Source organism: Capsicum annuum, chromosome 1, assembly GCF_002878395.1.
Source record: "Capsicum annuum cultivar UCD-10X-F1 chromosome 1, UCD10Xv1.1, whole genome shotgun sequence".
In the NCBI taxonomy this organism is placed as follows: domain Eukaryota; kingdom Viridiplantae; phylum Streptophyta; class Magnoliopsida; order Solanales; family Solanaceae; genus Capsicum; species Capsicum annuum.
In genome coordinates this window covers 172,922,666-172,994,754 of record NC_061111.1, presented here as the reverse complement: position 1 = coordinate 172,994,754, position 72,089 = coordinate 172,922,666, and the positions used below count along the sequence as shown (strand labels likewise).

Below are 72,089 nucleotides of genomic sequence, written 5' to 3'. Positions count from 1 at the left end.
TCCTATGAATGAACCCAATCCCTCAGCTCCTATAGCACCAGCAGAATTTGTATTTCATTCGATCGATATCAGAAAAGTGGCCAAAAAAGCCAAATGGTCTAAGGCACTACTACTTGCTTTTGCCAAATAGTTTGCTGCTGCAGTAGACAAGAGAATCAAGGCTTCCCTTGAGCCTTTTATGACTTTTCTTAAATGGGTTGTAGATTTGGAGAACCGATTTGATGCATGGGCAAAAGAAATGTTAGAGGTTGATTTTGCTAAATTTAGAGCGACCTTAAACAAGGTAAAGGCAGATGTTGGGGTGTTGCAGCATCACCAATTTATGGTGCCAACAAATCCAGCTATGCATGAATCTGAGGAAGAAATTCTAATGCTTGACCTCACTGAAGATTCACAAAAGAAAAAGAAAAAGAAGGGGGAGAAGAATGGCAAAGATAAGAGAGAAGATCCTGACAGCAAGGAAGAAAGAAGAGTGAAAAAAAGCCAAAAAAAGGCCAAAAAGGAGGAGTTGAAGAAAGCAAGAATGGAGTCCCTAGCAGACAATAAGAGATAAGAGGAGGCTTTGAAAGCCAGTGCTGCAGGTGCCTCATATAGCAGACCCTCTACCACTACAAGTCCAAAAGCTCCTGATGGAGAGAAGGTATCAAATGATGTAGCCTGTTTTGGCCCTGATCCTCCTTGTACACTGGCACCTTGACTTAGGAAAATAGCCTAAGTTGAGGGTGGATATCATAGGGGTGCATGATGCAAAATGAGCATGAAGAGAGGTAGAATAACAGAAGAATAAAAGGTTAGGTGTGGTGAAAAAGGAATAAAAAAAGAAAAAGTTATGTTAAAGATGATAAAAAGATAATATGATGATTGAAAAGACCGTATCCATCTTGAGCATGTGTGATCAATAAAAGAAGTGGAAGAAAAGAAGGTTGAGAAGTGAAACCCTAAGAGTTTAGTGTAGTTTCAAGGAGGCATAGTCACTCTAAAATATCCATGAATATCATACCCGCCCCTAGCCTACATTAAAAGCCTAAGAAAAGCCCTAAAGTGATCCTAACTGACCTACCTAAAGATTTGGGTACTGATTATTATGCCAAGCCTATGGCATTTGACATGTAGTGTTTGGAACTTCATTCTTAGAGTGAGACTTATGATTATCCCTATGTTTACGTATATGAATTCTGATATGAGTAAAAAAGAGATTTCTTTGTTGTGAGGGCATATTGGGTATGTTGCTAAGTCACTGACTTGTCCAGATGGTGTGATCTTAGTATGGCATGATTGTTATTCCTAAATGTTCACCGTATCTTAATGCTTATGAGTTGCATTGTTCTTCAAAACATCAACAGTGAGTTTTAAATTGACTGACCTTGGAGATGGTGAAATTATTCTAAACTAATATGAGTAGTTAGCTGCCAAATTGTACTTTGTATTCTCTTAGTTATGTTTTGGTTGCTTGAGGACAAGAAATTATTTTAAGTTGAAGGTGTTGATGTGTGAGCATATGCTAACATATTTGAGGCTTTTTACTCTAAATAATTGCAAAGTCTTGAGCAATTTTAGTTATTTTTGATTAGTTTATATTTGATTTTGCAGTTTAAACTGATATTATAGAGAACTAACATGAAATGAAGCAAAGAAGTTGAAATTTGAAAAAATCTAAAGACAAGTGTGGCTGATGACATTTATGATAAGTCGTCAGCCCTATGATAAGATATTAGGTTGGTCGTCATTAGTAGATAGAGAATTGGCCTAAAGTGGAAGTTGTGATGATATTTTATGATAAGCCATCAAGGGTCTGATAAGTTATCAAGAATATCTCAGCCAAAAGCAGCCAAGAAAAACTGAAGCAAAGCCTTGACGACATTTTATGATAGGCCATCACGTAGCTGATAGGTTATTAAGTTTCTCATTAGCCTTAAGCAGGAAGATCCAAAACTAAAGAAGAAGCTGATGACATTTGTGATAAGTCGTTAGCTTTCTGATAAGCTATCACAAATGTCATCGGCTAATCCGAAGGATTTCTGATTTTTATTAATTTGTTTCCTTATTTAGGGTAAACCATTTAAAGCTTTGTTTTGGGTTTTTCTAGATATTATTAGTACTATTCCACACAAGGTGAACACCTTGAGCTTTGGACAGCATATTTTGATACTTTCTATCTTTACTTCTTGACTTTAACAACATAACTATTTTTGAAAGATCATTATCAGTATTTTGGAATTTTTTCCTTTTTGATCTAATCTGCGATTCACTAGTTATTATTCATCTCTATAAGTTTATCTTTCAAATCATGAATTCAATTATGTGTTTTGTTGGTTACATCATGAGTGGCTAAACTCCATTAACCTGAGTTATGGGATCTAGGGTTAGGTCTTGATGAGGTATTAAGTATTTAATATTCAAAAGGTGGTAGGATTTCTTGATAATTCTAAAGTTTTAATTAACGTCTGTTGGTTGCAAACATTAGACACACCTACTTTGATTTGCTTGAGAAAGAAATCAAATATAGTAGGAAGTGAATTATCAATAGGGACTCAGAAATACTTCGTTTAATAATCAACGTTGTAATAAGGTTAGTTAACCTGAGGTAAAATCTGGGAAATAAATAGAAATTTCCTAAGTCGGAGAGGATTAGGAAATTAAACGCTTAAGTAGGTCGAGAAACATTTAAGCATAACATTGATAAAGATAGCTTGTTATCCTACCCACCATGAGAATCTTGAAAAACTTTTAGCATCTGCCATGTACCGGAAGCCCTAGTAAACATAATTATGGTTATTTCATAAACTATTGATTTACAAACACCGAAAGTAAAGTGACAAATAACAACTTGTTAAACCTACACCCCCATTTCAGGAAACACTAAACTATCAGTGAATTAAATCGCAAATAACTTGAGTTCACACCATATTGCCTGTGGGATTGGACCCCAACCTAGTTGGGTTTTATATTGACAATGATCGCTTACACCCATTCAAGAGTGTAATTTGAGCGTTATCAGTGCCAGATGTGGATTGGTTGTGGGTAAGAATCCTAGACGAAGCTCACACTTCCAGGTATGTTGTTTATCCTGGCTCTACTAAAATGTAACATGATCTTAAGTCGATTTACTAGTGGAATAACATAAAAAAGGATGTTGCTAACTTTATGGCTAAGTATTTGAATTGTCAATAAGTTATGGTGGAACATTTGAGACCAGGTGGTACTTCCCAAGAGATAGATTTGCCTCTTTGAAAATAGGAGATGATCAATGATGATAGGCGAAATTACGCGCCTATATCAATATATTTTGCCCATATTTTAGCCTAGTTTCGAGAACTAATTATCTATTTCGTACACTTTTAGTCCTTTTTCCTGTAAATGAGCTAACAAATGTGATTAGGAAAGTTTCAGGTATAAATGATGCAAAATACAGCAATTTATGGCTTACTTGACGCAAAAGAAAGCTCACAAACGAGATGGAAAGGAGCTGGACGCATAAAGGACTAAATCTGCTGCATGGAAAATCTGTCCCGGGCTAAAACAGCATTTCTGAAGACTTTGGGACTTACAGACACAAAGCTGGATTTTTGCCATAATACATTAACCTAGTGCAATTAGGTTATGTGTTTCATCATTCTATTTGGATTATAATTTTGTAACCTTACCCTAGTACAATTGGGTCAAGGATTTCATTAGTATATTAGGATTTGGTTATTTATTTTATTAGTTTAGTAGGAGTAGGATAGGAGTATTATAAATACCCTATCATGTTAGAGATTTTCAAAAGAAGAGAAAAAGGGAGGGAGACATTCTGACAATTCATTCATCTCCTTACAATTAAGACATCTTCCTACAACCCATTCTCAATTCTTCATTCTTCTACTCTTAAATTCCACAACAAGAGAATCGTTACTTGCTACGGAATCACTAAAACCACACGCCAAACACCTACTATTCACGCCATCCACCATGCAAAACGTGATATCCTTCGCATTCATGGGTAACTAAATCTCTTAGTTGGGGTTATGGAAGCCGAATGAGTTACTATCTATAGCTATGAGTTTGTGAGTTCAAGACAAGTATATTGCTTATATCATTATTCTCTTCATCTTAAATCTACATTCTTTGCGGTTCAAACACAAGAACACGCCATTCTAACATCTAACCTGTTCGAGAGAAAGGTTATTTGTCTAGAAAAGAAGACGCATAGACCAACGCCAGTCTAACATCTGACTTGTTCGAGAGAAAAGTTATTTGTCTGGAAAAGAGATAATGTCAAGGTAGTAGGACACCCTTTCCTATTAAAAAGCTAGTGCCGTACCTGGACTAACTTCTTGGAGAATTCGTACCGTTAGTCACGCTTTAAGCTCGAGAGAGTTAAAGTGAAATAGTCCTTGTTTAGGTCGAGAGACGCTTGGATTTACCATCGACTACAATTCTCTATAAGCAATTACATGTCAAGACTCTACACACTCATAGCCAATAGAGACGTATACCTCAGAAGGTGGACATAACCCCAACGCCTCAATTCTCATTGTTTACAACACACGTGACAATCTCTCTTTATTTTGCTATTTTCAGTTCTTACCTTCTTGTTTTGGTTACATACTACAATCCCCCCTTTCCTACGAGACTTGCACTAAAAGTCTAGTAATTTCTCTTGCTTGTTGGCCAAGCTATTCTCTGTGGGATCGATACCCAACCCAGGTTGGGTTCTATATTTGCTAACGACCGCTTTACACTCCCACGAGAGCTGTAGATTGAGCGTTATCAATCAACAAGGACTTTATTATAGGACTTCCGAGATCCCAAAACCAATATGACTTCATTTTGGTGATTGTAGATAAGATGACGAAATCTACCCATTTTCTTCCAGTTTAGACTAATTATTTAGGGGTTGATTATGCTAAGATGTTCATTCAAGAGATATTTTAGATGCATGGGGCTCCAGTGTCTATCATATCTAATCGAGGCACACAATTCTCTTCTTAATTTTGGTGGTCTTTTCAGAGGGGTTTAGGTACCCAAGTAAACTTTAGGACTACCTTCAACCCTCAAATAGATATTCAAGCAGAGCACACCAGCCAGAGCTAAGAAAATATGTTGAGGGCTTTCATGATTTACTTTAAATGTAATTAGGTAGATCACTTACAATTGATAGAGTTTGCCTATAACAATAGCTACCACTCTAGCATCCAAATAGCTCCTCTTGAGAATCTGTATGGGAGAATATATAGAGCACCGATTGGGTGGTATAAAGTGGGTGAAACTTGTTTTTTGGGTCCTGACCTTGTTCATTAGGTGATGAAAAAGGTAAAACTCATTAGAGAATGACTTAAGACAACTCAGAGTTGTCAGAAGTCCTACGATGATATTAGAAGAAGGGAGTTAGAGTTTGAGGTTGATGATTGGGTATTCCTAAAATTCTTCCCTATGAATGGAGTCATATGATTTAGAAAGAAGGGAAAACTTAGTCTTTGTTACATAGGCTCTTATCAGATCACGAGGAGGATAAATGGGGTTACGTATGAGATCGATTTCCCTACAAGATTAGCTTTAATTCATCCTGTATTTTATGTATCAATGTTGAAGAAATGCATTGGAGATCATTCACTTGTGTTTCCTATTGAAGAAATTGGGGTGAAGGATTCCTTATCGTATGAGAAAGAACCCATAGCTATACTAGATTGTCAAGTTCATAAGTTAAGGAGTAAAGAAATAGCTTCAGTTTAAGTGTTGTGAAAGAATCATAAAGTTGAGGAAGCTACTTAGGAGTCAGAGAATGAAATGCATGCAAGATATCCAACTCTCTTTGAATCCACAGATGATGATATGGTTGGTATCATTCTTATCCTACTTATTTTAATTCTTATAGTGCTTAAAAATCATGTTTAATGTTCTTAGGACCTTCATTCGAGGAAAAATGATCCCAACGGGGGGATAATGTAACACCCCGTATTATTCAAGGCCCTATGCACCTCTTAGTTGCATGCATAAGGGGTTTAAGGACTAAAAATTTCACTAAGTGGTGGGGACTTAGTCATTTTAAGGCCTCTAAACTTTGAGGGTTTTTAATTTTGAGTTCCTGACCATGAGACATTGGTTTTTAGTTGATTCATCCTCATGGATGTAAGAAGTCTATCTCGAAGAATTTTTAGATTTTTGGACAAGGTTTAGGGCATGTTTGGATCACTGGACCAGAGGGTAACCACAATAATCCCACATCATGGCCCAATTCTAATTCTCACATTCACCGCAGCGCAGTGAGGGAAATGACCGACCGTGATTAGACCATATCGCAGTAAGCTTGATCTTTCTTTTACATAATGTTTTAATCTTTTGGGTGGTCATTAACATGGTGCTAAATGAGAAAGGGCTACAGATATGTTGTGATAAGAATTGAGTGACTTGCAAGTCCGGGTATGAAGATACCCTATGTTGATATGCCCTAAAAAAATAAGCACTGAATGATTTGAGTATGAAGCATGATATTTAAAGGACTAAAATTAGGCTGAAAAAGAGATAGATGGTTACCCGAAGAAGGCACGAGTTCAGATAACTCATAACCTGAAAGCATAATCTGCCGATGTGGGTTTTTCTTTAGAGGAAGGTATGTCTTGCAAAGAGGCATATTATTTTCTTACGTCACTTTGTGTCATGCAAGGAGGCATACTTTGTGGTTCTTACTTACTCCAATTCTAGCGAAAAACTTAGATTGGGGATTTGGCCGCCGGGTCAAATGCGGATCCTGTATAACCTGAGGAATGATCAGGATTGTAGGGTGTAACATCTTGCTCCGAAGTAAACTAAAGAGTGAGACATGGTTACCAATAATTGTCTCTAAATTCATTAAAATATTCCCATGTATTTTTTGTCATCTTATGTTAAATTTTTTTAGGAAATGCTCTCACCTATATTGTAGAAAAATATGTTATTTTGAACTGTTTGACATACCAGTACCTTTTTGTATTGACCCCCTATATTTTATGTTCTAAGGCCCAGTCCTGTGGTCCCGCTAATTAGTAGATCATTGTAAGATGTTTGGAGTTGGTGAGTCTCCCGTTTGGAGTTGGTGAGTCTCCCTTACTTCGGAAGGCATTGTTCCATTTGTTGATTTCATTTGAGTTTAGTTTGTCCGCCCAGGGGCTTTGTCCTGGTTTTTAGATAGATTATTGTTTCTTAGTTTAGTAAAGACTTCGTAGACTTATTATAGAAAGTTATGGGTTTTCTTAAGAACCAATGTCCAACATTTGTTAAGTTGAAATAAATGAACTACTATGTTTCCAGTTTACTTACGCATTATAATAATGGATGGGTTTTGCTTATGATGACAAGTTAAGGGGTCTCTCGGGCCTTCATGGTTTGGGATGCCCATTACCCACAGGGCCTTGGCTCGATTTGTGACAAAAACTAATGCTTTAAATCATATAAATAACTATTTACCTTCATAAAGTAGAGATATTAAGTCTAAGGGTAGAGTCACATGACTGAATGACAAGGTTTTACTGAGAGAAATCGACCCTTGAGCCCTTGACGACCAAATCGGTAAAACCCTAGATTGAATTGCTTGGGAGGATTTAGAAAGAGTAAAGAGAGTGTTTAATCCGATAAAGTGTGGAATGAATTCCCTAAAACTAGTTTATAGAGGTGGGGTCAAAAGGGTTTTAAGTGGGAAATACCTAAAGGGACAACTACTTAAAAGCTGAAAAAGGTCACCTTTTGTTATGAGTCAACCCTTGACTCGTAGCCACTCCTTACGAATTGACACCATGAGCCATAACCAAGGCACCCTATATTTTTATCCTTATGACTCAACCAACCAACCTATAATGAGACCCTATGACTCGTAAGGTCTAATTGTAGTCAACATAGAACCTAAATTAAGACTTACACTGGACATCCTACGATTACCCCGTATGACTCGTAATGTATCCTTATAGCTCTTAGTGAGCCACTTGTACCCAGAGTAGAATCAAGCCACAAACTTATTGATTTGGTTATGACTTGTCAGTACACCTTATGACTCATAAAGTCCTATCGTAACCAGGGCGTGAGCTCAAATTTTAAGGAATTTTTAAGGGTCAAAATCTAGGGTGTTTCAATATTGCACTGCTTATGAATTAATTAGTAGTATTTATGACATCATACGTAGAATCATGAGTTCAAGTCTAGAAAATCCCCATCAAAGCCTTAAATTTTCCTTTTAACATCCAAAGCACAACTTACCTGGCCCGCGTGTAACTTATGACCTTCATGAGTTGGTAAAAAGTCCCTTTACCTAGAATATTCTGAATGAAGTAATGTATTGCCATGCTACAGTCCATTCTTAATTCTAGTGTACCTATAAAAAAGAAAAAAATCATGAACACTAAAATAGTGTGTTGTCTCCCACCCAGTGCTTGATTTAATGTCACGGCAAGACGTCTAAGTTGATTACTCAGACTTTACCTACAAGCCTATGGGTTTCCTCCCATTCAACACTTGATTTAACATTGCAAATGTTCTGGGTACCTTTATTAATCAGAATTCATCATGGTACCAAAAGAATACCCTCCCGGGTCATCAACACAATGAATAACTGACACCACCCTCATGTCGATTGCCTGCTTCATAGTTCTTTAGAGGTTGAATATGACTTTATCATTATTAACTGTGTACTTGAACTCCCCCTTCTCCATATCAACCTTTGTTTTACCCAAGGCCATGAATGGTCTTCTTAATGTGATGGACATCTCGAAGTCAACCTCACTATAAAAAATGATAAAGTTAGTAGGAAAAATAAAGTTATCAATCTTCACCAACACATCAAATAATATGCCCACGAGTTTTATTACTTTGCGGTCTACCATCAACAACCGAATTATAGTCGGTTCTAGATGTCTCAATCCCAATTATTGAATATATCCAGCGGCATCAAATTAATTCTTGCTCTCAAGTAACATAATGCTCTAGTAAAATGGATGTCCCTATGGTACATAGGATTGTGAACACTTTGAGATCACCATTCTTTTGGGACAGAGACTTAGAAGTGGCTGCACAACAATAGTGTAATCTACCAACATCCTCAAAACTAGTCGCTCTCTTCTTCGAGACTAATTATTTCATAAACCTGGCATACCCAGGCATCTTCTCTCACGGAGAGGGATGTTCTAGCTCAACTCTTTTAGCATATTAATGAATTTCTTTAACTTTCCTTCCTCTTTATATTTCAATATTTGGGGAAAAGGTGAGGCAGTTGTGGAATTTGCTTTACTACAGGCTCATCAAACTTTCCCTTACTGCTATCCTCATTGGCACTAACATCAACATCTGTCATCTTTTCTGACTCCATGGCAGGTGTCTCATCAACCACAACACTATCATCTCTTGGCACACTAATAGTATGAAATGGGGGATGAACAGTAGACTTACCACTCCGAGTGGTGATAGTGAGACAATGACCATTATTTATAGGATTTTAAACCCTGTTGCTTGGAGGGGTACCTGACTACCTCTGGTTCAAAGTAGCATACATCGACCCAACTGTTGCTCGCATGAGATTCAACCTTCTGGGTTGGACCTAAGATGTCATCATTAATATTCTTAAGGCATGTTTCCTAATTTTCTTGACCCTTCACTAGTTTGGAAAACAACGCCTCTTGATTCAGTATCATAGTTTCCCGAAGGTATATACCTGTCTCCCTTCTCTTTATAGTTATACTTTCTCCTCCAGTGATCATCATGCTCCTTATTTTTATCTCTGTCCTATAATAGTTTCAACCTTTGTTTCCTTGCCCCTTGTCTCAAAAACATACCAATTATCGATCTAGATACTTACCCTCCTCGTTTAAGTCAGACTCATATACTCTAGAGGCTGAACCCTATGAACCTACTATGTTTTCCTTCTAAGAATTCACTATTGTTAACTACTTTGTTAGCTACCTAATATCAATTCTAATATGCACACTATCTTGCATCACAGAAGCATCACCCACTCTATGGTCACCGAATACTCCAATGGCATAAGTGGCAGCACCCTTCTCAGCCTTCTAAGTATGCTACCAAAGGTTGGTGAGAGAGATCTGGTCTAGAATATCATATGCTACTTCCCAATTTAAATTCATGAAAGCTCCTCCAGTGATCGTATCAACTATACCTCTGGAACAGATGTTCAAGGCACTATAAAATATCTCTAGCAAGTTTGTCCCTTAAATGCAATGATTGGGTACCATGCTAGACTTCTTCTTAAACCAGTACTAAGCCTCGTACATCGACTTGAAATGTAGATTTCTGAAGTTGTATATCTCATCATTTAACTGCTATATTCTGGATAGAGGAACGAAACAGTTTATGAATTTCCTGTGCAACTCATTCCAAGTGGTAATCCATCCTCTAGAAAGTTCCCCCAACCATAAAAAAGCTTCTCCAGTTAAGGAAAAGGGAAACAACCTCAGCCTGAGAGCCTTATAATATACCCAGGTATGGTATAAAAAGTGCAAATACCAATAAAATTATAAAGATGTGTATTGTCATCATCTGTTGACAAACCTGCAAACACATCTTTCGAGTTCAAGAGCTAGATCATGGCACTGGTTATGTCAAACTTAACACATGGGGGAAAAGTAGAAGGAACGACAGCTCATGTTTCTAATAGGTCAACGTATCCCATATACTCCTCATCATCATATGGCTGAAAGTACTGGTATACTGAGATCACTTGAGCTTGACCACATCAAACTCTATCTCAATTTCCATCGAGTGTTTCTCGATGATCAACTGCGGGTCTTGACCAGGCTTGCTCTACTAGCTGAGCTAAAAAATGGTCCTCCTCATCTATTTTCCTATTAACAGTTGGATATGCTAAAAAATATTCCATCTGTTGATCAGTAATGTTCTGAGGATCTCCTATAGAAGGGAGTTGTAACTACATTACCATCATCCCAAACCCCTTCTAGCTAGCCATCACATATTTGTAATGTCATCGTATGATTTGGCTGTAGAATTTTTGCTGGGTTTGGATATATTAGAAGTAAGGATTTCCTTGAATCCTGGTGTTAGGCATACACCATCGTACACCCAACTAAGAAGATAAAATAAAAACTCAAAAATATTAGCAACTTCAATCAATAACTTAACACTATTTTCCCCAGTAACGGCACCAGAATTTTGATCAACGCTCAAACTATACCTCTAATTAAAGATAAAGTGGTCGCTGTCAAGTAAATTAACCCAACTTAGGTTGTGGTCGAACCCATATGAAATATGAGGAATTATATCTCTTATTTGTTGCAATCAACGGGTAGTGTAGAAAGTAAATGGGTAGTTTGTAGTAGTAATCTTGAATAAGTAACAGAACTCAACTTTGGTTGTAATTACTTAGAAATAATCACTAGGACTATGTTCCTCCTATCTTCTCAACTCCATATATTTATCATGTTGTATTCAACCAACCCTATACTTTGCATGTAGAATCTAATAAGTTATGTACCATGAACTGCCTTATGGACTCATTGACAGATTTCACCCTTTACCTTTTGAGTCTCAAGATTTTGAATTACTAACCCTTATCCAAGATCGCAGTTAACTATTGCCTTTTAAGTCTCAAGTTATTAGATAATAGATAACCATCTTGAGTAGATAATGTTGATTAGCCAAGATCGATAATTAATCTTCAAATTATTGTTGTAATTATTTTTTCCTAATATCTACTCCCCTTGTAAAGTAAGTAGAGATATACTAGGTGGGATCCTAACATTTTCAATCGTTAAGAAATATATTAAACTGAAGATTACCACAGTACATGCAAGAATATCAGTTATAAAAACTTTGCACTTTCCCTACTTTATCAATCCGCCAAGGTTCCCACAACCCTAGCAAAAGGCTTTAGTCTCTCGTTGTTGTGAAACAATCAATAAAATTCATAATTGAAATCATTCAAACAGTATCATAATAATTAATGAATAAAACCCAAAGTCTTCCACTGAATAATCAACAAAAATAATACAAAATCATCACAAGACCAAAATTGAATACCCGAATCAAATATATGTTTGTAAGTATCGAGAGTGCGTAAACTAACTAAAAAATTTCAAAAGAATATTTATATGATAATAGAAAACCCTAGTAAGCCATGCTCAAACAAAATAGGAAAACTGAGGTTGGTGGCCACTTACTGGGCCACCTACGGGCCGTAGGTGGTACATACGGACCATAGGTGTTCCCACGTAGGTGCTCTCTTCCTCCCAAATCTCCTAGCCTCTCTAGACTTGACTCTTCTGCACCCTACTCTAGCATCTACAGACTGTAGATGGCACCTACGAGCCATAGGTGCTCTGTATAACTAACAGGGTCTTCTTTTCTAAACTTCTGAGTTTCTGGATCTCCAATTTCTGACACGTACTTTGGCACCTATGGGCTATAGGTAGCACATACGGGTTGTAGGTGCCCAGTTTAGTGGCCTAAAACTTCATCTTTCACTCTTTTTTCCAGAATAGTCCCAAAACCTTATTTCCTGTAAAACATAACAAAGAAACCCATCATATCTCACAAAACAACCTAACTAAATTGCATATTTTCATTGTTTTAAGCGTCAAAAGTGCTATTAATCCATAGCGCATCAGCCACTAGGCCTCAAATGGTTAACCTTGACCTACTGACAATTCATACACTTAGCCATAAAGTTCTCCACTTCTCTCTTCATGTTGTTCCACCAATATATATCCTTCAAGTCATGGTACATATTAGTCGAGCCCAAATGAACTATATATCTAAACTCATGAGCCTCATTAAAAATTCTTTCCCACAGCCCATCTACATCAGGAACACAATATCTTTCTTAATACCTCAAAATGCCATCTCCCCCAATCTCGAATGCCATAACCTTATGCTGACCTACATCATCCTTAATCTACGTAAGTATGGGATCTATAGCCTGCTTCTCTTTCAACTCAACACCAAAAGATGATTAAACCACTTCTTGAATAATCACAACCCCATCCTCGGAGTTCAAGAGACGAACTCCCAAATTTGCCAACCTATGAATATCCTTCACCAACTCTCTTTTCTCCTTATTAATGTGAGTTAGACTCCCTATGGAAAACCTACTAAAGAGTATTAGCAACAAATTTATCTTTACTTGGATGGTAGTGCAAATCCTTAAGCAACTAGAGCCACCACCTCTGCCTGAGATTTAATTTTTTTTGCGTAAACACATATTGCAAACTCTTATGGTCTGAATAAATATCCACATGCACCAAATAAATATAATGGAGCTATATTTTCAACACAAAGAACACACCCCCCAACTCTTGATTGTAAGTTGGGTAATTTCTCTCATGAAACTTAAGTTTCCTGGAAGCATAAGAAATAACCTTACCATGTTGTATAAAAACACAACCTAATCCCACACATGATGCATCACAATATACAACAAACCCATTAGTAACCTCGAGTAGGGTAAAAATAGGCGCAAAAGTCAACTTATCCTTTAACTTCTCAAAAAAAACCCCTCACAAGTATCGGACCACAAAAACTTAACCTTTTTCTAAGTTAGTTTTGTCAATGAGGCATCAATAGACGAGAAAATCTCCACAAACCTCCTATAATACCCAACCAAACCCAAGAAGCTCATAATGTGGATTGGATTTGTGGGTCTAGGACATTTCTTTACTGCCTCAACTTTCTATGGATCTACCTTGATTCCCTCATTAGAAACAACATGTCATACAAATGTCACGCCACTCAACTAAAATTTACAGTTAGAAAATTTTTCATACAACTCCTGGTCCTTAAGAGTCTACAACACAATTAGAGGTGACTGGAATGATCCTCCTCACTCTTGGAGTACACCAAGCATTATCAATGAAGAAAATAACAAATAAATCTAGAAACTGTCTTAAAACCCGATTCATAAAATCCATAAAAGCATCCAAAGCATTAGTCAACCTAAATAACATGATCAAAAACTCATAATAGTCATACCAAATTTGAATTGTAGTATTGGGAATATCAACCACCCTAATTTTTAGCTGATGATAGACCGAACGAAGATCAATCTTAGAGAAAAATCTAGCACCCTGAAGTTGGTCGAATAGGTCATCAATCCTAGGAAGAGGGTACTTAATTTTCAGCATCGCCATATTTAACTGGCGATAGTCTATACACATCCAAAGAGACCCATTATTCTTTTACATAAAAAGCACAGGATCACACCATGAAGAAACACTAGGACGAATGAACCCTTTATCAAGAAGATCCTTTAATAGCTCCTTAAGTTCTATAATGCCCTGAATCTAGTACCGGAATGTTACACGATGTTCATGACCCCGAAGGACCACAAGCGAACACATGACTGATATCTATAATTGAGCACTTAATAATATACTATAAATATACGGAATATAATCTATAAGGCTATAAGGTTCAAAACTGAACTAATACTAAATATAAGATAATGCCTATAATAGGGTTTAATAATACCCAAAACTGAAATAAACTATCTAAAACATGTTGTAGTCAAAATGCCTCTAAACTGTCTGAAAACTATGGAGTTGATGGGATATATCCCCAACTAACTTTGAACTACAAAAATAATAAAGTAATAAAATAATCATGCTATCCTCAAATGTACTGCTGAATGTCTAATCTACTAAGGATGCTCAGGATCTCATGCTTCTAAAACCTATGGTATAAAACACCATAGCGCAAATACGTCAGTACGTTGAATATACTGGTATGTAAGTGAGGTAGGCTAAATGAAAAAGGTTCCTATGAATGAACAATACTAACTGACTGAGTAACATGAATGTGAGAATATATGCATGAATATTATCTGTAACTGAATTCATTATAACACTGACTCATGAATTCTGATAACATAGGTTTACTGATATCTGAGTTCTAATACTGGGATACTAAATAACTGAGTCTATAGAGTATTGAGGAACTAATGTTATATTATTAATAAAGGAAATATTATTTTTGACAGTTTTGATTATGAGAAACTAGTCTGATTAACTGTATCTAATAGTCCTAAAACTGAATACTGATAACATGGGTTTCATATAATTAATATACTATTAACTGAGTTCATGATAACATGAAATAATGATAACTATATAACTGAAATAACTGATACTAAGAGACTATCTATGACAGTCTAGGTTCTGATGAAACTAGCTGAATTCCATACTATTTTGAGTTGACTGTATCTGACAGTTCTGAAATGTAAATAACTATCTGAGTTCTATTACTGAAACTAAATAACTATATCTAACAATCCTAATTATGTAACTTAAACTGTGGAAGTAATTATCTAACGGACATGCCCCTAATACGCTATTATAGCTGAGTTGGGGTCCAATCTATAACCCTAATTAGAAAGGTGTCAATACCGCACCACTCGTAAGGATAATCTGTGAGTAACCCTTATATAATAGGTAACTCTAGTGAGAATGGCGGAATCCCTCATATAATAGGTTTACCCACCTCATCTACCCCCAAATAGCAGGATACGATGTCTTAACCTACGCTGGCTACATAGTTCAGGAATGCAAGAATTACTTCTAAGAATCACACCCTGATATAACAGGTGATTTCCCATCCTTGGGTTCACTTAGTACTAAGTCCTACTCCCATCGAGTGGACACTGAACATTGATTACTGAACTGAACTGGACTGAGTTAACTAAACTCCATTGATTAACAGAATAGTACTGAGATTACTGAATTGTTGAGATATCCTGAGATTACTAAGATTACTGAATGAGGATGGACTGATATTGAGTTTACTGAGTGTTCCTGAGTCGCATGATTGACTGAATTCTACTGATTATGTCTTGACTAAGAGTATCAAGAAAATATGACACTGGCTCTAGGCACACAGCTAAATTGTCGGGTATTAAATATCCCCAGGACTCGATATCATAAAAGTAATTCATGGCATAAATTCTAAGGCATAACAATGGCTATAAACATAACCATAATCCATTCACTAAGACATTTCATCAAACACTAGACATGCATGAACTTGTATATGAATGGGTATTTCATATTATCATACTAGTATGGCACTTTCCCTTCCCATAGGCATTTAATAAATACATAGTGAGCATAGTATATGCAGACTACATTACACAACAATTAAACACCATGATTAAATTATAGTTTCATAATTCAATGGGATAAAACATGGGTTTACATAAATCTACACATATAATAACCAATTCCACATAAAACTTATCACCAAACATGGATTAGAATTCAATTGGTCATTATCAAAATGATCAAAAACAAACCCAACAAAGAAATCATAAAAATCCATATACTTGAACTTTGAAAAGAGATTCTTGAGCTTCATGGACGAAAGGAGTCCATGAATAAACACTATGCATACCTTAGTTCTAGATTCTACGAAAATTGACGGAGAGATTCTTCAATTTGAGACTTGAATTTGAATCTCCAATTGAAAATCCTAGCTTGTTCTTGAGAGAAACTTCAGAGAAACACTATATTTTGGGTGGAATATGGTTGAATCATGTGTTATTAGGTTTATATAGGGGTGAGAAATAGACCCTTTTAACCCTTGGATGCGTATTTAATTTTTGTCAAAATTTCATGATTTGGCAGGCTGGCGCGACACGCACTATCGCGGGGTGTCTCTCAAAAATGACAACTGGGAAATTTAATATGGCGCAATGCGATGAAATCACATTGCAATACTGGGTGGGTCCTGGAAGTTCACCATGACGCAGTGGTATTTTGCTAAGACACTGGAAAAAGGACAATTATGAATTTGAGCCTTGATGCGATGCGCCATAATCACGAAGGCTCACTGGATTTTGACAATTTCCATTTTGTCCTACTCCGCGATGCGTTGATGGCTCAGGTGCACACTATCTTACTAAAAAGGCTCTAACTCTTCGCCTGGGTGTCTGATTTGGGTGAATTTGGTATCGATAGAAAGCTTATTAAATTTCCCACATGATTAAAAGTGAAAATCTTGAAAATATCACATGAATAAAAGTGTATTAATCTTTAAAACAAGTCTTTGACATCTTTGGGATGAATTTAAGCTAGGTAGAAGTACGGGGTATTACAATATGTCCCCTTTAGGCACATTCATCCTAGAATGAGACTGATTGAGATGGGAGAAACTAGAAGCTAAAGTACATACTGAACATAAACAACTAGAACATGACTATATGACTAACATTTCTAAGTTTCATACTGAGCACACATATCTGATGCATGATTTCATGACTGAGCTAATACATGAATGCATGACTGAGAGTACTGATAAGCAGATCACACATATTTGATCCGTGAATACATGAAAGAATTGATTACATAACTAAGATTTCTAATAACTGAGTTTCTCATAAGGAGAATGCACGTCTGATACATGAACACATGACTAATCTAATGCATGAGCATATGATTAAATATGCAATGGTAAATGGATACCAAGTTTAAAATGGGAATCCAAGCATGAAACTGGTTTATAAATGGAACTTAAATGTAAAATTGAATAATCTTTAAGGAAAGCTACTATCTTGGGCTGAGTCAAAGTTTGTGAAGAAGAGGTGAGGATACTTGGTATGTATGTTTGCCTCTACTTCCTCAGTAGCTCCCTCAACAGACTAATTTCGCCAAAGATCTTCAACTAGAGGAACTTCTTTTTTCCTCAGTCTATGAATCTGGTAGTCGAGGAGTTCAACTAGAATTTATTTGAATAAGAGGTTGTTATGAACATCTATGCTCTGAATAAGGACTACAACTACTGGGTCACCTATGCACTTCTTAAGCAAAGAGACATGGAAAACTGAATGAATTGAGGCTAGATCTGAAGGCAACTCAAACTTATAAGATACCTTTCCAAAATGACTGAGAATTCTGAAGGGACCGATATGTCAGGGACTAAGCTTTCCCTTCTTACCGAACCTCTACACTCCCTTCATGGGAGAGATTTTCAAACACAAGAATTTTTTTGACCTCTTGTCGAGATTCTTTCTGAACACGCATGAACGGGACCATGAGAACATGGCTGTCTATAACATGTGACATAAAATGGGTATCGTGAACTTAATTGAGCCATTACGTACATGGCTTACGGCTGATATTGGAGCTAGAGGGTTAATCTATGGGTACCTATAACTCCAAATTTAATTCATTACATAAAGAGAAATTAGAGGGTTTAGGGCATGATAGCTCGGGGGTTACAGAGTACCTCCTCCTTAGGACATTATGTCCCTAGAAAAATACTGACTTGACTGAGATACTGAGGAAAACTAGGACGATTCAAAGGGCATCGATGAAGTGAATCATGGCTAAATATCTGGGATCTGAAACTTAGAAATAATACATGAATTGAGTTGATCTTGAAACTACTGGGACTGGGACTTGCTATCTTGGAATAGTTACATTCCTGAGATTTCTGATAGTAGGCTTAGGTGGAAAGATGTGAAACCACACCATATGCACTTGTTTCCTGATTGCTAAATTGAATTACAGGATGATCGATCTAACTCATACTGGAAACTTATACTTAACTGAATTACTTCTTCTTTACCTGAGACTATTGAAAATATTCGCATGAGCGCTGAGAACGAATAACTAAACATACTAGCTTATCTGATTAACTGAATGACTGATAGCTGAATACTAGGTCTACAAGACTGAACTGTACTTAGTCTTGAATAATTGGACTATAACTATAGAGCGTTATGCATAGGAGATAAGGACTGACTGGTTGACATGAGATACTAAGCATCAACTGAGGGTAATGGTATTATTTGAGAACGCAACACCAAGAATACAACATATTTCTAGAACAGTCTTGTAAACTGAGGTATTTGAAGGCTGACAACTAAGTAGCTAATAATTATACGCTATGGTTGAGTAAACCCAAAACTGAACAAAGTTACCAACTTGATTACTGAACTAGGACTGTGACTGAGATTATAGATAAGATGGTAATTAAGACTGTAACCATAACTAAGACTGTAGGAGGGACTGAATACTGGTTTTTGATAACTAAGTTTTAGACTGGTACTAAAGTACTAAATTCTAAGACTGAACACTGATTACTGAGTACCGAATACTAAGACTATAACTGAGATGGCAACTGTATTTTGACAGTTATATGATGGGGGTGACATAAGTCAAAGATCTGAATGCACACTCACACTCTGTACTTTCCAAACTTCTAAATACAACCTCTTTCTAGCCATTTACTTGCACACTAACATGACATTCAAGCCTATCTTCATAACTATACTCTCGTGTAAAATAAACATACGTCGATGTTCTCTTAACATATTAACTTTACTTTCTCCCATTTAAGAAACTGCCCATCACTACACTATTTTTACAAAGAAAGCTCAGTAAAGGGTTAAATCCAGAGGACATAAAGCATGAATGAACACTAACTAAACTTGATACTTTACTAAAGCCTGAGGAATAGAATATAAACATCATGGATTCACCAAGAGGTCTAAACTAAGGATATGCATAACATGGTCTGAATTTAACTGATCAATAGAGGCATATCATGAGCCATGGAAACTGAGTATATAGTAAAGCATGATATGCATATATGAGTCATGAGCTGCATGACCTGAGTTTTGAGTTTTTTGCATTCATGGGATATGATTTATATTATTGAGGGAGATAGAACTGAACTTCTTATGTTGGGAACTAGAATCATACATGATTCTATGGAAAGCATATGAATATAAGCTTTGCTCATGGAACTGAGATGTGGAGCATGCGAAGGCATCATACTGACTGAAGTACCAAACTTTACACTAAGATAAAGATGGGTCGGGAATCATCTTCCCTTACTACTTTTCTATACATACTGGGACTACTATTAGAATTTAGGAACCTGAATTGGTCACTTGATCTATCATCTCCCCCCTTAGGTTTAAGCCATCATCATAAGTTTGTGAATACTTTACTAAACTTTGAACTGAACTGCAGTCATTATCACATACTTACATTTTGTTCGATATATGCTTGACTTATTAAATACATCATCTGCTTTTGTTTCTTCATATACCACTAATATTGCATCGCCTAATTCACATCCACACCTTCATACTTAATTTTAGATCAACCCTCTTAAATTCTTGCTTGCACTATTTAAGCCTACTGGTCTACGTTGGTACAACTATCTCTGTGAATACATAATCTGCTCAATTTCAAAAATGTTATCCCAACTCTACTATTGCTAAACTCCTGAGTTCATGCTTCCAACTCTAGGTCATATACTATCATAGGATTCTGAGAAGGGATCTGATGACATATGAGTTCTCATGATCATGAATAAGATATGTACAACTTTGGAACATAACTGAACTGAAGGGATACTTTTGATCCTGTGGGCAATCCCATAACTATCTATGGGGATAGTCTGGAAAATACCTACCCCTAGGACTTTGAGCTTCACTATTTATGTAACCTTGAAAGTAAGGTGGAGTTGACATAAGTAAAGCATGATGAAAACCTACATAAGTTTCTTGAAGAACCTTTCTATAGCATGACCTGAGACATGAAAGAAGGGAAATTATTCCTAAAATATCTTATAGCCTCCTGTACATAAATGTGGTGCACAACACACCCATGTACACGGCTCTACTAGATGCGAATTTTTAGACTTCCTAGGACACTGTTGAACCTTAGTCTCTGATACCAATTTTGTAACACCCCGAATATGGTATCCGAAATGTTACACGATGCTTATAACCCTGAAGGACCTCAAGCTAACCCATGACTGATATCTATAACTGAGCACTGAATAATATACTATAAATATGTGAAATTTAAGTTGTAAGGCCATAAGGTTCAAAAATGAACTAATACAAAATGTAAAACAATGTCTATAAGGGGGTATAATATACCCAAAACTTAAATAAACTAGCTGAAACATGTTGTAGTCTAAAAGCCTCTACACTGTCTGAAAACTGTAGAGTTGATGGGACATATCCCCAACTAACTCCGAACTAATAAAATAATAAAGTAATAAAATAATTATGCTATCCTCGAATGATGGGACTCGCTGCTAGTCTGGCTGCTAAATGTTTGATCTACTAAAGATGTTTGGGAGCTCGTAATTTTAAAACTAAGGTATAAAATACCATAGCGCAAATGTGTCAGTGCGTTAAATGTACTGGTATGCAAGTGAGGTAAGCTGAATTTAAAGGGTTCATATTCATGAACAATACTAACTTACTGAGTAAAATAAATGTAAGAATACATGCATGAATACGTATCTGTAACTGAATTCATGATAACACTGACTCGTGAATTCTGATAACATGGATTTACTGATATCTGAGTGCTAATACAAGGATACTAAATAACTGAGTCTATAGAGTACTGAGGGACTAATGTTATATTATTAATAAAGGAAATCCTATTTCTGATAATTTTGATTGTGAGGAACTGGTCTGATTGACTGTATCTGATATTCCTGAAACTGAATACTAATAACATTGGTTTCGTATAATTAATATACTATTAACTGAGTTTGTGATAACATGATTAGTGAGTCTGAGAACTAATAACATAAGATACTGATATGTGTATAATTGAAATAACTGATACTGAGTAATTGTATCTGACAGTCTAGGTTCTAATAGAACTAGCTGAGTTCTGTACTATTTTGAGTTAACTGTATCTGACAATGCTGAAATCTAAATAACTATTTGAGTTCTATTACTGAGATAGAATGACTGTATCTGACAGTCCTAATTCTGTAACTTAAACTATAGGAGGTAGTTATCTAATTGAAATGCCCCTAAAAGGACAATTTTTGAGTAAACCTCACATAATAGGTAACTCTAGTGAGAACGGTGGGAACCCTTATATAACAGGTTTAGCCACCTTATCTACCCTCATATAGTAGGCTATGATGTCTCAACCTACGCTGGCTACGTAGTTCAGGAAACGCAAGGATTGCTTCTAAGAATCACACCCTCATATAACTGGTGAGTTCCCATCCTTGGTTTCACTCAGTGTTAATTTCTACTCCCATCTGAATAGACACTGAACATGGATTACTGAATTGAACTGTACTAAATTAACTAAACTCCGTTGACTAATGGAATAGTACTGAGATTACTGAATTATTGAAATTTTCTGAGATTACTAAGATTACTGAATGAGGTTGGACTGATACTGAGTTTACTGAGTTTTTCTGAGTCACATGACTAACTGAATTCTACTGATCATGACTTGACTGGGAGTATCGTGAAAACATAACACTGGATCTAGGAACACAGCTAAATTTTTAGGTATTAAACACCCTAGGACTCGATATCATAAAAGTAATTCATGGCATAAATTCTAAGGCATAACAATGGCTACACGCATATCCATAATCCATTGACTAAGACATTACATCAAACACTTGACATGCATGAACTTGTATATGAATGGGTATTTCATATTATAATATTAGTATGGCACTTTCCCTTCCCATAGGCATTTAATCAAACACATAGTGTGCATAGTATATGCAGACTACATTGCACAACAAGTAAACATCATGATTAAATTCTAGTTTCACAATTAAAGGGTTTAAAACATGGGTTCACATGAATCTACACATATAATAATCAATTCCACAGAAAATTTATCACCAAACCTGGATTAGAATTCAACTGGTCATTATAAACATAAACAAAAATAAACCCAACATGAAAATCATAAAAATCCATATACTTGAAATTTGAAAAGAAATTCTTGAGCTTCATGGATGAAAGGAGTCCATGAAACAATACTATGCATACCTTAGTTCTTGATTCTACGAAGATTGATGGAGAGATTCTTCAATTTGAGTCTTGAATTTAAATCCCTAATTGAAAATCCTAGCTTGTTCTTGAGAGAAACTTGAGAGAAACACCATATTTTGGGTGAAATATGGTTGAATCACTTGTTATTAGGTTTATATAGGGGTGAGAATTGACCCTTTTCACCCTTGGGCGCGTATTTAATTTTGGTCAAAATTTTCTAATTTGGAAAGCTGGCGCGATGCGGCTCTATTGCATCATGTCTCAGGAAAATAACAATTGGGAAATTTCATGGTGGCATGATGCGGTGAAATCGCGTTGCAATACTGGGTGGGACCTGGAAGTTTACCGCGATGCGGTGGTATCGCGTTGAGATACTGGAAAAGGGATAATTATAAATTTGAGCCTTGGCACGATGCGCCATAATCGCGGAGGCTCAATGGATTTTGACGATTTCCATTTTGGCCTACTCCACGATGCGTTGATGGCTTAAGTGGCACACTGCCTTACTAAGAAGGCTCTAACTCTTCGCTCGGGTGTCAAATTTGAGCGAATTTGCTATCGATGGAAAGCTTATTAAATTTTCCACATGATTAAAAGTAAAAATCTTTAAAATACCACATGTATAAAAGTGGATTAATCTTTAAAACAAGTCTTTAATATCTTTGGGATGAATTTAAGCTAGGTAAAAGTACAAGGTATTACAATATTCCCCCTGGGAACATTTATCCTAGAATGAGACTGATTGAGATAGGAAAAATGAGAAGCTGAAGTACATACTGAACATAAACAACTAGAACATGACTATATGACTAACATTTCTAAGTTTCATATTGAGCATGCATATCATATGCACGATTTCATGACTGAGCTAATATACAAATGCATGACTGAGAGTACTAATTAGTTGATCATGCATATTTGATGCGTGAATACATGACGAAATTGATTACATGCTGAGATTCTAATAACTGAGTTTCTCACAAGGAGAATACATGTCTGATGCATGAACACATGACTAATTTGATGCATGAGCATATGATTGAATATGCAATGGTAAATGGATACCAAGTTTTAAATGGGAATCTGAGGATGAAATTGGTTTATAAATGGAACTTGAACATGAAACTGAATAAGTTTTAAGAAAAGCTACTACGTTGGGCTGAGTCTGAGTTTGCAGAGAAGAGGTGAGGATACTTGGTATGCATGTCTACTTCTGCTTCCTAAGTAGCTCCTGTAATGGACTGATTCCATCAAAGATCTTTGACTAGAGGAACTTCTTTGTTCCTCAGTCTGTGAATCTGGTAGTCAAGGATTTCGATTGGAATTTCTTCGAATGAGAGGTCGTTCTAAACATCTATGTTCTGAATAGGGACTACAACTGCTAGTTTAACTATGCACTTCTTAATCAATGAGACATGGAAAACTGGATGAGCTGAGGTTAGATCTGAAGGCAACTCAAGCTCAGAAACTACCTTGCCAAAACAATTAAGAATTTTGAAGGGACCAATATGTCGGGACTGAGATTTCCCTTTTTGCTGAACCTCTACACTCCCTTCATAGGAGAGATTTTCAAACATAAGAAATTTTTTGACCTCTTCTTGAGATCCTTTCTGAAAGTGCATGAATGGGAACATAAGAACATGGTTGAGTCTATAACATGTGAGGTGAACTGGGTATTGTGAACTGAACTGAGCCATTGCGTACATGGCTTATGGCTGAGATTGGTGCTAGAGGGTCAACCTGTGGGTACCCACAACTCCAAATTTGATTCATTACATGAAGAGAAATTAGAGAGTTTAGGGCATGATCACTCGGGGGTTATAGAGCATCTCCCCCTTGGGACATTATGTCCTTAGAAGAATACTGACTTGACTGAGATACTGAGGAAAACTGGGACGATGCACAGGGCATCGATGAAGTGAATCGTGGCTGAATATCTGGGATCTGAAACTTAGAAATAATACATGAATTGAGTTGATCTTGCAACTACTGGGACTTGCTATCTTAGAATAGTTACATTCCTGAGATTTTTTATTATAGCCCTAGATGGAAATATGGGAAACCACACTATACGAACTTGTTGCTTAATTGCTAAACTGAATTACTGGTTGATTGATCTAACTCATAGTAAAAACTTATACTCAACTGAAGTACTTCTTCTTCACCTGAGACTACTGAAAATATTCGCATGAGCACTGAGCACAAATGCCTAAACATAATAACTTATTCGATTAACTGAATGAATGATAGCTGATTACTAATTTTGCAAGATAGAACTGTACTTAGTCTTGAATAACTGGACTACAACTATAGAGAGTTATACATAGTAGATAAGGACTGACTGGTTGACATGAGATACTGAGCATCAACTGAGGGTAATGGTATTATTTGAGAATGCAACATCAAGATTACAACATATTTCTAGAATAGTCTTGTAAATTGAGGTACTAGAAGGCTGACAACTGAGTAGCTGATAACTATACGCTTTGGTCGAGTAAACCCAAAACTGAACTAAGTTACCAACCTGATTACTGAACTAGGACTGGGACTAAGATTATAGATAAGATGGTAATTGAGACTGTAACTATAACTAAGACTGTAGTAGGGACTGAATACTAGTTTCTGAAAACTAATGTCTAGACTAGTATTAAAATACTTAATTCCGAGGCTGAACACTGATTACTGAGTACTAAATACTGACACTGTAACTGAGATGGAAACTGAATTTTGATAGTTATACGATGGGGGTTGACATAAGTCAAAGATCTGAATGCACACTCACACTCTGTACTTTCCAAACTTCTAAATACAACCTCTTGCTAGCTATTTACTTGTACACTAACATGACATTCAAGCCTATCTTCATAACTACACCCTTGTCTAAAGTAAACATACAACAATCTTCTCTTAACATGTAACCTTTACTCTCTCCCATTTAAGCAATTGCCCATCACTACACTATTTTCACAAAGAAAGCTTACTAAAGGGTTAAATCCGGAGGACATGAAGCATGAATGGACACTAACTAAACTTGACACTTGAGTGAAGTGTGAGGAATAGAATAAAAAAATCATGGATTCACAAAGAGGTCTAAACTGAGGATATGCATAACGTAGTCTGAATTTAACTAATCAGTAGAGGCGTAGAATGAGCCATGGAAGCTGATTATACTGTAAAGCATAAAATATGTACATGAGTCATGAGTTGCATGACCTGAGTTTTTAGTTTTCTGCATTCGTAGGACATGATTTGTATTATAGAGGGGGATAGAACTGAACTCCTTATGCTGGGAACTAGAATCGTACATGATTCCTTGGAAAGCGTATGAATATAAGTTGTGCTCATGGAATTGAGATGTGGAGCATGCGAAGGCATCATGATGACTGAAGTATCAAACTTTACACTAAGATAAGGATGGGTTGGGAATAATTTTCCCTTACTGCTTTTCTATATATACTAGCACTACTACTAGAATCTAAGAGCCTGAATTCATCACTTGATCTATCATCTTCCCCCTTAGGATTAAGCTATCGTCATTAGTCTGTGAATACTTTACTAAACTCTAAACTGAACTGCAGCCATCATCACATACTTACACTCTGTTCAACACATACTTGCCTTACTAAACACATCATCTTCTTCTGTTTCTTCATATACTACTAATATTGCATCTCCTAATTCACATCTACACCTTCATACTTAATTTTCGATCAATACTCTTAAATTCTTGCTTGCACTGTCAAAGCCTACTGGTTTATCTTGGTACAACTATCCCCATGAATACATAATCTGCTCAATTTGGATAATGTTATCTCAACTCTACTACTGCTAAACTCCTGAGTTCATGCTTCTAACTCTAGGTCATATGCTATCATAGGATTGTGAGAAGGGATCTGATGACATATGAGTTCTCATGATCATAAATAAGAGTTGTATAACTTTGAAACATAACTGAACTATTGGGATACTTTTAATCTTGTGGGCAATCCCATAACTTTCTGCGGGAACTATTTAAGAAAGTACTACCCCTAGGACTTTGAGCTTCACTCTTTCTGTTACCTTGAAAGTAAGGTGGAGTTGACATAAGTGAAGCATGATGAGAACCTACATAAGTTTCTTGGAGAACCTTTCTATAGCACGATATGAGACATGAAAGAAGGGAAGTTATTCCTAAAATATCTTATAGCCTCCTGCACATAAGTATGGTGTACAACACACCCATGTACAAGACTCTACTAGATGCGGCTTTTCAGACTTCCAAGGACATTGTTGAACCTTAGACTCTGATACCAAGTTTGTAATGCCCCAAATCTGGTACCCGAAATGTTACACGATGCTCATGACCCCAAAGGACCACAAGCTAACCCATGACTGAATTTGTAACTGAACGCTGAATTATATACTGTAAATATAAGGAATATAAGTTGTAAGGCCATAAGGTTCAAAACTAAAATAATACTGAATATAAAACAATATCTATAATGGGGTATAACAATACCCAAAACTGAAATAAACTATCTGAAATACGTTGTAGTCTAAAAGCCTCTAAACTATCTAAAAACTATAGAGTTGATGGGATATATCCCCAACTAACTCCGAACAAATAAAATAATAAAGTAAAAAAATAATCATTTTATTCTCGAATGATGAGGACTCACTGCTAGTCTAGCTGCTAAACGTCTGACCTACTAAGGATGCTCGGGAGCTCGTGCTTCTAAAACCTATGGTATAAAACACTACAGTACAAATGCATTAGTACGTTGAATATATTGGTATGCAAGTGAAGTAGGCTGAATACAAAGGGTTCATATGCATGAACAATACTAACTGACTGAGTAACATTAATGTTAGAATACATGTATGAATATGTAACTATTACCAAATTCGTGATAATACTAACTCATAAATTCTAATAACATGAATTTTCTAATATCTGAGTGCTAATACAGGGATATTAAATAACTGAGTCTATAGAGTACTGAGGAACTAATGTTATATTATTAATAAAGGAAAGACTGTTTCTGACAGTTCTAATTGTGAGGAACTGGTCTGATTGACTGTATCTGACAGTCCTGAAACTGAATACTGATAACATAGGTTTCATATAATTAATATACTATTAACTGAGTTTGTGATAACATGATTACTGAGTCTGAGTACTGATAACATGAGATACTGATAATTGTATAACTGAAATAACTGATACTGAACGACTATATCTGGCAGTCTAGGTTCTAATAGAACTAGCTATGTTTCATACTGTTCTGAGTTGACTGTATCTGAGAGTCCTAAAATCTTAAAAACTATCTCAGTTCTATTATTGATACTAAATGGTTGTATATGACAGTCCTAATTCTGTAACTAAAACTATAGGAAGTAGTTATTTAACTGACATGCCCTTAATACGCCATTATGGCTGAGTTAGGGTCCAATCTATAACCCCAATTGGAAGGATATCAATACCGCGCCACTGGTAAGGACAATCTATAAATAGCCCTCATATAACAGGTAACTCTAGTGAGAACAGTGGGAACCCTCCTTTAACAGGTTAAGCCACCTTATCTACCCTCATATAGCAGGTTATGATGTCTCAATCTACGCTGGCTACGTAGTTCAAGAAAACAAGGATTGCTTCTAAGAATCACACCCTCATATAATAGGTCATTTCCCATCCTTGGGTTTACTCGGTACTAGTTCCTACTCCCATCTGAATAAACACTAAACATGGATTACTGAACTGAACTAGACTGAATTAACTGAACTTCGTTGATTGAAAGATTAGTAATGAGATTACTAAATTATTGAGATTTTCTGAGATTACTAAGATTACTAAATGAGGCTATACTGATACTGAGTTTACTGAGTTTTCCTGAGTCACACGACTGACTGAATTCTATTGATCATGGCTTAACTGAGAGTAGTGTGAAAACATAACAGTGGCTATAGCAACATAGCAAAATTATCGATTATTAAATACCCTCAGGACTCGATATCATAAAAGTAATTCATGGCATAAATTCTAAGGCACAACAATAGCTACACACATATCCATAATCCATTGACTAAGATATTTCATCAAACACTTGACATGCATAAACTTGTATATAAATGGGGATTTCATATTATCATACTAAAATGGCACTTTTCCTTCCCATAGGCATTTAATCAAACACATAGTGAGCATAGTATATATAGACTACATTGCACAATAAGTAAACATCCTAGTTTCACAATTCAAGGGTTTAAAACATAGGTTCACATGAATCTACACTTATAATAACCAATTCCATATAAAATTTATCACCAAACACGGATTAGAATTCAATTGATCATTATCAACATGAACAAATATAAACCCAACATAGAAATCATAAAAATCCATATACTTGAACTTTGAAAAGAGATTCTTGAGCTTAATAGATGAAAGGAGTCCATGAATGAACACTATGCATACCTTAGTTCTTGATTCTATGAAGATTGACAGAGAGATTCTTCAATTTGAATCTTGAATTTGAATCCTCAATTGAAAACCCTAGTTTGTTCTTGTAGAAACTTAAGAGGAACACTATATTTTGGGTGAAATATGGTTGAATCACATGTTATTGGGTTTATATAGGGGTGAGAAATTGATCCTTTTAACCCTTGGACACGTATTTATTTTTTGTCAAAATTTCTCGATTTGGCAGGCTGGCGCTACGCAGCGCTATTGCGTCGTGTCTCTGGAAAATGACAACTGGGAAATTTCATGGTGGTGCAACGCATTGAAATCGCATTGCAATATTAGGTGGGACCTGGAAGTTCACTGCGATGTGGTGGTATCGCGCTAAGACACTAGAAAAAGGATAATTTTGAGTTTAAGCATTGGCACGACGCACCATAATCCAAAGGCTCACTAGATTTTAACAATTTCCATTTTGTCCTGCTCCACGACGCATTGATAGCTCAGGTGGCACACTGCCTTACTAAAAAGGCTCTAACTCTTCGCTCGAGTGTTGGATTTGGATGAATTTGGTATCGATGGTAGGCTTATTCAATTTTCCACATGATTAAAAGTGAAAATCTTGAAAATACGTCATGTATAAAAGTGGATTCATCTTTAAAACAAGTTTTTGACATCTTTTGGAATTTAAGCTAGGTAGAAGTACGGGGTATTACAAGTTCCTTTGGTTAAGTCAGAGCCATTCTATAAAGAGGAATGGAAATAGAATTGGTATCTAGTAGAAAATCAATCCCAAAGTCTATTTCCCTATCGGGAGAAATTCTAGGAAAATCATCGGGAAACACTTTAGGAAATTCATTAACCATAGGGAGAGATTGCAAAGAGGAACTCTTAGAAGTAGAATCCTTAACCCAAACTAGATGATATAGACACCTTTTGGAACTTAACTTTTGAGATTTAACTTAGGAAATAAACCTCCTTTTGGGCACTAAGGAACTCCCCTCCCATTCATTTACCAGTTCACTAGGGAATTAAAAACTGACCTTCTGGGTCCTACAATCTAGAGAAGAATAGCATGAATGAAGCCAATCCATCCTCAAATTACATCAAAATTAACCATATCAAGTTTTATCAAATATGTCAGTGTCTCCCTATAAAGATAAATACCATACAACCCTTATAGATTTTTCTAGAAACAATAGAATTACCCACCAGAGTCCACATAAAAAAAGGGTCAAAAATAATTTCGTCAAAAAATAAAATGTACAACCATGTAAGGGGTCACATAAGATAAGGTACAACCCAATTCAAGAAAATAATAAACATCACGAGAGAAGAGTTGTAACGTACAAGTGATAACATCAAGGGATGCCTAATATTTTTGATGAGTAGAAAGTGCATAGAGACTACTCCAGCCTATGCTAGAACTCAAAGTGGTGCCCTTAGGTGCTGGAGCTGAAGAGGTGGTGACCAGAACCTTATTATCTCAATTAGAAACTTTGTGTATAGGATAATTTCTATTCAGATAACTAGGTTGAAAATAATTAAAACATAAGTTCCTACCCTCCTCATAGTAATCACGGTTAAGCTACCCACAAAATCAGTAAGGAGGGTAAGATGGGGCTGATTGAACTCCACTAACCTGAGATTGGGCACCCTGTGACTTAGGACCACTGTTAGTATGAAAACAATGATCACTTTAAGGCTTAGGATAAGGAGCATAGTTGTCGAATAGGAAGTTCCCTAATTCTTATTCTTAGTCCACTATCGACCATATCTCTCACTGATCTACTGACCTGCACCCTGCTTCGAATACCTAAACTTCTTGTTCTGCCTCTTTTTTGTCTCTACTTGCTTTTTATTTTCATCCTCCACCTACTACATACAAACCACTAGCCTGGATATATCTATATCATTATTCAACATTCTAGACTTACAATACTCTTTCACACTCCTTTTTCCATGCTTTAAGTTCACAAACTCTTTAGCCTTAGCTTCCCTCAACTCCTGAGGAAAGAAGTTATAATGAAAAGAACCCAAAAAATCATCCCATACTAATTGCTCATCATCTTCATCCCTTAATTCTCCCCACTCCTCATACCACTGATAAGCTACATCTTTCAATTTGTAAGCAAGAAACTTTACACCCTTAAAATCAGTAGCATAAATAACCCTGATATTTTTTTCCATCTCATTAATAAACCTTGAGGACCCGCCTCAACCTTAGATCCTATAAAGGTTTAGGGATTCTACCTATATACTAGATAACTTGAGTGACCTCAAATGAATGAGCAATAGAACCAATATGACTAGAATGATGAACTACAATGCCACTAGCTGGAAAAGCATATTAATAGACTAATTGAACTTTAAATTAGAGATATCTCCCTGAGGCGGATGATCATAAGTATCACCAACCCGAGAAGTATGAGGAAGACTAGTAGGGACTTGTAGAACCCTACGAGGAATAATACAATCAGGAGTAGGGATCTAAGACCGGGTATGCACTTCATAAGTAGGTCGAGTTCCTTCTACATTGTCCCCAAGTAGGACAAAGGTTCCAGTAGAGTTTCTACAAATATCAGATCTTTAGGGAGTATAATATGAAATGCGAGTAAGCTAGGAGTTTCATGACACAAGACTCTATAGCCTGAAATAGAATATAAGAAAGGGAAATATTACTAAATTTCTCGTGGTCTCCCCCTTATAAGTGTGGCATACTATATATCCATAAAAGGAACTCTACTCAACATGGCTTTGTAGACACCCAACAACCCTGAACCATGCTCTGATACAAAGCTTGGCATGACTCAACCCATGGCCTAGTCCTGATAGGTATCTCAAGCCTACCATGAGTCGAAGGCCACCCCCTTATCCTGTCATAACTCGACCCGAGGTCCTGACCATGATGGGTATCCCGAACCATACAGGCTCGAGATACCCCTGCCACTCCTCAACCCACTAGTGATATTGTCCGCTCTGGGATAGGCCCACATGACTTTAAAATGCGTTACTAGGGAGTAAGTCCTTCTCACTTATATACCCAGTATCCCTCCTGTGTTTTGCCGATGTGGGACTCTTTCCTAAGTTGGGGTGTTACATACAACCTCTTATGGACTCAGCGTCCTCGCTGAGGTTTGCCCTACCAAATGGGATTTGCCTATACTCAGGACTGAGGTTTGCCCCTACCTTATCGGGATTTGCCTATACTCATGGGGTGTTACATACACCCTCCTTACGGACTCAGCGTCCTCGTTGAGATTTGCCCTACCGAATGGGATTCTTCTACACTCAGGATTGAGATTTACCCCACCTTATCGGTATTTGCCTATACTCACTTTAAACTCTGGACCACATCAATAGGGACAACACAGAAAAGGCTCTGATACCATTCTGTCATGACTTGACCCGAGGTCCTAGCCGCGCCGGACATCTCGAACTACACAGGCTCGAGATACCCCTACCACTCCCCAACCCACTAGTGATATTGTCCGCTCTAGGCCAGGCCCGCACGGCTTTAAAATGCGTTACTAGGGAGTAAGGCTTTCTCACTTATATACCCAGCATCCCTCCTGTGTTTTGTCGATGTAGGACTCCTTTCTAAGTTGGGGTGTTACATAGCCTAACATCTATAACGCAATAAAAGAACATAGCAAAATCCAACCAAATAGTAATAAAAAAGATAAATAATCAAATGTAAACTCTATGAATCAAAACCAACATCTAACCCATACTTGTCCGCAAAAGTATCTAAAACTAAAAATGCTAAATAAATCAGGGCATGTCCCTGACCATGACCAGAAGGAAAATCAAAGAGAAATAATAAGACATAAAGAAAATAGATGAAATTGTTGAGCCTTCAATAAGATAGAGGTTCACCACTTCACAGCACCTCAATAGATGTTATGAACCACCTAACGTTGCACAAGAGCAATAAAACACCATTTGGACCCTACATCATGAAATAATATAACGTCCAGGAATGGTTAGTGGGATAATAACTGTCATGTAACTCAGGGAAAGTGATAAAATAATTCTAATGCCATAAACCAGTCAAAACCATTTGTACAACAATCATATATAAATATATAGGATGTCGGGATATGGACAAGGGTCATGAACATGAGAGTTTAAACCACTAAACTAAACTGTGTAGCTCGCTCCATCCTAATGGCACCCATAGGCTATATGGGTTCAGCCTCCCCTACTAAAAGGGCCTAGTGCCTATTATCTACATGAACCAAGGAATTTGAAAAAAAGGCTAAAGACACCAAGGCCCTAGCCATTCCAAAATATGATGTATGTACTAATCACACGGTCATATAAAGACCCACTATGTAAAACAAGATTTCCAGTGTTTTTCCCTCTATGACTACACCTTCACGGTGATCTACATAATTTTATTTAATCTTAATTTAAAATAGTTTGCACATGATCCTAACCATAAACTCAGGAGTCTTATATTAAGGCATTTACCACTTGTTATCGCCATACCAATTATGCCTGCAAGCTTATATAAGTATGCCAAACAATCTATGTATCCGTTTGACTCCCAAGTTTATTTTAAAATTCAAACCATGGCCACCAAGGGCCTTTCAAATCCATTTTAACCAATTATCCATTAATACAATGCAATGAGTTTATACATAAGTTAAATTAAGTAATTATCCTTGTTCAAAAACTAAATTTACAAAATGGGTGGAGGTTAATGCCATTACCAAACCAAAACCTCATTAATTTGGGGAAACCCATGTTTCCTATTCCAATTCCCATAACAATGCACCCACTTAGTCCAAAAACCATATATTAAAGCATAAAATCATCATTTTTAAACATAAGAAATGTAATTCATGTAATTCCAATCAAAATTCCCCAACCCAATTAAAAATGCATCAATTTAAACCACATAGGTAATGAGTAAATAAATGCTAAAATATAAAATTAAAGTTAGGGAATGAGATATACACCTGAAATACACAAGGAATTGAAAACAATTTGAAGTTTAGATCTCGGATGATGAATTCACTATAAACCCTTAATGTTTTTTGGTTTTGTGTTTGAGAAAGAAAGAAAATGATTTGATATTTGAAAACAAAAGGAAATGGGTTTATTTTATGTTTAAAGATCATACAAGGGATAAAAAGACCAAAAGCCCCTCAATCTTAGTAAAAAATAAAAATTGAATATTTTATCATAGCAATGTGGCACACCAATATCGCAGAGGCTATCCTCCAAGCAACGGTACTTTCGCAGTGGGTATCCTCTATTACACGCCAGTATCATGGACCGTCACTGCTTCAGAGTCCCAAAATAACCTCAAACCCCTTTCAAAAATTCTAAGACTTTTCCAAACCACTCTTTACACGTCCCTAAACATGATTCAAATCAACATTGACATTATGAATTGGGAGGGTCAAAAATAAAATCATCAAAGTTTTTTAGGGGTCTTACAAGTTTACAACAAAGTTTGAGATTGCCTTATTATTAGAGAGTAAGTATGGTGTCAGTTCATCAAAATGGACTCAAAACATAAACTTAAATAAAAGATAAATATTGCAAAAAATATACGATGGAGATGATAATAAAATAAAATAATAAAACTGCAGCCCATGGTCCCTCATAATATTAAAGTATAACTCCAAAGTGAAGCTCCTCAACAAATGAAATATTTATAGTGCTCTTAATTGATGATTTAGTTGATTTATTAGGACTAGTGATCAATGCATCTTTCATGCTCAACTTTATCCCATTCTGAACCAGTTGATTAAAATAGTAGAAAAATAAATTTATATGATTAAGAAGAGTGATAGGTGTATGGGCAACAATACGAGTCACCGCACTATATAACATATGACCACGAGGAGGTTCTGTATCCCTGGATATAATTGATTGTAACATATGACATATGTCCAAGAGGAAGTAGTTGCACCTATTGTTGCCATTGATTGAGAATGTATAATATATGATCACGTGGAGGTTATTGAGTTATATGTACCATCTCTTCCTGATGTTGTTGCAATTGATTGTCAATGTATAACATATGATCGTCATGAGGTCTTTGAGTCATATGCACCATCTCTTCCGTTGTTGTTGTTGGTGCAAGGGGTGATAGTTAATATATTGCATACGATCATAAAAAGGTCATTGAGCCACCTGCACAGTCTCTTGTTGCTTCTATTATAGTTGATTATTATATCACAAACACCTATAGGCCTTGATGTGATGTTATGATGAGATATTTTATTTGTTTGTGGCTGGTGTATTTTTTGTAAAGTTTTTATTGGAAAATTTAGAAATTAATTGGTGAGGATATGAAGAAATAATCATCGACATATAGAGGATCGAACTTGCAATATGACGAGTAATCTTTTTATATAAAATATGAGATAAGTAAGATGTTAAATATAATAATTATGATTAAGGAGTGATTCTAGTAATTTCTTAAAAGAATAGCTCAGTTTTGAATTGTTTTGGATTTTGTAAATTTCAAATTCATATTTTCCTTTGCTTCTTCATTTTTTTTCTTCTTTTTATCAAGGTGTACTTCTAGATATTTCGTAAAAATAAAAAAACACAATTTTGACCTATTTTAGTCTTTTAAATTTTAATTGCAAAATTTCTTCCCCTGCCTTTTTTTTTGTTCTATTTTCTTAAGGCATAATTCTAGATATTTCTTTCTAATACAACACTTAGTTCAGACTTATTTAAATTTGCAAATCACAAATGCGATATTTATCTTGCTTTCTTTATTTTTTGTTTTATTAAGATATAATTCTATATATTGCTTAAAAAATAACATAGTTTTATTCTGTTTAGAGTTTTTAAATCCCAAATGCATCATTTTTTCGTTTTCTCTCTTTTTTTTCTTTTTGCATATTAGACTTTTAAAAAATCTAGATATTTTCTTCTCGCTCCCTCTTCAAAATATTAGACTATAAAAATTGAATTAATAGATAAAACTACTATAAAAATTGAATTAATAGATAAAAATAGCATAATAACCCAGAAACCATTAACATATACTTTTGACGATTTAAAAGAATTTAAAATGCATACAGATGAATTATTAGAAAAACAATATATACAAAAAAGTAATAGTAAACATAATAGTCCAGCATTTATAGTAAATAAACATAGTGAACAAAGAAGAGGAAAAAGTAGAATGGTTATTGACTATAGAAATTTAAATGCAAAAACTATAACATATAATTATCCAATACCAAATAAGATATTAAAAATAAGGCAAATACAGGAATATAATTATTTTAGCAAATATTTACCAATATTTACCAAATGCTTTTTCTAATATGATTTTTCTTATATCTACTACTTCTATATCTTTAAGTGAATACAAAATAAGTATTTTAAATTTATCTACCATCACATCAGATAAATAATTATTCATTTTCATAAATTTGCTATTTTTCAAAATATTCCCTCCAATCATATACATAACAAAATATAGTCATCTTAGATTACTCTATACTAGATTATTCTTAAATAACATGTTCTTCGGTCACTATTAGCATGGTAATTTGGATACTTTTTCCCTTAAACAGCGCCTCTACTCTGGTTACTCCCCGCCACGGCTTCTTGCCTCATTGGTTTCACCTTTAGGATGGCATAGTTCTTAGGGATTTTTCTCCGTTTCCACTTTGCTAATAAACTTCTTAACATATTATTCTTCGAATAATTCTACAATAAAGTAACTAATATGAATTTTTTTTATCATATCATGATTGTTGGGAATTATGAATTTAGCTATTCATAATCATAAATAAATATACCTGTTCGGGTAGTTTTGATATTTCTGAAATTTGTTCCTCCATAGGTTTTTCCATTGAAATATGTCTGTTTTTTAATTAACTGAGCAAAATATTTGTTGTGGACTGGAGAGAGTATTGCTTCAACACATGACGGCTTGCTTTGCAATGCCTTCGGTTTCTTCCATTTATAGAATGAAAATTTTTTACAAAGTCTTTACACGTTTTTTAAAAAAAATCCTAAAACTAAGTGCCATAGCCTTTTAAAAAAAAGTCAAAAAGGCTAGAAGGCTAAAAAGTTAATGATATAGCCTTTAAAAAAAGTCAAAAAGGCTAGAAGGCTAAAAAGAAAAGGCTAAAGTCTAATAATTCTGTACAACAATTTTTACGTAAAAAATTTAGTATCTTGTCTTCTATTATTACTCCGTTGATATCTTCTCATTGTCGTATCTGCTGTTTTTCCATATCTCCATTATTGCTTCTTATCTTATCTTTCCAGTTGGCATGCTCATCTTCTTGATTTTTATTCTAGGTGTACTTCTGGAATAATGTTATCTTCTCCATTACATCTTGAACATTGATGGTCTGGATATTTGTGTCCAATTATCTTACAATATCTTGTCAATAATCCGTCTGAAATAAATCCTTTTTTAATTGCTCTTGCAGTAGATTATTTTTCTGGGTTAAGTAATGTCATTATCCATTGCCTAACATCTTCCATATCTGCTTGTCGTAGCTCTTTTGAATTTGAATAAATCATCTGATGGTCTTGCGAATAATAGCTCCATATTGGTTTTCCATTGGTATAATTATTTGATAATTCTTGAACAATTGTAGCTAGTCCAATGAGTCATTTATTTGCGTAGAAATCAGGTATCTCAATTCTGGGTATCTCTGGCTGCTGCGTAATATCTTCCGGTATGATCATATCTCTGGTTAGTCCTATTTTTACAACTTGTATAACTGGTTTTATTTCGTCGTATAATATCTCTGCTGGTGCAGTATAACACTTTGTATAAAATAGATTTCCTTTTGTTATCCTTTTATAGGCGGTGAATATTTTATGTAATTCTTTCATAGCTGTTAGTTCTTCTCCGTCTTGGGTGTATATGGTATTTAATAATCCATAGTCAAAATAAGTTTAGACTAGGCTTGGGTTGGTTTTGGGTAGTACAATTAGCTTGTTATAACCTTGTAATTTTTGGGTTATATAGTTTGTGTTTGGTTCTTTGATATTTGTAGCTCTGGGGTTAAGGTTTAGGAAAGTTTGTACTCTATAGATATTTTCTATGTATTTTTGGGTTGTATAGTTGTAAACTTTTTTATCTTGGTTCAGACTATTTCGGTATATGGTAATTTGTGGGGGAATGAACAAGGGGTCTTTTTGTGTTTTTGGTATAAATGGTTTCTCAAATATCTTATTCATATTCATGTTCTGATATCTTTGTCTACTAACTCCTCTGCTTGTACCTGCAGAAGTAGATTGATAAATGTTATGGTTTTATGGAGTGTCCCATCATCTCCTTCTAGCTCTGGAACTTTAATGTCTTCCGATCGACATAGCTCTGCACACTGTTGAGTTAGCTGATTTGTAGCTATAGACTTCAGTTTATCTTCATTAGTCTTTAGATTTTCTATCTCATTACCCATACTGTCCACTTTCATTGAAAGCGTAGTTAGGGTGTTGAGTATTTTTTCTAGAGTATCTTCTTCTATTATGTCAGTCTGTGTAGCTTTGTATTGATATGTAATCTGCAATAACATTTTTGTTAGTACTAATTACTTCAATTATATATGTGAAATTTAATATATTCAATACTAGTCTCCGAATCTCTTTTGTTGTAACTGAATTTTGTATTTTCTTTGTTAACCACCAGCGTACCTGTGTATTATCTGTTCGTACAATAAATTTGTTATATACAATATATGGCTCAAATGCTAACAAACATTTTTATAATGAACATAATTCTTTCCTATTTATTTCTCATTTTATTTCTGTTTCATTGAACGTACCTGAGTAATATCTACAATGATGTTCTAATTTTTTTGCTTCATATCGATATTTAAGTACTCCTCCATAACTATATTCACTAGCATCTGCTTCTACTATATATATAAATTTTCTATTTTCATCTGGAAATTGTAATTTTGGTAGTTCTTTACAAAGTAATTTTATTTTTTGAACTTGTTTTTTATCTTCTTCATTATAGTTATATTCTACATCCTTTTTAAATTTTTTCTGTAGTGGTTTTAAAGTTTCTGCTAATTTTGGAATATATTCTCTTGGTTTACTAATCCTAAAAATGATTGTAATTTCTTTTTTGTATCTAATTCTTCTTTCGAATTTATTATTTTTTGTACTATATGTTGTTGAATTTTTACTCCACTCTTATCTATTTGTATTCCTAAAAATTCTATCTGATTTTTCATAATTTCAGCTTTCTTTTCGCTTAGACTTATTCCCGATTTTTTTATTATATCTGTAAACTGTCCCAATAATTTTAAATGTTCTTCTTTAGTTTTTGTATATAATAATATATCATCTATGTATACTATACAATTATATAATTATTTAAAATAACTATCCATAAAATGTTGATATCTACCTGGTGCATTTTTATATCCAAATGGTAATACATTCCATTCATAAAATCCTTGTGGTACCGTAAATGCGGTTAATTCTTTAGATTCTTCTTCTAACTTTAAATAGTAAAATCCTGATTTACAATCGAATTTGCTAAAATAATTATATCCCTGTATTTGCCTTATTTTTAATATCTTATTTGGTATTGGATAATTATATGTTATAGTTTTTGCATTTAAATTTCTATAGTCAATAATCATTCTACTTTTTCCTCTTTTTTGTTCACTATGTTTATTTACTATAAATGCTGGACTATTATGTTTACTATTACTTTTTTGTATATATTGTTTTTCTAACAATTCATCTATATGCATTTTAAATTCTTTTAAATCATCAAAATTATATGTTAATGGTTTCTGGGTTATTATGCTATTTTTATCTATTAATTCAATTTTTATAGTAGTTTTGTGTTTTTCCCATCCTTTTAATGGATCTTCACTATATAATTGTTCTAATTTTTCTTAATTATTTTTATCTTATTTATTGAAAATATAGTTATTTCTGTTTTATTTATCGAAAATACTACTAGTTCTATTGTATCTTCAGTATTTTTTATATTTTCTAACTTTTGTGTAATTTTTTCACTTCCTTTTATCCAATCAGTTTTCTTTCTTATTTTATTACTAACTCTTTTTTCTCTCACTTTCTGTTTGCATGGTGTTGTAAACCACCAGTCTGTTCTAGTTATTATATGTGGGTATAATTTATCTAAAAATGGCATTCCTAAAAGTATATCTTTTGATGTTAGTTCATAATTATAAATTTCTTCTATTGTTAATATCTCATCCCATACTTGTATTTTTACATTCTTAGCTTTCTAAGTAATTAAGCTTCCTTCATTATTAAATCCTTTAACTATTATTGGTGTTTTTAATTTATTCCATTTACTTTCTGGTAAGCAATTATATCTACATAAATTAGCTTCTGCTCCTGTATCTATCATGAGTATATAATATCTACTGTAATATCCTTCTACTACTATCTTCATTAATATATATATTTTCATTTTAAGTTAAGGCTCTTCTTAAGAATAATTTCTCTTTGTTATATGTTAAGGTTAATTGTGTATGTTCTATATTATATGGTTTTACTTGTTCTAGCCATTTTATTCCTAATATTATATCTACTTTTTGCATTTCTTCCTTTACTTCAAATTCTATTTTTATTTTTCTAATTTCTATTATTATTTCTTTTTCTGCTATATTTTTATTATTTATTAAACTTCTTGGTAGATCTGAGAACATATCATTATCAGTTTTTATTTCTTAATTTTTTACTAGATATTTTGCTATATAATTTTCTTCTTGTCCTGTATTTAAGAGTATTAAATATTCTTTTTCATTTATTTTTCCTGTTATATAATATTGGTTTAAATTGCTAGTTGAATTTATTTCATAACTTGTTCTTTTTTATGAGCTTGATGATTCTGGTTTTTCATCAGCTATTCTTTTTGTTGTACTTATTCTATCATTTACTATTTCTAAATTTTCTTCTATATCTATGTCTCTATAGCTATAATCATTATAATCTATTGCTTTTACAATTTGTTCGAATGGGCTTTCTATTCGTATTTTGTTAATCTTATTTTTTCCTGTTACCTTATGTTTTGTTGTTAATACATATAAATTTTTGCATCTTGCTGTAAATATTTTACTTCCTGGGGTTAATTCTATTCCTGATATTTTCCAATATAATACTAGTGATTTATCTATATTTTTATCTGTTACCGCTACTGAATAATTTGCACTTATTATAAATTTGAATTTTTGATATATTAGATTTTCTTTTACGGCAGTTATTATGCTTTTTTCTATATGTTTTATAATTCTATCATCTGCTAAATATAATTCTATTGGTGTATCTATTCCTTCTCTAAAACATGCTTTTATTAATATCTCTATACCTCCAAGGTGTACATATTTTATTGGGTCTCCTTTACTTTTTATATCATTTATCTCTTTATTAATTATTCTTTTTGTTACTAGTGGTATACTAGCTTTGTCTTTTGCATATCTACAGTCTATTACATGTTCCTTTTGGCATACTACATAATATTCGTCCTTTTTCCTAGTAAAAATATTTTTTATTGTTGGTATTTTAAATATTTTTTCTACACTTAAATCTAATTCTTTTCCTTTTATTCATCAAATATGTTACTGTCAAATATTATTTTTTGTTTTGTTCCTTCATCATTTAAATATTCTTCCTTTGTTATTATTTTTATATCTTCTTCAGTCATTTGATTCATCTATTTCACTATCTATTTCATTATCTGTTTCGTTTTCTGAAATTTCATATATACTATCTTCACTTTCTAATTCATAATCTATATAATCTATCTGCATATATTCTGTATTATCTATTTTTATTTCTGATATTTGTTTATTTTTGAATTTTTGGGTAATTTACAATCTCTAGCTAAATGGCCTAACTTTCCACGATTATAACAAGTATATTCTTTTATAGATTTCTTCTTTCTATATGGTCTTTTGTATTTATAATGTTTTACATAATATCTTTTTCTTGGTTTCTTGTATTTATATTTTAATTTTTTATATTTCTTATATTTCTTATGTCTTTTTCTTTTCTTATAATATCTTTCTTCACATTCAAATTGGGGTGCTATTTTATTTTTGCAACATGCTAAATTTCTTATCAATGTTTTTTCCATTTTTAATTCTTCTCTATATTTTTCACATAAGTTTCTATATCATTGTTGTAAAAATTTTATTCTTGCTCCTAAAGTATCTATTATTTTTGCTTCTTCCCAACTTTTTATTATCTTTGAACTAAATGGTTCGGGTAATTTATTAAAATATAATTTTCTTATTTCTTTACTTTCTTCTATATTATATGCTCCTTTATAATAATATTCTTTAAATGCGCAATTATATTCATCTATATAACACATATTACATATTACTAATTTTAACATTAAATTTCTATTTGTATCTTTTTCTTCATCTTGTTCTTCATCTATTGTTGTCATACTACCAAATTCATCTTTTATAGCTGTTCCATATTTTTTTAATAATTCTATAGGTGTTAGTTTAGTTGTTGTTGCTGATGTTCCTTCTATAGGTTTATTAGTTCTCAATACCTTTTTGCTATTTTCAGTTAAATTTGAAAACCATAATTTTACTGATCCTATTAGTGTTCTTTCTATATATTCTGGTGCATCTGTTATGTTCATATTATTATCTAATAATTGTTTTGTCATATATCCTATCCATAATTGTATTGTTTTTTCTGTATCTATTACACAGTCTAGGTTTAAAAAGTTATAATTTTTATTAACTATTTGTTTTGGTGTCCATTTGTCATATTCATTATATTTTTTGAACTTATTCTTATAATATGTAGGTTTTCTTATTTCTGCTGTTCTAGGTATTATATTTTCATCTTCTTTTTTATCAAGAGTATTTATTTCTTTGTTGGCATTTTCTAAGTTTTCTTCATTAATTACTTCTTGTTTTTCATTGATTTCTAAATATTTTGTATTTGTTAATATTTCTGTATATGTTTCACTATCTTCTGAATCATAATTATCTGTCTCTTCAACATCTATATTATTTATTTCTAATTTTTCCTTAAATTGATTTATCTCGTTTAGTAATTTTTGTTCTCTATCTTTTTCATCTTTTTCCTTTTGTCTTTGTTCATACAAATCTTTTAACATTTGTAGTTCCTTTTCTAATTCAGCAATCCTACTATTTTTAGTTTTTTCTATTTTTCGTATTTCTTCAGTAGTTTGTTGTTTAATTTTTTCTATTTCCTTTTTCCTATCTATTTCTTCATTTTCTCTTTCTATTCTTACCATTGCTGTCAATTTATCTTCTAATTTTAATTCTTCTTTTTCTAACATTAGATATAAATGTTCACTTATTTTCTTATATCTTCTTCCTAGATTAGAAAATACTATTTTTATTTTTAATCCTTCATGATTTTCATATATTTTTTCATCTATTATAAATTCTTCTTTGTTCATTTTATTGTGAATAGTTCATGTTGATATATATATTCTAAACTGTCTATTTGTGATTCTAATTTTGATATTTCATCTTTTTGTGTATTTATTGAATTTTCACTAACTCTGGAAAATATATTATAATGTAGTCTTTCTATTCTTATTTTTAATTCTTTACGTTTTTCAGAAATAATTTATTTTAATTCTTTGTATTTTTGCACTTTATTCATTTAAACCATATTTATAATATCTTGGTGGATATCTAAATCTAATTTTATCATAATTAGTTGGTATGTGTCTCATTCTTCGAGATTTTAAATGGATTATTAATTTTGCTTCAATACTAGATATTAAGGTAATTAGGTAGGCTAATCTTTGTGGGTTTTCTTTTATTTTATTTAGACTTATATATTCTGAATAATTACTAACTAAAGATTCTTTAATTTTTCTAAAAGCTTCTTTGTTTTTAAATGGTCTTCTCATAATTAATTAAATCTAACATAAATTCAAACATATCTAACATATATACCACGGGTGCATTTTTTAAATAACTGGGCTCTGATACCATTTATAGGGGGGTGCGGATCTATACGGATAACTAACTTATGAAATAGATATATGAAAAATCAAAATATAAATACAAGAAACCAAGAAAAAGATATTATGTAAAAAATTATAAATACAAAAGACCATATAGAAAGAAGAAATCTATAAAAAAATATACTTGTTATAATTGTGAAAAGTTAGGCCATTTAGCTAGAGATTGTAAAGTACCCAAAAATCCAAAAAATAAACAAATATCAGAAATAAAAATAGATAATACAGAATACATACAGATAGATTATATAGATTATGAATTAGAAAATGATGCGTTCAATTACATATTCTTTTCCATCATTCTTCCTCTGCTGACTGCTCACAATTTCATCTTTGGCCTAATCTCTATTTTCTATCACAAAATTCATAAAGCTCAGGTATGATTCCCTAATATCTGTTTTCAATTTAGTTTGTTTGTATACTGGACATGAATTCCAATTCTTTCCTGAAAACTCTCTGTTGGCGTCAAATGACCAGTAGGATGCTCTAGACGAGTCACCTAAATTAGTTGTAATATATACAAAATCAGAAGTATTCTGATGCGTAGGGTGACTTGTATATTTGGTTTTGCTGGCATCAAGCATTGTACGTAGATAGATGCAGTAACCAACGGAATCTTTCCATAGTGTACAGGTTACTTTTTTAATGGGTGCTAGGTGCCTTACATATTTATGATAAATAGCTGCAAAGTTTATGGACTTCACGTGAAAAATGCTCGCTTCTTTTTTACTTTCCTATTTGTGTTTGTTTTTGTGCCTCTGAGGCAGTCACAGGTTTTGGAGAGTTGTTATGGTTACCTTTACATAAAAAGAAGACGAAAGTCATCGACACACACTCAAATTTGTTTCAAAAATTCACTTAGACTCCTCAACTATGGCCTATACCTTTCAGGCCCCTAAACACCTACCCCTCTCCCCCCTCCCCCCCTAAATTTTTTTTCCAATTGGGCTTTTTTTTCTCAATCAGCTAAAAGCTCAAAGTGTGTGTTTCATATACGCGATGATGTGGTAAAAAGGGCTAATTGGAATCTGACATGTGGCATTGTGGGTCCAATAATTATTAAAAATTTAATTTATAAATTTTTTTAAAAATAAATATTGGTTCCTTCAACCCCACCCCACTCTACCCCACCCGTCCCCCCACACCACCCCTTCCATTCTCTTTTCCATTTTTTTTAAAGAAGATGAACTTTAAAAAAATAGTGGTAATGTCATTTCTGTAATGCATTATCAAAGAAGTGGCAATTAGAAAAGCTTCCACTACTTAAACCCCAAAATCACGTTGCTTTCTCCATTATATTATCACAGAACAGATTTACCTATAATCTTCCTCCGTCCTCCGTTCCACTGGAAAACTCAAAATTCATCTTCCCCAAATTTACATCACAATTCGATAATGGGTTCTCCCTTTGCTAACTTATCAATGAGAAGAAAAAGAAGATGGGGACGACGGTAGAATTGTTCCACTCACAAAAAAAATATACAAATCTCAAAATACATCGAGGCTTGTCAACGTTGATGGGGACGACGGTAGAATTGTCCAATGCACTTCCGTTTCTGAAAAATTGGAAGCTCTTAAGCAGTTAATTCCAGCTAATAATGGTGAAATCAAACCCTTGTTCTCTTCTCCATTGTTCTGCAAGAAGCGGAACTTTAAAAAAAAAATTAAGTTCTCCAATCTTTTTATTTTTTGGTAAAACATAGAAAATCCCATTGATAAAGAAGTAATGTCAGTTTTTGTTATTAACTTAGATGATTATGCCAAAATCTTGAATAAGATGAAAATCTATTTAACAATACATCACCTACATTTAATTTCCTAAAAGTATAAAAGAAAAGAATATAATTCGTAATAAGAATTCTACAATATTTTTCTGGGTAATCATATACTAATTAAGTTTAATAAAAAAAGAATGGGAAAGAAGAGTGGGGGAAGAAGATGAAGAAGGGGGTATCAGAATGGGGGTAGGAGGAGGGCGGCTGGGGAGAGAATGATTGAGGTTTTTTTAAAAAAAGATTTTTTCTTTATTAATAATTTTTGGGGCCCTCATGCCACTTTGCATCTTTTTATTTGGAATTTAGTAAAAAAAATACTCTTCACGCGCCCCTAGCGTTTGTATAGCAGGCGGTATGCCATGTAGGCAAAAAAGGCCCAATTGGAACAAAATTCGGGGGATTAAGCGTCTGATAGGTACAGGTCATAGTTGAGGGGTCTAAGTGAATTTTCAAAACAAGTTTGACTGCCTGTCGATGACTTTGGCCTAAAAAGAATCAGTATAACTATGCCTTATGGTAGTAGGCTTGTTAGACCTCATTTAGAGTTTGGAATTGCCTTAATTATGTGTTTGCCAAATTTGATTTTTGTCTTTTCATTTGAAAGGTGTGCGAATTAGGCTAATTATGAATATGGGATTATGACGATAATAGTACTGATTTTGGAACTACCATTAAGAGATTGAACTTGCTAGTATTTGTTGCTTGTAGAAGTCACATGAACATTACACAAGTGTGTAGGGAAGGAGAACTTAATAAGAACCAAACACTTTGTTTTTAGGTAGATCAACAGCAGCACACTCGCTAAGCTTTAATTACATTGTTCGAATCAAGCACCTTAATTTAAGGTTGGTTAGTTAATAAATTATATTCCCAGCTTTTGTCGTCTAATGTACGTTTAGTTATATGTTACTTTACTGGACATAAAAGTAGTCGATCTTGACTTCACAAGATGCAAATCTACTTGTATATTCCTCTCCAATAGTAATATTAATTGTACTTTAAGGATGTCCTTGTGTTAATCTAGTTTATATGTTAGTTTTTTTTTTCCCATTTATTAATGGCTATATTTGTACTCGCTGATTTTTAGTTTTCTTCTGGAGTAGTGTTTAGGGATAAGGAGTGCGGTTATGTGGTCGCTTAAATTACAAAGACTTCTTTATGATCTTGAAAATAATCTTATAGGTAGTTTATTGTTCTTGGTGTTTTGATAATCTTTACACGTACTTTGGTGGAAAATTAGTTAAAGTATGGCTTCCCTTGGACCATCTTAGAATTGTTATATGTTGACAACCTACTTATTTGAGAGTTTTAGATTGCTTCTCTGTAATTTACTACGAATATAGCATAGGAATATATACCATTTGTAACAAGTCATTCTTAGTAATATGCCAACAAGTTTGAAAAAAAATTGTCGTTCATGCCATCTGGAACTGCTGCAAAATGAGGGCTCACAGAGAACACCACAGTTTTTAGCTCTTTTAAGGTAGGGTCTTATTGGAGAATGTTATTCTGATTATCAGTCACCAACTTGGTAATATAGTTGAGGAATTCTTCTGGAACAACCTCCTCTTTTCCAGTAAAAATCCCTTGAAAATGGTCACAAGCTGCAACAGCTATATCACTATCAACCTGTACCCATTCACCTTCATCATTCTTGACTTTATGTATGAATAACTTTCTCCTTTTTCCTCGATTAATGCATGAAAGTGTCTAGAATTAGCATCACCATCCTTAAACCCTTGAAGTTGAGCTTTTTGCTTGAGAATAAACTGTTCAAGTTTCAGAAATCTAATGTATTCAGCATTCAAATGATGAAAATTGATCCTATTATGGTTAGAGTTATTAAAAATTAGCTCAGCTTCAACATTTTTAACCTTCTCTTCATACGCCCTAACTTTAGCGTAAGTGTCACCAAATTCATTCTTGGGTCAATGAATAAGAGTGTTGTCCAGACTTTTTATTTTCTGACGAAAAGACCACATAGGATCTCCCTCACAAGGCTTGTTCCATAAATTCTCAACACTTTTTAGGAAAGTCTTGTTCTCCACCCAACAATTGAACAATTTGAAATAGTTGATGTGATTTTCTTGTCTATCCTACATTTCAAAAAAAATGGGACAATGTTCTGAACCCACAGATGAAAGATGAGTATTGGTAGTGAGGGGCATATTCTCTAGACAACCATATGTGACTAAAGCTCTATCCAATATCTTTCAAATTCTGAAATTTATACCACTCAAATTAGACCAGGTAACTTCTGACCACTAAAGCCAATAACTAAGAGACCACAAGCCTCAATAGATTGACAAGTAGTGGTAGTAAAGCCATGGTGGTTTTTCTTATCCACTTCATTTTAGTAGTCGTAACATTACTCCTCTGGTTTCGTGTAACTAGAGTTTTATTACTATCTCCCACTTTTTATAATTTGATTGTCATATTCTTTTTGTAGTTACTTTTGAGAATGTTTGCTCATATTTTCTATAGTATTTTACTGTGGTTTCTGCAATTTTGTTATTTCCTTTTTCGGGTTGCTTTGAACTATTTTTTTCTTGAGTCGGGTGTCTTTTGGAAGAATCCTTTCTACCTCTTAGCTAGGGGTATGGTCTGGGTACACCTACTCTACCTAGACCCCACTTTGTGGGCTTACACTGGGTAAGTTATTGTTGTGATGTGCAATGTACTACTACTTGTGTTAAAGATGATAGTTGGAAGCTGACATTGACATAACTATGGTGTCTGAGCCAACTTACATGGACCTCAATTAGTTTCTTAGGGTAAGTCTACCTTAACAAGTAGCTTTGACATTTGGACTTTTAAATTATGCATATGAAGTTTAAAGTGCCTGCCAACATGATCCATGCTCTTAGTTGTGATTCCAATTCTGCCAGTTTCTTTATGGGGAGTTATCTAAGGTACAAGTAGCGACTTATGAGATTTCACTGGGGTTGCTGTTATTGTTGTTGTAGTAGCGACTTTATCTAAGTCGAGGGGAATTTTAGAATAGCTTTTTCGCGACACTATGGGAATTTTAGAATTTTCACTGGAAGACATAAATGCAAGCTTTTACCTTGTCAGATGTAATGCTGTTCTGAACAAAGCTACACACAAACAAGGGGAGAAGTAGGCTAAGATGACCAAATTATATAATGGAATATGCTTGTTCTTAGTATTAATCTGTGTAATCTGGGCGCCCATGCTGGTAAGTGGTTTGTGAACTGATCTTCAGATATTTGTGGTATACAATTTGCAACTCTAAGATTTTCATTCAGAAGTATACAGTAGTAGTTTTCATTAAACAGATTACATATTCTAAAGAACATTATCATGTCTTTATTAAATCATTATACCACTGAAATGGAATAAAGAAAATATGGGAATTAGCAAATCCAAATCAGTGCTTGCATGCTTGGCTAGTGTGTGAGTATTATATCTACAATTCCCCTCAATATCACCGAACAAATAGTAGACTTCTCCTCACATTTTTTCTTTCTTTTGTCGGACATTGGAGAAGTTCATGCATATGTTTCACGTCAGTCCTACACAACAAAGAGTTTTCGTAACTGCATTGGGAAGTTCCCTTTACTACTTCACTTTAGAATCTGTTTTATATCTTTAAAATTAGGAGATTTACTAATATTATATGGGATATTCTAAATGATTTTATCATAATAATTAGGAATCTTAATTATCAGGAAACTTCTCATTTTGTGTATTAACAACCAATTTTTTTGGTGTTTTCTCTCTTCTTTTTTCTTTTCTCCTTTTCCACATGATATCAAAGCCTCTAAATCTTGGTAAAGACTTGTGTAGCTTCCCCCTACTGTGTGCCACTGATGCTTGTATCAAGGTAGGCTGCCTATACCACACCCTTGAGGTAAGTCCTCCCTCGGACCCAACATGAATGAAGGATGCTTTGTGCCCGAGGCTTCCATTTTATCATCTGCACCTCTTTTTGAGTGATTGTCCTTGCTATCCTATGGCGCTCTAGTGATTGTTTTGGCGGCATTATGTCTCTATTCTACCATTCTGATGGAATTACAGCTCTTACTTGTATAGATGATCATGCCATTTTAGTTATACAGTGTTATAGAATCACTTCTTATCATCTTATATATGTTATCTTAGATGAGTATCTTGCCTATTTATTTATCAGCTTTTTTGTATAATTTTATTCTCTAAGAATCTTGTATATTCAGTAAAGTTATCTATTTCAAAAAAAAAAAAGAAAAAATCCTGTACATACAGTACAATTACTGCTTCTTAATTATAGTAAACCAGAGTCATTCTGCACTAACTAAAGATTGACATTAGATTCTTTTATTTGTAAAATTACATACCATTTTATTTTGGAAGCAGGTAGATGGAACATACACATATAACTCAGAAACTTTAGTTCCCAAAGTATTTTCACTGGTCTGGTACTTTGAAATCACTTTTATGGTTGGAATAAAATCCATTGTTCTAACTATGCTTGCTTTATATTTGGCAACAATTCTCTCATGCAAGTTTGTTGATTGCTTAGTTGCATCTCGATAATTGAATCCACCTTTGCAGGTTTGGTTCATGGCTGAGTTCTCTTATGTATTTGTTAATTTTGATGAGGTTAGTATAGTGATATCTCTCTCCCTCTCTAGTACAATATGTTTTAGATCCTTGTAATTTAAGTTTTTGCTTCCCTATTTTTGAAAATGTTACACACTCTTAATTTGCCAGAACATATTTCATGAATCTTTATTGTGAGATTCGATATGAAGGTTTTCTGAAATAGATAGTGATTTGTTGTGGATAACATTTTTGCAATGTTTCTCTACCTTGGGTGTTCCTAAGAGTTTCTATCCTTTGTTTGTTTGCATTTATTGTTGATCTAATACATAAGTTATTCATGATCATAGCTTTCAAGTAAAAAATTACACAAGTAATGAACTGAAATGTTCATGAACAAACTCAGCAAAAAAAGATCTGTTTGTTTGTTAAACAAAATAAGCTTGATCTTATTATGTAGCTCAATATTAAATGATCTGAGCTCAGTGTCACCTCTTTCCTATTCTCCTTGGCGAATAGGGAGTGTGTTCTTACTATTAGGGAGGAGTGCGTTGTTTGCAGATATACCTGTAGTCATAATGTTATGCATGTGCCTTGTAGTTTCTTGCTCGTGGTGTTTTGGTGATATTTTTGATTTTATGATAGATAGTTCATATATCTAGTGGTGTGTGGCCCCATTTTTATTGTTTGCTTTTATATTTATTGCTTGTTATACTATCGTTTGTCTTAAGCCAGGGGTCTATCAGAAACAACTTCTCTACTTCATACGAGGTAGTGGTATAGATTGTGTACACTTTACCCTCCCCAGATCCCACTTCGTGGGAATACACTGGATATGTTATTGTTGTTATTGTTGTTGTTGAATATGAAAGGTGTCTGACTCTTTCAGGGGTATAATCTTTTTTCTTTCTGTTTCCACGTGGGGTTTAATTGGTGTAATTCGACATTGAGACCATATGAATGTTGCACATGATCCTTAAATAACGTCTTATGTCATCCAAATTCTACTGCTTTGGCTGGACTCATTAGATTGGGAGCTAGTCTCTCAGATATACGATTTGTCAGTGACTTGTGCAGACATTTGCGTAGGAGACTTCAAGCAACTGTTGAATCAGTTCAAGAGCAAGAGCGGAACTTCAATCTTACACTTCAAACATCCATCCAAGAATGCTTCCTAGAAACTGCAGAAGGGGTATTTATGTTAGTTAATGAATGATTTTGTCAGTCCTTTGTATTTATGATATTAACAGATTTTTCTCTTAGATTGTTGATGTACAACCACTATTTGATATAATGGCAATGATGCTGGAGTAGTTGCAGCCTCTTGAAGTTGTTGCCAGGGCTATAATGGGATCCTTGATCATTCTTGCTCATATGATCTCATTAGCATATGTTGTTACACGATGTCAGTAGGTAAGTAATGTTTGCTTTGTCATCATATGTTGGGTCCTCTGACATTGCTGGCTAGCCTGTTTACTGATTTGAGCTTTAGGCTTCTCGTGTGTTTATTACCTGTTTCAAAGAAACCATGTTTGAGGTTAATCAATAGAATCTTCACAGAATGTTGGATGTGAGTTGTTCTTTTTATGTATTTTAATGGAAATGGAAAAATTTTCTGCCATACATGATTTCTTATTTTTTTTTATGAAAACTGACGAGTGATATCATTGGGGAAAATGAAATGTTCTCATTGACGGATTGACGTATGTGTTCATCTCATATATCATTTATGTTTTAACAGAATATATTTTGTACTGAATTATCTTTTAATTCTTGTAGGTGTTCCCTGAGGAGCTATTCGTTCAGCTACTGAAACTGACATGCATCCAGATGTTGAAATACGGATTAGAGGACACCACATCTTTTCTATTCTCCTAGTCCTAAGTTCAAACCATATTAGACATTACATAGTCAACCATACAAAGAGATAGAAAGCCAACAGCTCATCTATATTTGTGTCAATTCCGTCTCTACTTGAGAAGCTTCGGAAGGAAAAGGATGGAATTAAGTTAAAGGATGGGTATAGTATTCAAGATAGAGAGACAATGGTTAGGAGGAACACAAGCAGGGTTGGGCCCTACAAAATTCACCAAAGTTTAAAAAATTTAGTATTGTGATTGATTGCAGGGTTGTATCAGTTGGTAAATTGAATGATGGTGTAAGAACATTATGGATTCCAGTGATGTCACGTTCTTATTCTATTTTTCCTTTTTTGTTTTAGCATTTTCACAATTATGGCTCCACTGAAGGAATCTTATACTGGTTGACACAAGAACCATAAATTCTATATTTATCATCCTTCTGACATTTTCAGTAGCAATTTTATATTTAGCAGTGAAATATATAAATTTTATGATTTCAGTAGCAATCTAGGACGTGTTAGTTGCTAGTCTCTAAAGGTTAATCAAGGATGAGTTAGTTGCTCGTGTCTAAAGGTTAATTTAGGATGAGGAAGTCTCTCTTCTATAAGTATATTAATCTAGGACGAGCTACATGATTGTCATGATAGATTAATTTACGAGAAGGTACTCATCGCAAAAAATATTTATTGACCAGAAAATAACTACTTTTTAATGATTAAAATCATCTATTAGGGATGAGATATAGTCTCTAAAAGTATTTTTAAAAATAGATATGTTATTGTCTCTAATGACATTTAAAGACCAGCTAGAGTACCTCATCGTAATAGACCTTTAGTGAAGGAGGCTACAAGGACGAGCTGCGATTAGCATTTTCTCATCCTAAAAGATCATATGCGACCATAATTGGAATTTTAGGGACAGGAATGCCCTTTCCTAGGGGTTGTTTTTCTTTTAGTGTACTACTTATCCAATTTTGCAACTGTTTACCCTAATTGTTCTATCCCTAATCCTAATGTCATTATCAGAGTCAACATTTTCATAGGCATACACATATCACACAACACAAAATTTTAGGAGAGGTCTCAACTTTTCAACACAATTTCATTAAACACAAATACTCATAATAATCATTTCAAATCCGCAAATGTTCCCAAATTTCTAAATCAGTTCAAAAATCACAATTCATTACAAATACTGTCAAAATCCCTCAAAAATCAATAAAAAATATTCTTCTGCCATAGGTGCCGATTTTCACCCTATTTCAGCACCTTGTCAGCACTGAACCTTCAAGTCATAATAGACTTTTAGCTACTTAAATTGTTTAGCTACTCCCAGAATCCAGAATCAAATATACCCCCACCCAACTAAAAATATTGGCACTGTCCCTAGTGTTAAAAAAATATAAAGTGAGGACGAAAGGTTATACCTGCCGCTTAAGGCACTAGCTTAACAATATCAACATGTGGGCCCTCAAATCGGCTCCTAATCTCCTCAACCATCATCCCATCAACCAGGACTGAATCAACAACAATGGTCGGGGGAACAACACCATCCCTATCAGCATCAATAACAGGTGGTCTCGAGCCACCAGCTCCAGCGGCCATCTTACGAACCCTTATCTCCAGGTCCAGCCATCCTGAAGACTATCTACCTTAGCTTCTTCAAAGTGTCTTTCTCCTCGTGCCTTCTCTTCTTCTTTGATCTTCTTTCATCTCGAACATAGACAGCGAACATCTCGAACATAAACAGCGAACACCACTATCTCAATCACGGGCTCTGAAATCACTGGTCTATCATACAACTCTGTGACCATCCTCCTAAATTTAGTAACTTTATCTTTGATCCTAGCAATATCAAGCATCTTCCTGCTACTCAACTTTAGAGTGATCCTCTACACAAATGCACCAATCTTGCCCTGGACCCGTCTGTCCTGGCTCGTGAACTGTGTGTAAAGTCAGCGCTTCACGCTCCTTTCCATATGACTGAACTTAGCCTCCAGTGTGGCTAATCTAGTCATGGTCTCAGTCCACATGGCCTGCAAAAATATAATGAGTCCAGAAGACATACCTCGTGCTTGAGATGGCACAGACTAGATCGAAGAAGGAGCACTAAAAGTACCCTCTGCATCAGTATGCATAGTCTTCGTCTGCTCACCTATCTCAGCTTCCTAGGCAGTCTTAGCCTGACCGCTCTACAGGAATATATCAGCCATAAAAAATATACTACTTTTCTTGCCTACCGGGCCAAAGGGTTTGTTGTGTCTATGATTAGGGCTATGTCAATGGAGTTCGTGGCCTCTAAAATCTCGTTGATACCCGGGAGTTCTTGTACTACCGCAGCCAGGCATATCTGTGTGATTATGCAAGGATATGCCAATAGAGACTTCATACCTCCTACAGCCTGGTCTCTCTACTCTTAAGTTAAGAACTTACAAACATCAAACTCGTAATAGCAAATAGAGACTTCACACCTCCTACAGCCAGGTCTCTCCAATCTTGAGCTAAGAACTCATAAACATCAAACTCATAACTGTCTATGAACCCGGCTATCATAGCTGTCCATACTAGGCTCAGAACATTATCTCCAATGGTGGAACAAAGCCTGTGTTGTGCCAATGTCCACAATGCTTTACCCTTGAAGTTAAGGGTATTCTTCTCAATCTGTTGGGAGACCACCCCTGGGCCTCCTACTACCCACACAACATTTTGCACGTTCGAAGTTATTGGGTCCTCAATCCATCTAAAGAACTCCATCTTCTCCTCAGAACGCAACATCCAACGAGTGATCTTTCTTATTTATTCTATCTGATAGTCCATCTCCTCAGTGTTTATCGGAGGCTGATACTCTGGTCCATACAAAAATCGACCAATAGTACGTGGAGAAATTTCTACCTGCTCTCTCGAATAGTAAGTGAATTAATAGGCTCACCATCCTTCCAGAATTGGCCTTGTGAATATTGTCTTTGAAGTTCACCCTTGTATGCCGCATAAAGTTATCGCACCAACATTACAGTGTATTTCTCGAGTGCTCTCATCTTCCATTCAAATCCATACTGCCTAAAGAACATCTCAAACCTAGGTATCTTCAACATTCCAGTAGTTGTAAACATCCTCTCTAAATATAACACTCGCTTGATCTTTCCACCCTAAGGTCTGCTCAATCCAGTGTTAAAATTTCTTTACATACCGAGGTACCTCCATCATTCAATAATAGGCACCAGAGCAGTGGTAAGTGCAAGTAGAGGGTTCTTTTGATCAATTAAGCTAGCATCGACCTTTTTTGTATGGAGGACATCCTCAGAAATATCTTCCTCCAAACTCAATTCAATATCATCATCAGCGTCAGAAGGTGGTGATGTATGAGGCGAAGAGGTAGTTGGATTCTTTATCCTTGGACCTCATAGAGGTGTTTCCTCCGGGGGTGCAACCTTTTTCCCCTTGTCAGCCTTTTTCCTATTTTGGGCTGCCTTCCCCATTGTTGTGCCTTCTTATTGGTCACCGTTACTGTTGGATGATACAAAGAACTCATAACCACTTGATTCTAACCTGGTAGCCGGTGCCTTCTTGTTGCCCTTTTTGGACACTTGCTTAGCAGCTAATGTGTTCTTAGGAGGCATTGTACCTACAAGTACATATTAATTAGTAAACAAATAAATAAAAGAAAAAAATAAGAAGCTAAAGTCTAGCGTGCATGTTTTGTTCAGGGTATGAGTAGGGAATACAGGTTGTATCGATGGGGTACGACTCGTATAAATGAGTCATATGATACACAGTGCATGAATAGTTGCTCACTGGCGTGCTTATGACTCCTCCTAACCAGTTATACCGACATGGTACGACTCGTTACCAACAATCGTAAGCAGATCACAAACATTTTTCTAAAATATTATTCCTCCCAGGTCAGTACGATTTAAGCATACAAGTTATATGAATTGAGTACGACTCATTTAGGCAAGTCGTATCTATTACAGAACTTTAAATTTGTTAGACTTCCATGTTGTCAGTGGGTACGAGTCCTGATACGACTCTATTACTAGTGGGTGTGAGTTGTAAGGTGTCTCACATCCAGTGTAACATAGAAGTCCAACTTTAAAGTTTGGCTCTAAATAAAAATACCCATACTACCCATCTATTGTACAACATAAAATTCAAGTGCACTTCTAATTTACAAATTTCAACCTAAACCTAAGAATTAGGGTCTCAAATTCATCAATGAAGTGAATTAAACTCAAAATAAGTTCAAGCAATCTCACATTTTCCATTTTATGCAATATATCATGAATTTAAGTTTGAAATACTTACTTGATTTGTTGAAATTAGAAGTTGCTTTGAGTATTCACTTGTTCTTCCCAAATTCATGCTTAACTGGTGAGAGATGAAGAAATTGAGCAAAGTGGTATATGATTTTGAATGTTTTTTAGTGATTATGTGCATTTAAAGCTAGACATTTTGTCAGCAATGGAGTTTGTTCGATTTTTGGGTAACGGGTGTCTATCGGGTACTGTTTTTTCCTTTTTAACTCAAGAGTTGGGCCGGGTTAAACTATGAACTTGACCTAGTATGCTTGGGTATGAGTTGTATGTATGACTTCTACCAAGGCTTACAGGTATTTTCTTATTCTCGTATAGGCATGGAACCTTACCTGGATTTTGGGTTCAATACGACTCAGTGTGACGAGTCATACCTTAAGGGTACGACTCGTTCTGAGAGTCGTATCTACTCCAAAAACTTTTACCTGATTCTGCTTAGTTTCCCAGTTCCATATGACTTCTATTCATGACTTGTATCATCTAGATATGACTCGTAAAAAGTTTGTATGACCAAACTTCTTGAACTTTTCTGGGTTTTTTCTGCACTCTTTAGTCCTGCACACTGAACAAACATATTAACCTATAATAAAAACATGGGTTGCCTCCTACTTAATGCTTAATTTAAAATCGTAACACGTCATAGCTAAGTTGGGTACTTAGATTTCACCAACTAGCCCATGGATTGCCTCCAATGCAGTTCTTAATTTAACATCCAGCACGACGTAATGACCTTGGTTACTTAGTCCTCACCAAGTTCAATTTTAAAAACCTCATTCATTTCTTCTTAATTTCCCATGTAGTGCTTCAATATTTGCCCGCTTAACCTAAATGGGGCTTCACCACCCCTCTTAAGTTCTAAAGCACCATAGGGATAAATTTTTGTATTCGTGAATGGACCATACCATCTAGACCTTAACTTACCTGGAAACAATCAAAGCCTTGAGTTGTAGAGCAATGCCTAGTCACCTTTTTCTAAGATTCTTTTCTCAAATTTGTGGTTATGATGCAACTTCACATTTTTCTTTTAAAGTGCAAAACTTTTGTACGCCCGGAGTCGGAATTCATCTAACTCATTCATACTCTTCATCCTGAACTTGGTTGTATCTTGCCATTCAAAATTCTGCTTCTTCAAAGCCCATAGTGCTTTATGTTTAAGATCAATAGGCACGTGACAATACTTTCCATACACTAGCTGATAAGGTAAAGCACCAATAGGGGTTTTGAAAGCTGTGCGGTTAGCCTATAATGCATCGTCTAGTTTTTGTGATCAATCGGTCTTATTAGCATTGACTATTTTTGCCAAGATGGACTTGATTTCTCTATTGGACACCTCTACCTATTAATAAGTCTTCGGGTGATAAGGTGTTTCCAATTTGTGTTTGACTCCATACTTATCTAGGAGACCTCTGAATAGACGATTATATAAATATGACCCCCACCCCCCGGCACTAATTATAGCATGGGGCATGCCAAATCAAGAAAATATATTCTTTTTCAAGAATGTAATGACACTATGCGCTGTATTGTTGGGAAGCACAATTTCTTCCACTCGTTTTGAAACATAATCTATATCCACAAGTATATACTTCATGCCAAATAAACATACAAAAGGACCCATGAATTCTATAAATCGTACACCATATAATTCAAATTCTAAGATAGGAGTCATACAAAGTTCGTGACGTCTAGAGATGTTACCTTGTCGTTGACATTGATCACAAGCAGAAGAAAAATCATGTGCATCTTTGTAGATTGTTGGCCTATAGTACCCACATTGCAAGATCTTGTGGGATATGCGGGTTCCTTCATGATCACCCCACACTAGTGAAGAATGAAAAGCCTCAAGTATACTCATCATCTCTACCTCATGTATGCATCTGTGAATAGTTCCATTTGCATAAATTCTAAATAAATAAGGTTCATCCTAGAAAATTTCCTTACCTCAAGCATGAACTTCTTTCACTGTTGGAAGGAAAGATCTTCTGGGATTAGATCACTTGCTAGATAATTTTCATAATCTGCAAACCATGGAATTAAATTTTGGGAAGCTGCCAATAACTGCTCGTCTAGAACACTATCGTCAATCTCGAGCCCATGTTCAACATTCTGCATAGCTTCCTCCTCTAGTCTAGACAAATGATTCGCTACTTGATTCTTAGTACCTTTTCTATCCTTGACCTCAAAATCAAATTCTTATAGCAATAGCCCCCACCTAATCAGTCTATGCTTCATATTTTTTTTTTCATTAAGTACCACAATGCTGCATGATCGGTGTGCACAATCACATTAGTTAACCATAAAATGGCACTTTTCCCAATTAAGTACCAATTTGCATTCTTCACATCTTCTAAGAGCATTCACCAAGTGAATCAAGCATTCATCAAAAGAATCACCAACGACTAAAAAATCATCCATAAATACTTTGATGGTGTCTTCTACCATGTCAAAGAAAATTGACATCATACATCTATGAAATATGATTGGAGCATTACATAACCCGAATGACATACGTCTAAATGCGAAGGTCCTATTAGGACATGTGAAGGTGGTTTTCTCTTGATGTTCAAGTATAATAGTAATCTAGTTACAACTTGAAATCCATCAACAAAATAGTACCATCCTCTACCCGTTAACCTGTCTAACATTTGGTCCATGAAGTGCATGGAAAAATGGTCCTTTCGAGTCTATGCATTCAATATTCTGTAATCCATGCATACTCTCCATCCTGTGACTGGTCTCATTGGCACTGGCTCATTTTTCTCGTTAGGCACAATAATAATACCGCCATTTTTTAGAACACATTGTACTAAACTTACCCACTTACTATCAACAATATGATATAATACACTATTATCCAACCACTTGATTATCTATTTCTTCACCACCTCCTACATAGGAGGATTAAGTCAACGCTAATGTTCTATACTTGGAATACAATCTGGTTTGAGTTGAATTTTATGAGTACAAATTCCAGCTAGAGTACCCACAATATCTGTAGACCAACATATGGACCTCTTGAATATTTGTAATACTAATAACAAAGATTCTACATTTTTTTCACTCAACTTAGCTGAAATGATTATCAACAACGTGGTGTTAGATCCCAAAAATGCATATCGTAAATGAGAAGTGAGAGCCTTCAACTCTAAGACAGGTGGATCCTCAATGGATGGGTGAGCAGGTAGAGTAGTTCTATTCTCCAACTCTAAATCAATATTTTTTGGTGAATACGCATACAAAACATGCCAATACAGTGCACATACCATTTCATCGTAATCATCAATACCAACACTATCAAAGTTCATGGTCACGACAATAAGAGCTTCAACACCTAACATCTCTTTAATAAAAACAGTATCAACAACATCATCCCAATCAATCACCGAGTCAATATTATAGAATGAATCCATCTCTTCATTATATACATCAATCACAGATATCACTCATAACTCATCTGGCTACATCATAGATTTGCATACATCGAATGTCACTTGTTCATTATTGAGTCTCAGTATTAAATGTCCTTTCTCAAAATCTATCAATGTCCTACTTGTAGAAAAGAATGGTCTTTCTAAAATGATTAGGACTTAAAAGTCTACTTCGCGGTCCAAGATCACAAAATCATCAAGCAATATGAAAGAAGCCACCTTCACTAATATGTCATATAGAATACCAACTATTTTCTTCACTGTCCTATCCATTATCACTAGTCTCATGGTAGTTGGTTTGGGCTCCCAACCCATAATGCATGAATACTACAAAGGGCATGAGGTTGATGCTAGCCCTCAAATTACATAATGCTCGAGTGAAGTTTAAAGACCTAATAGTGCATAGTATAGTGAAAGCTCTAGGATCTTTTTTCTTCTTTACCAATGATATAATAACTACAATACTGCAATGATGAATATTGTCGACTGGCTTATAACTCACTAACCTTTTCTTGGTGATTGATCTTTCATGAATTTCAAATATTTCAATGCCTCTACAAGTGGTATGTTGACTGATAACTCCTTTAACATAGACAAAAATTTCTGATACTTACCCTCTTTTTGTTTATTTTTTAGCCTCTGAGGAAAGGAAAAAAGAGACTTGGAATAGGCTTCAACACAGGCTCTTTAACGTTGTCTTTTTCTTTGTCCTCTTTACTACTGCTCTCTACATCAATAGGATAATCATCAATATTGTGCTCATCTATAGTGGTTACAGGTGGGCTGTAGTGGTTTTATAACTTTGAGTGGTAATGGCATGGCAATAAGCATATTTCTTTGGATTCTTAACTATATTACTAGGGAGAGTGCCTGGATGTCTCTTATTTACTATGGCTGACATTTGACTGAATTATTGCTCCAGCTTTTTGATTTCTATAGCATATGATCATCTTTATTATTTAGCCCTGACAGATATGCCTTAATCTCCTTAAGAAAACTTTCTTGACTTTCTTGTCCATTGACTAATTTTGACAAAAGTGTCTCCATTCAAGATTTTGAATCATGCCCCGCATGTGGAACATACTTATCACTCTTCTCTTTGTAGTCATCTTTTCGATGCCAGTCAGTATCTCTCTTTCTACTTTTATCTTTGTATCTTTCATTATAATATTTTTAACCTTGATTATCTTTCCCTTGGGCTCAAAAATATGCCAACTTACAATCAGGATACTTTTCTTCCTCTTCAGATTCAATCTCAAATCGTAGTAGATGCCTGAGTCCCGACTGCATTTAATTTCTCAGCACCCATTATTGTAAATTGCTTAGTAAGAATCCCAATAGAAATTTGGTTCTTGTCAAACCAATTAGGGGGAGGTGGTTCCTGCCATACTTATCAAAGGAAAGATGGGAATCAAGGTTGGAAGAAAAGTGATCATAAGAGAGATCAATGTGATAGAGATCATGATAGAGACTGGGATTGGAGATATAAGGATAAAGACTTTGATTGGTATGTACCTCCACATGATAGGGCCAAGTGTAAATAGTTAATCTCTATTGACCCAAAGAATTTCAAAACTGAAGATGTTTTTTCTTGTATTTTAATGCGTGTTAAGCGACCCAATAAGATGGTGAGATAGCTGAAAAGTGATTTTTCACAACTCAATCAAACAGTGCTATCTAATTCTTCCTCTATCAAGAAACTTCAAACTCAAGTGGGTCAAATGTAGGCTCAACTCAATGTAAGGCCAAAAGGTGGATTTCCTAGTGACACAGTTACTAATCTTAAGAATGATTTCCACATCATGGATATTATCACTAGGAGAGGTCATACTCTTATTAAAGATGTCATTTATTTTGATGAAGACCCTAATGAAGGGGGGAGTTATGAAAAAGCAAATGAAAAAAGAAAGAGGCTAAAAATGTCTAATGATGCAGTTCCAAAGACCAATGAGTCGATTGTTGAAAAGTCGAAGGTTGTTGAAGAAAAGGGTAAAAGTGATAAAGCTTTAAAAATAGTTGATGGTGATGCTCCCTAACTGGATGAAACTCTGATTATCCTTTGTCTCAAATAAAAATTCCTCCTTGATTCCCACAAAGGCTCCAGAAGAAGAAAGATGCTACCAAGTTCAAGAAATTTCTTGCAAAATTTAGCAACCTATCAGTGAATATTCCATTGTTTGAAGCTTTACAAGAGATACTCGGATATGATAAATTGATGAAGGACTTGGTTACAAAGAAATAAGTCACGCATGTCAAAACTATATAGAGGTAACCCATAATTGTAGTCCAATAATATCTAGCACAACGGTGGAAAAGGAGAAAGACCCAGGCATAGTTACTATTCCTTGCACTATTGGGGCGCACAAGTTCAGAAAAACATTATGTGATCTTGGGGTAAGAATGAATTTGATGCAACTTTCCATTTATTTAAAGTTGGGTTTGGGTGTCCTATACCAACTCTTATGGGGATTTTAATGGTCAATTGTTCTATTAAGAATCCCATGGGAGTAGTATGTGATGTTTTTATGAAAGTGGACCGGTTCATCTTTCTAGATGACTTTGTTATTCTTAAATGTGAGAGGGATCATGAGGTACCCATCATTTTGGGTAGGCCATTCTTTGCTATCGAAAGAGCTTTAGTGGCAATGTGGTGAAATAAAGTTCAGAGTGAACAATAAAGAGGTATCTTTAATGTGTGTAAGTCTATGAAACAACCTAAGGATTTACAAGTAATTTCAGTGATTAAAATGGTTGATAATGAGGTTACTAACACCATAAAAGCAAGTCTTGTAGATGACCCCCAGGTGGGTACACTGTGAAACTTTGGGAATAAGGTGAGTGAAGAAAAGAATGAGGTGGTAAATTTGACTATGAGTCTTGGCTCTAATAATAGAAGTGCTCGTGAGAATAATACTTTTCCAACTATTGTTGTGGATGATCTATCACCTCAGCTAAAGAAAGTTTCCAAAACTATGGTATAAAGTTTATTAGTGCTATTCGGTAGCCTATAGTGGATATAAAAGACATCATTCCCAAAAACTATTAATATAAAGCCAAAAATAAAAGGTGACATGGAGTTAAGACATTAAACCGAGAGTTCCATGTATGTGAGAATGTGTTCCTTCTCAACTATTGGTTAAAATGCTTTCTGGAAAATTTTAAGTGGCTGGCCCATTTATGATCTAGAATGTGTATTCAAATAAAAAATTGAGTGGATAGACCATGAGAAAAAAAATTGTGGTGAGTGAAAAAGGATTGATGTTTACCACGTGGGCAAACTCGAACCGACTACGGTTGAGTCGCTTTGATTCAAGAATAAAAAATGATAATTGTATGATGTCATCCCATGATTCTAACAAAGGCACTACTTGGGAGGCAACATAAAGATTTTTATTGATGTTGTTTTAATGTTTTTTTATTCAACTTTTAACTTGTTCTTAGTTATTATAGGTTATTTTGCAAAATTGGGATGTAAGAAGGTAGGTTCAGAGGCTCAAAACTAAGCCTTGCACCTAAAATTTCATACAAAAACACATAAAGAGGAGTAAACCATTGCGACCTGCGTTGGACCTGCTTGAGCGAACTAGGCGCAGGTCCAACACACCTTGGACATAAGTGTCCTTGAGCTGGATGAAAATTCTTTACTGGAAACTGGATTGACCTACACTGCACCAGCTTGAGTAGTCTAGGTATATGTCCATTGCATCCTGCACACACCTGGGAGCTGATCACGCAGGCTTGGAACTGTGTTGACCTGCATTGGAACTGCTTATGCAATCCAGGCACAATTCCAGCTTGTATGGAACATAGTTGACACTTAAACTGGCCAGTTAATCTGCTTTGATCTGATCTGGACATGCTTAAGTAGTCCAAGAAGGTCTAGCATAAAATGAATACAGTCAAGTGCATACTCTCATAATTTACTGATATTGGACCGTTTGTCACTCTTTCACTTCACAAAAAAAAAGTTCTACTCTTTATAAGTTCTAAGTTCTTAAAACTTCAACATTTACACTTGTTATAACAAGAATTATTCTTCGGGAGTGTACATTGGACATTTATTTTTCTCCTCTCTTTAATCAAGTGAATGGTATGATTGCTTATGGTTCTATTTTTGAATTTTCTTGAAAGTACAAAAAGGTTCTTCACATCTTTAATACTTTTGCTTTGAAGTTGAGATAGTTGAGTTTCTTTTGGCAAATTGTGCTTCTTGGAGTGAAAGATTTTGAATGTATGTGTCACGACTCGAGACTACCCCTAGTTATAATACGATGCTTAGAACCATAAGTGATCCTAAGATAACCCATAGTACTGACATAATGCTTGAGCGACTAATTAAAACATATATAAAAACTAAATGGAATGAGGGGAAATATAATTATGGAACAAACTTGTTCAATACATTTATTATTAGAAAGTTTAGTTACAATATCTGTATTCTAAAAAGAAAGAAAAATTGATTACTACAACTCTAACTAACTATCTATAAAGCCTCTACTAATAATGACTATAGGTTGTCGGGACATGATCCCAGCTATCCCAAATCAATACATACAAATAAGAAAATAAAGTACAAGGACTACAACTGACTGGGGTCCTCGAAATAAGGGAAATCATCACCTACTGGATGAATGCTATGATCTTCCAGATTATGATCCTGAGAGTAAGCACCTGAATCTATATTACATGAAAAATATAGGTATAAGAGGTATGCAATCAGTACATTGGAATGTATTAGTATGTGAGATATGCACTAATATGAAAATACATAAAGCATGCTTTAAAACTAAGGACATAAACCATTTACTAAAATATGCATTTAAAATATGTTTGTGTGTAAAAGATGTAAGGCATAATGATAAGATAGAACCATGACTATTATATTTAATCACAATTTAAGGTCGAATATGCTGTAAAACTATATTGAGGGTCATGTACGAACACTGGATCTGAAATTGTGGGATGTGAATTGATACAATAACCAAGTATAAACATGTACTAACTGAAACTAAATAACCAAATATAGGGTCATACATAATCTGAAGGTGAAACATAAATTGAGCACTGCGGGAGCTAACAATAATCGACATACCCCAATATGAACAAATCGTGGTTCAACCTGTAACCCCAATTGGAAGAGTTCTAGTACTTTGTAAAGGGTAGTAACACTAGCTGGCATGGATCCACTAAACTGATGTCCCAAATGACTAGGGTGTTAGTCCTCAACTGGTGGGTGACCCCTTATAACCTACAGTGGTGTCGTAGTTCTGGAACTTAGGGACTTCTACTAAAGGTTTTAGTCCTAAACCAACGTGTGAGCCTTCATCCTTGTGTTCACTATGTGCTACGTAATACTCCCAACTAAGTGACACTAAAAACTGCATAGCTCATCATAATTACATTTTGAGAATATCCACAATGGATAATATGAAGTGCTCAAGAGATATAATTGATAGATGCATGAATCCCTAGATATCGGATGTTTATAACCCACAAGCTCAAACTAATACAACTGAACATGATAATTAAAAGCTGATTATAATAGGGAAAAGGGAAATTTCATAGAAAAAGTCCAAAATCATGAATTTGCCAACATATCTGGGGTTCAAAATTCTACGTTTGTAAAAATACTGATTTTTATGGGAAAACATGGTATGCCAACTAATATGGGGTGAAATCTACAAAATCATGATAGATAATGGTAATAGTCTTGAAAGCTGACACATCTGATGTAGCTTGATCATTTGCTTAAAATCTTAACTAATATTATGTAAATCATGAATGAATTTGATATTAGCGTGAATTATATAATATGGTCTGAAGAAACCATGAATAATCATTAAAACATGCTTCTGAGTGACAAATATATTATGGGAAATTGAATTTAAGCTTAGAGTAACAATTGGGTAAAACCCTATTTTATGAAGATCATAAAATTCATGAACAAAAATAATAATTTAGGCATGAGGGTGAAAGGATACCCTCATTGAATACCCACATACCTAATTACTTTTGGATTCTTGAATTGAAGTTTTGAAGATTTGAACTTGGAGATGAAGAACCCTAATTTCTTGCGTAGGAGGAGTGGAAATTACATGTTTCTTGAGTAATTCGTGTGTAATGTTGAGAATCATGAATTTGAAGTTTTTTAATCTTTATATTCATCCTTATAATATCTTAAACAATGTAGTTTTGGGGTTAAAAGAGAGGTAAAAGACAAAAAAACACTCAATAAAAGTCTGGAAAACTCCTGGAAGCAGTCCCAATGACTTAGGCAATGACTTGTTAGGTATGCCCACGAGTCATTTCTTGAGTCATGGTCAAAGGAACCAAATTTGGCTCCTACTTCTATGGTAATGGCTCCCTCCTGACGAGCTATTATGTCTGACAATGAGTCCCTGTCACTGGCAACTTTTATAGTGCTTCGGTAATTTGGCTATAACTCTGTACTCCGATAATAGATTAAGGAAAAATTGGTAGAACCGAAGAGGTAATTCAATTATATATATTATGGTGGGTCTTGAGCTAAAAAATTCTTATAAAATCCAAAATTTATGCTTATTTGAAGCTGAAAATCGTTATATTCTTCACAAGAATTTAATTGCTAAGGGATGTTTTGACTTGTCTATAAGCTAGGAATAATTTGAGGCCTTAATATATGTCTAAATCACTTATAAAACTAACAAAACATGATATTTTATTTTACATAAACTTAAATCATTTTTCCAATATTGATTTGGATTTTGGGGGTGTTATGTATGCCTTGTCTTACATGTTCATTTGACATTCACGTGATCAATGAAATACCCACTTGAACTTTGGTTTTGTAATTGAGTGATGCGTGATCTAATTGGGTTAGTACTTACCAATGGTGTGTTTGGTGATGAATTGGTGCTTGGGCTTGCTCACATGTGTTTTGTGCTATTTTTTAAGATCTTATCAATCATGCGCACCACATGTTTGTTAAAATGTCAATGAGAGAGGGATGCCTCAATTGTTACTAATGGTTAATGTATTCATTCTTAAGGCATATTTATGATCCCATTACTCCTTAATGGTTTAAAACCGATGGTTTTTGGTTGGTTTTGTTGATACATTTTGCTTTCATCTCTTTGGTTGGAAAATGTCCTAATCATAGCATTAACAGGTGAAGTCTGAGTAAACTAAGAGGCATGAATGCTTGCCTTGACCTATGATAGATTAGGTGACACCATTCTTAAGGGTATAGGTTCATTTGTATTTCTATTGGTACCATGAATATTTTATGACTCAAATGGGTGATATGTGAAGAATGTGTGACAATGTCGAGTTCAAAAAGTTCAGTGTTAGGATAAAAGATTCACATGATTCATAATGATGAAGTTCTTTTTTCCACCTTTATTTTTCATTAGCTTTATTTTCTTTCCTCATATATGAAAGTCACAAAAACCTGTTTTATCCTTTTTTCCCTTTGGTTTTGTTATTTTACTTTTCCATAGGTATAACTCCAAGGATGACCTTGCCATGGGATGAGAAGAAGGGCACGCTTCTGATAAAGACAAGGCACAAGGTACAACCAAAACGGGAAAAGAACAAAACTCTAGAGTGATCCAACAAGGAACTAAAGTGGAAACCAAAATAAGTTGCATTTTATAGCACACCCTCTTAGAGGAGCCCAATGTGATGAGACTTTTCATGACATAGTACGACCACTCACTGACATGGACCCGAGTGCCTAGTGCACCATAGGGAGTCTTTACCCTTCTCTACTCTCTTTGTATTATTTATTTAGATAATGTAAGGCTTTTTAGCGAGGGGTGGGGAATTCTTATTATTCATGTGATGGTTTCTACCTATTGTTTTATTTGATTAAGTAGCTTTGATTGTTTGTATAGACATATTCATACTTAATTTTTACATTTTATATTTTCATTATGTATTTACTTTATCCCTCGCGGGGCCTGCACTTTGATGTGTATTTAGCCCTTGCGGGGCTTATTTATCATTATCGACATGGGTTTGGAATTGCCCTTATTGGGTATATTAATGGTAATGTTGCCCTTTTTTTGGCTCGTATCATACGCTTAATATTAATGTGATACCTGATTTTTTTTCATATTACTCTTGCCTTTTTGTATATACGTGTCCAAGAAAATCCAAGGTTTTCTTTGAAACTCGGTTCTTTCCTAAGGAGAAAAAATTTGTTTCTCTTTCTTTTGATCTTTCACTTTTATTTTAGTGTAGTTTCATTGTCATACTGAGTGATAGTTTACCCATGATGGATGATAAGGCGACATCCTTAGGTGAAGTATCTATTTATTTCAATTGATTTGGTATAGGCAAAAGTTCAAAAACACTTTCAAAATGTCATTGGAAAATATGAAATGATTTTGAGAACAACCCAAATATAGTTTCTTTTAGAAAAATAACAAAGATTTTATGAGCTTTCGCTTGAGTGAGACCATTAAATTTAATTTTTGGCTCACTCCTCTTTACAAGGATGAGTCGTTGACTTGGAGTAACTTATTAAGATCAAATTGCTCAAAATGGTTGGGAGACTAACTTTTTGCTGTATTAGTACTGTCACGGCCCATTTTTTCGTGAAAAATAGTATTCAACATGATAACTATTTTTGGGATTATTTAAGAAGTGAAGAGTCGCCACCTAAAGAATTAAGGTGCATTAGGGAAACATTCTAGGCTAACTACGAGCCTATTTTATGTTTAGCTTTATTTCACCACAAATTCAGGTAAGGGTTTAAATCACCTCTAAAGGAAAGTGTTAGGCACCTTTCGAGGTCCACAAAGGTGGTTCCCGGCCGAATTCATATTTTATGTGGGAATTCTATGTGATAAACAAATGTTAATTATTTTTGTTAACTTAAATGTAGTTAAGTGATAAAATATGAATAAACAAGGAATGTAATTTAATGAAATCAATGAAACATATAAAAACGAAAAGCGAGGAGAGAGAATAGCCAGAATTTATGACAAAATACTTATATTAAATTAAAGATCCTAAAATATTCCAAGAAAATAAACATATAAAATAAATAAAAGAGAAAGACAACGAGTACAGAGGATCAAACAAAGGAGTTTTTTTTTTATTTAGATCAGTACCCAACTTGATAATCATCACCCGACCCATTAACCAACAACAAAATTGTAAATGGATGATAGTGTCCTATGTCGCATTGTTGAATTGTACTTGGGTAATCATCATCTATAAATGTCTATCCACCCTCAACCTAGGCTGGTTGTCAAGCGTAAAAGCGCTCTAAAATAAGGGATAAAACTAACGCCTCTAAAATGCCTATCGTTCCAACCTATCGTCCAAGAGGAATTGAACTTTTCTATTTTGGATTTGAGATCTAGACAAATAAAGCTAGGTTATCTAGTAGACTCAAAGCACGTAAAACACATAGAGCGTTAAGTAGCATGTAATAGTCTCAAATAAGCCTCTTGGTTAAGGTGAAAAGCATGCTAAGAAAAACAATTACTTATTCATTAAACCTATAGACATGATATATAAGTGTTGATAAAGTGCTTAATATGGAGACAGACAACTTGTATCCGCTTCAAAACAAAATGTTGTAAATTTGTTAAAAAATATGTCAAAGTTAAGTAAACGTAAGGGAATGATAACTGTTAATTGTATTATGTAAAAGATAGTTAAACATGTTGTAAATTAGCAAAAATGCTAGAAATTAATTTTAGAGTGCTAGGAAAATAATTTTATATGCTAAAAAGTGATTTAACATATTGAAAATTACCTTTTGAGGCTGGAAATTTAGTTAATGTGCTAGAAATTATTTTACTATGCGGAAAATTAATAAGAAATATAGAAAAATAAATATAAACGCTGAAAATTAGTTAAAGTATGCTGGAAATTAAGTTTAATATTTTGAAAATATTGTTTAAAGTGATGAAAATGTCATTTTGATGTTGAAAAATAAAATATAATTGTTGAGAACGTTATTTAAACTGATGAAAATGTCATTTATAATATGCCGAAAACTTTGTTAAATGTTCCCAAAGTAATTGAACACGTTGTAAATTAAGTTGACAAATTCAAACGTAATTTAATAAGACAAAAGTAAATAACTCCTAAAAGCAGAATTTCTAAAAGACAAAATAAATTTGTTGTCAATCCTATGTTAAGGTTTGACTAAGTGATTCATATAAGTATATAAAGGAACATAAACCCCACCACCCAAGTAGTCCTCATAATTTATTATTACATCCATAGCATGTATATAATCAATAATTAAAATTCAAATGTATGCGAGAAAGGAATAGAAATCTTGAAGAATTTAAACAATCCTTCTAATTCCCCGACGACTCTTCATCCATCTCTGATGCCCAATGCATCTGTCAAGACAAAATAAATATCTCCCAAAGCACACAGCAAAAAAAATACCTAACAATCATATTGTGATCAACAAGCATGCAAAGACACCAAAAAATTTACCAATAATACTTAAAAGGGGTTTAGAAACATTTATAACTAAAGATGACAGTAAAAGGCGTCGTCTCAAAAAACAAACCAGTTTTTTTTGTAGCAAATAAAATAATTAAAGAAAGTCCAGAGATCAGAACTTTGAATCAATACCAAGTAATTATAATAAGTAAAACGCCGACCCGAAGCTCTTTTCTTCAATGTAAGTTGAGAGAAGAAACTTAGAATATTTGTTATTTTTTTCGTCTGAAGCAAAAGATAATTTAAGATTTTTCTCTATCAATAATAGATGAATATGTGTCCCAACACTGAAAGAAAACTGTGTTTATATATACAAATGATGTGAACCACCACCAAAAATAAAATGGAAGAAAATATTTCACAAATCAGTAAAGGAAAAATCATTTCCTTAAACAAATGAAGGAATCATTAAGAGAAGAAATCATATCTAGGTTTCCATAATTTAACACATATTGATTATAGAAAAAGGAACATTAATCAATTACAGCACAAGGGATATTCAATTTTTTACAAGGCAGGCTATATTTACCATATATAGTCATGTACCAAGTTGTCTCAATTTCAAAATTCAAAAAGAATGACTAGTCAAGAGAAATGGTAATCAATCATAGAATTAAAGATTTTTATTTCCTTCCGCAAATGGAATGAATCCATTACGGATATGTAACCAACCAACCATCTGTCCAAACTAAAGAAAAAAAAGGAAGTCACTAAATAAATCACAAATCAAGCAAAATTTATAAAATTTGAATCCCATTTTTTTTGTAAAAAAAAATTATGAGTCAAAGTTTTCTGAGCCAATAATAATGCAATCAAAAATTTGTCAAGCAATCAATAAACAAATCTGTTCAAAATCACAAAAATCATCGCAACACTAGGATAAATCAAAATGCATTAAATATTGAGCTTTTTAAGTATGATAGCATAGATGATGAAATAAACACAAATGAAAAAAGGTTTTAACAAAATTATTAATTAGACTAAACAAATTTCAGGTCACGAAATATGTCAAAAACATAAAAAGTAGAAGAGTTTTTTTTTAGACTTAAAATAAAAGATGGGAGTAAACCTGGGATGGGTTTCCCATCCCAAGAACCCATCGACTTTTTGGTGAAACTTGACAGGAGCAAGTGGTGGCGAGGTGCCAGGAGGGGTTTCCCATTGGTGCCTTCTGATCAGATAAGAGACAAAAAATATGGGAAAGGATGGCAAAGCGAGGACTGCATGGCTGTTGTGCAGCAAAAATTGGTGGAGTTGGAGAGGGAGAACTGTGGCGTCGGTGGTTGTTTGGTTTAGAGGTCACCGAGAGAGAGTGAGAGAAGGGAAAAAAGGTGGTCGACAGCTTAGCTGGTTTCGCCGGCAGCAGTTGAGCAGTGGCGGGAGATGGTGGTGTCTCTAGTAGGGAAAAAGTTGTTAGTAGGTGGATTTTTCTGGTGAAGTCGATAGATTGGTGGAGTCGTGGTGGTCGGTGGTTGGGTTTAGAGAGAGAGGATGAGAGAAGAGAGAGACATGAAATGGGGGGTGTGGCTGTAAATAGGCAGAAATGGTTAGG

General features: G+C 34.5%; 1 long non-coding RNA gene across 4 annotated transcripts; it reads left to right on the top strand.

Moving 5' to 3' along the window:
• Positions 1-44,444: 44,444 nt before the first annotated feature.
• LOC107841684 lies at positions 44,445-52,681 on the top strand. Of its 4 annotated transcripts, none has more exons than XR_001665426.2 (5): positions 44,445-44,540; positions 50,493-50,540; positions 51,558-51,672; positions 51,744-51,893; positions 52,260-52,681. It is a non-coding gene; the product is annotated as an uncharacterized LOC107841684 (long non-coding RNA). The 4 variants fall into 4 exon arrangements; XR_001665425.2 differs by having other exon boundaries at positions 51,546-51,672; XR_007052659.1 differs by lacking the exon at positions 44,445-44,540 and having other exon boundaries at positions 46,158-50,540.
• The last annotated feature ends 19,408 nt before the right edge of the window (positions 52,682-72,089 follow it).